At 50.1% G+C, this 60844-nt stretch overlaps 1 pseudogene; it reads right to left on the minus strand.

Annotated features, from left to right (window-relative positions):
* Positions 1-13167: 13167 nt before the first annotated feature.
* LOC127186344 (mothers against decapentaplegic homolog 6-like) lies at positions 13168-28580 on the minus strand (annotated as a pseudogene).
* Between the last annotated feature and the right edge of the window lie 32264 nt (positions 28581-60844).

A 60844-nucleotide genomic window follows, 5' to 3' on the forward strand; every position in this document is an offset into this window, starting at 1 on the left:
AACCCAGAAGGAGAAGAACCACACATGTGTCATAAGCACTATCACACACACACACACAGAGGCAAGGTCTCAGGCTGGCCTTGAACTCCCTATGTCACCAAAGATAGCCTTGAAATTCTGATTCTCCCGCCTTCAATTCCTTAGTCTAGGATTTGCAGGTCCGTTCGCCACACCTGGTGGATACAGTGCTGCATATTTACCCAAGGCTTCCTGTAGGCTAAGGAAGCACTGAGCCACATCTCCAGTCTCATCAACTGGCTTTTGACAAAGGACCAACCAATGTAATTCCCAAGGGAGTGTCTTTTGAATCAATGGTAGGAGAGCTCCATTTTAAAAATCATAGCCAGTGGTGGTGGTGCCTGCACTCAGGGGCCAGGGCCAGGCGAATCTCAAGTTTGAGGTCTACAGAGCGAGTTCCCAGGACAGCCAGGGCTACCACACACACACACACACACACACACACACACAGAGAGAGAGAGGAGAGAGAGAAGAGAGAGAGAGAGAGAGAGAAGAGAGAAAAAAAATCTGTCTCGAAAACAAACAAAAACAAAACAATACATACATACATACATACATATATATATATATATATATATATATATATATACACTCTTTTTTTTTTTTTTTAAAGGCAGGTTTTCTCTATATAGTCTTGGCTGTCCTGGATTTGCTTTGTAGACCAGGCTAGCCTTGATCCACCTGCCTCTGCCTCCTAAGTGCTAGGATTAGAGGCATGTGCCACCACGCCCGGCTTATATTCACTGTTTACAAAATTAATTCATCATAGATTATAAGCCTAAACATAGGTCTAGAGAGATGGCTCAGTGGTTAAGAGCACTGGTTGCTCATCCAGAGAACCCAGGGTTCAATTCCCAGCACACACATGGCAGCTCCAGCCATCTGTAACTACACAGGCATATATACAGGCAAAACACCAATGCATGTAAAATAAAAATAAATTTAAACAATTTTTTTTAAAACCCTAAACTTAAAACAATAACATTTCCAGAAGAAAATCTGGAGACCTTGGAGTTTGGAAGAGTCCTTCAGAAGGCAGGGAAGCATGAAATGGAACAACTGATAAAGTGAACTTTAACAAAATTAAAACCTTCTGCTCTTCAAAAGACTTCATGAAGAAAGTGGAAAGTCAAGACATAAGCAGAGAGAAAATATTTGCAAATATCTTCTACATGACTGATAGACAGAAGATATAAAGAACAGTCTATAGTCAATAACCATTCAACACAATATAAAAGTCAGCAGTGGTGGCATATGCCGTTTATCCCTAGTGCTTGGGAGGCATAGGCAGGCAGATATCTGAGTTCAAGACCAGCCTGATCTACAGAGTGAGTTCTAAGACAGCCAGGGCTACACAGCAGAGAAACCCTGTCTTGAAAAACAACAACAAAGTCCTATAAAGATCTGAATAGATACATCACCCAAGAAGAAACACAGATAGGAAGTAGGCTGGACAGAAAAATGCTCAGTTTCTTTTGGCAATAAGGAAATGTGAATTAACACCCAACAATCATACTGGACACTTACACGAGCAAAATGAAGCCTAGATTCATGAGGAAACCCAAAGACAATGTTTGTTTTGCTTGTGTGAGACAGTCTCAGGCAGCCAAGGCTAGCCTAAACTTGAGGCAACAAAGGCTGACCTGGAACTGATTCTCCAGAGCTGGGATTCCGGGCAGGCCTTGCATGCCCAGTGTTTTGAGATGCTTAGATACCAAACTCATGGTAGCATATATGCTAGGCAAGCATATATAGGAGCACCCTACCACTGGGCTGCCTCCGCCACATTTTCTATCCTAAATGTTCTGGTAATAGTTACAAAAGTGGCAAATTTCATGCAAAAGGATATTCAAAGCAAAGTTCAAGATGGTACACTGTGTCGTTTTTGGTTTTTTGGTTGTTTGTTGTTTGTTGTTTGTTTGTTTGTTTTTTGTTTGAGACAGGGTTTCTCTGAGTAGCCTTGCTGTCCTGACTCACTTTGTAGACCAGGCTGACCTTGAATTCACAGAAATCCACCTGCCTCTGCTTCCCAAGTGCTGGGATTAAAGGTGTGCACCACAAGGCCTGGCGGTACAACTGTATCTTATCTGGGCCAAACAATAAACTCTATTATCTCCAGAGGGCTTGTCTTGTTTTTCTAGCTTCTGGTGAGCTGATTGACAGAGCCTGCGGCCATGCCAGCCTAGAGGTATGGTAATTTTCCAGCGCTACAGGCTGGAGTCAAGCTGACCTGGGTACAGGTCCCAGCAACCCTACTCAGTTGTCAACCCCGAGCACTTTACTTCTCCGTCCCGAGCCTTCGTTTCTCATCTGTAAAATGGGCACAAGCAGCCACTGGACCTACCTTATCATGAAGGAATAAGCCTCTGGAATAAGAAACGTGGCACACTGTCCGCCCCTCATCCTATACTTGGGCGCTATGACACACCTGCTGAGGCTGTCATGTGTTTCCAAAGGGCAAAGCAGCCCTAGGTCCTGCCCACAAGTCATGCATTGTCTGTCATGGGACAGAAGGTCTACACAAAGTCAGTCCTCTGCATGGGAGGAGGAGTAGCGTGATGACAGCCACTAAAAGAACAGAAATGAGAAGACGCTGAGGGCTGCAGCCTCGGAAGGCTTCCTGGAAAAGCAAGGCTTGGTAGACCTCAAAAACAAATCAGTGGCTGTGGCAATCTCTCAGCAGATAAAGTGCTGACTTTAACAAAGAAAGCGTGAGGATCTCAGTTCAAATCCTCACACTAGGGTACAATGTGGGGGTGGTACATGTCTGTAACCCCATCTGGAGTAGGGAAAGGCAGAATCCCAGAGGCCTGAGAGCCAGCGCAACAAAACCAGCAAGCTCCAGAGAGGCTCTGTCTCAAAAGCTAGGATGGGCGGTGAAGAGACTGAGGAAGACACCCAACCCAACACCTATGGCTGGCCCCACGTACGTCAGTGCACACACACAGGCACGAACACTGCACACATAACAAAGGCTAAAAAATAATAATGATAAAACAATATAGAGTCTGGGGCGCGGCTCAGTCAGCAGAGTGCCGGCCTAGCACACACAAAGCCCTGGGTTTGATCCACTGGCCATAGAGGCACAAACCTACATTCCTAGTCCTCAGGATGTAGAGGGGCAGGGAATCAGAAGTTCAAGGCCACTCTCAGCTACATAGCAAGTTCAAAGCTAGCCTAGGCTACAGGAGGCCGTCTCAAACAAACAAACAAACAAACAAACAAGAAAAACCATATAGAGTATTGACTCAAAGGAGCAAGCACCCGGGAAGGGAAAGCCTGAAAGATCCCTTCCCTACAACCCTCCTCTCCACCAGATGGCTCTGCCCACCCTCCCAGAGCTGGCGCCCAGCACTGTGCATCCTTGGTATTTCCTCCACAAACAGCCCTGTGCCAAGGGGCATGACAGCAGAGTTTAGGCACTGCCTGTGTGTCCCCATTCCTGGTGGGTGGGGTTAGTCTGGGACCTTGGGCCTTACCCACCCCACCCCCATCCAAAAGCACACTATTTCTTTCCAATAGCTTGAATTTCAGTTTACATGAGTTGTTTTCTTAAGCCTAAGTGGTTTTGTTTTGTTTTGTTTCTCTGTGCCCAGCTACCTCCTATCTGTCCCTCAGAGGCCTGATCCTTGTCCCCAACCCTGGACCCCTTGGAGCTCTGACTGCTGGCCCCACTACTACTGCCTTTGATGCACACCACCCTCTGTACTTCAGTGTTGCTGTGTGCACGGCCCCTTTAATAAGTTATTTCCGTGGAAACCCTGGTAACTGGGTCGTGAATCAAGCCTATAAACACCTCTTACCCATCAAAGCACCCAAGAAAGGGAGGGTGAGCAGGCAAAGAAGCCCCTTAGGGTAAGTAGCACACCACCCCTCCTGGGGACTACAAGAAGCCCCTGGCACCTGGGCCACAGCAAACACACTGAAAAGGTGATGAGGTAGCCCCAAAGGCAGGCCGGAGGACACTGCCTGCCTCTGTGTCCCAGGGACGATCTCAACCCAGCTCCTGGCAAGATTTACAGCTCACAGAGGCCCTGCTGGCTGCGGTTCCTGGGGTACAGGAATGTCATGTCTGGCTACCAGTGAAAGGCCTGGCTTATTGGAGACACACTTCTTTTCCAGGGTTGAGTTTCCTTCCACTCCTCTCTCCTTTTTTGTTTTTCCCAGAGTGCACTGCCCAGGGCCCTAGCAGAGGCCGAGCTCTGGGTGGGAGGCTTGAGGCCCAGGATTCAGGTTTATTTTGAGTGACAGGTTGGGCACTGCTGCCGTGTGCACAGGGGTCCTGGACCCAGGGAAGAGACCCCAGGTCTAGGCCCAGCTCTGCCACGTAGAATGAACAACACCTCCTCCAACTGCCCCGAAAGAAACGCTGTGGCCTTGGCCGGAGGATGTGTGAGGGTCTGTCTCAAAGATTCAGTTTGTAAAATGATTGCCCTTGTGAGCGTGAAGACCCAAGTTCAATCTCCAGGACCCACCTTAAGGCGGGAAGGAGGAGGCAACATGGTCGCATGTGTTGTAATCCCAGCACCAGAGAGGGAGACAGGCGACTAGCCACTGACCGGCCAGCCTTGCCTACCTGGTGAGCTCCAGGCCAGTGGAGAAAGTGTCTCAAAACACAAGGTGGATGACACCTCAAGGAATGACCTCTGGCCTTCAAATACGCCTGTGCGCGCACACACACATACACCAAAGCTATGACCTTGGGAACAATTCCCAGATCCTTTAGTAAAAGGTGACAGACTAACAATGGCTAGCCAGCATCTCCACTCCCAGATACAGATGTGTGCCCAAGAGAAATATGTCCCTGTGCCTATGAGAAGACCAGCTCAGGAATGTTTACTGCGGCATCATGGGTAGGAGTCCCACACTAGGGGATGCAGATCCTTGGGACTGTGACACAGATGATCTAGAGCACGGTTCTCACAGATCCTCCACCGGCCCCACAAAACTCCATCGCCTTGCAGCCGTGAGGACCAAAGTTCACAGCACCCACATAAGTAGCTGGGTGTGGCCCTGAACAGGACTGTAACCCCAGACCGAGTGGGACAGAGGCAGGAGGATTGCCGGAGCTTCTGGTCTAGCTGAGGAAATTGTAGCCTCCGGTCTGGGACAGGGGACTGGGCCCCACTGTAGTCTGAGCTTTTAAATGCTGAGGAGAGTGGAGAGGGGCCTGGCTCTGCTCTGCCCAAAATCTGCATGGCTGTCCATCTGGGGCTAGCTGCCACCTTCTCCCTTACTGAGCAGAGAACACAGACAGCCCTGGCGGCTTCTGAAGCATAAAGGTGGCACCACCCAGCCAGGGGTCCAGGAGACCCAAGCCTTCCTTCTACCTTTTGGTCATCTCAAGCTGCTACCCATGGCCTATCGCTTTGTAAAATGGGTCCACCAGTGGAAGTCTTTGATTTTTTAAAAAAAGATTTATTTATTATTATTATGTATACAATGCTCTGCCTGAATATACATCTGCAGGCCAGAGGAGGGCATCGGATCACATTAATAAATAGTTGTGAGCCACCATGTGGTTGCTGGGAATTGAACTCATGACCTGTGGAAGAACAGTCTGTGCTCTTAACCTCTGAGCCATCTCTCCAGCCCCTGATTTTTTTTTTCAGTCCTCTTTACACATAGCCCAGCCAATCCAGTCTTTCCCAATGCCATGCTGAGTGACTTCCCTACCACCTCACCAACCTGACGCCACCCCAATCGGGCACTGACAGTGGTATGGTTTCTTCAGCCTGGTCCCAGATGACTCAGAGAATGAAATCACTGCCATGTTTTTAAAGACAGGGTCTCATGTAGCCCAGGCTGGCCTCCAACTCACTATGTAGCTGAGGATGATCTTGAATCCTCTCGCCTCTACCTTTCAGGTGCTGGCATTACAAGTAATGGCCACCATACCCAGTATCTGTGGTCCCTGGGGATTGAACCCAGGGCTTTGTGCATGCTAAGCAAGCTCTCTGCTAACTAAGCTACATCGCCAGCCCCTTGCTCCCCTTCTAAAGGTCACTAACGTGTTGGCAATGATTCACCTCACAATCTGAGCTGGTGGTTTTGAGGCCAACTCTAGACATGAGACCTCTGTTTATCCAAATCCAGAAACTTCTACCATAAGGTGAGTGGGGCCTTCTACATTAAGCTCAAGGTAGAATGGGTGATGGACTATTCTGTGGCTTGGCAGTCCCTCAGGCTTTACCCTCTCAGGCTGGGGGACATGGGGACAGGCCGTGAATCTCAGGTAGTCTTTCCACAAAGGGGCCACAGGCAGCCAAGGGCCAGGGAGGAAAAATATTTCATACAAAAATGTCTGGTCAAGGAGAGCTTTCTGCATGGAAGAAATGCCATTCAACCCAGACAAAGAAGCTTTCGAGTACAGTTCCTGAGTGTTGCTGACGCCCAGAGACACTGGGCTAGAGGGACAGTGTGTGGGAGGGCCAAGGGTGCCCAGGGAAGGAAGTAGATAGGAGGTAGCCAAGGGCCCCTTCTGGAAGCTCCTCAGAAACCTGTTGCTTTCACAGTGCCAAAGACAACCACCTGCCTTGGTGCAAGGATCCCAAGATTTCCTGGATGTGGCTCAGAGTCAGAGCACCTCAGAAAGGCACCCAGCAGCCAACTCTCAGCTCCCCCACTGCCTCTCTGACTCCTCAACTCCTTCACCCACCACCAGCCAAGGAGCAGAGATGCCCTGTTGCATGGGACAAACACTCCATCGCCATCCTGGGGCAGATACGCCTGGTTTGGTAGCCATGGCAACTAATTCAGCAGACCAATACATGCCCGCTAGATCTATCATAATGGTCCAGGAGCTGTTGACACTCCCCAGTTAGAGAGAAGGAAATGAGGAAGCCAAGATCTTCACTTGGGAGTCCAAACCGTTACTCCCCCGCCCCCTTTTCCTTAGCCATAGTGCTTTTGGAGGGTGCTGGGGTATAAAAAGAAAGGGGGACTCCATGACAGCTTCTGAGACATCGCCACTCATGATGGGGCAGAACTTGGCAGTGGTGTGGGTGCTCCAGAGCCACAAAGGCTCCTAGGAGTAACCCCTCACCCGTGTTCTGTAAGTAAGATAACAAACCCACCAGTTTCTCCAAGCTGGACTTTGATGAAAATCCTACTGTCAGTCACCCGTGCCTTACCTGGGGTGAGCAGACATGTGTACATGAATCTTGGTTCCCTCGGGGCAAAGAAACCCCAGAAGCTCAAAGACCACATGCGAATCCTGAACCTTCCAGGGGGCAGACAGAGAAACTGGGAGACCCGACAGGGGCCAGCCAAGCTTTCCAGCTGAGTGAACTTAGCCGAGCAACTCAACCTCTCCGAGCCTCCCTCCTCCGTCATCTCTTCCTTTAATTTGGTTAATAAAGTGACTGCCTCATAGAGGCGCTGGAAAATTCCATGAACTCACAGATGTATGGCACTGAGAAAGCGCCTGGCACAGAGCTCTGGGCTCCCAGGGTCATTAAATATGCTGTGTGGTGATTGCTCTGTCTCGATCTCCATGAACTCTCTCAGGATTCCTCTGCTCACAGAAGGGAGCCTCCTGCTGTGGGCTAGCCTAATGCCAGGCAATGTCCTTTAGGACCAAGGATGTCCTAGGGTTTTCCTGGCCCCAATGGCCATAATCCCTCCGTTCTAGCCATCCCTCCAACATTCAGGACAATGGCTCAGGATTCGTCTTTCCACACTCTCCTGTCCCTCCCACGTCTACCTTCAGCTGGGAGAACACTTGTAGTCTGTTCTTAGCAAGCGCTTAGTCAGCCTACAAGACCTAACCCAGAATGGCCTGCTCTGTAAAGCTTTTCCCTAACACCCACATTCCCCACAGAGTCCTGGCATCTGGGACACCTGTGCGTCATAGCTTTGTCTCAAGCCACTGCTGTGCATTAGAGCAAGGCAAGAAAGGGAAGAGCCACTTAGATGTGTAGGCCATGAAGGCCCTGTTTTGCAACCATCCACCTCCGAAGGCCTAAGAGCCGGAAGCAACACCCAGGTCACACCAGCACCACGGAGCCTGCGATCTCTGACCCAGTGGGCTCCCGTGCAGCACCACAAACTCAGATGGCAGAGGCAAGGATCTTGCTTGCTTGCGGGGGTCACCTGGCAGGAAAGGGCAAAGCTAACTCAGAACCTACCCTGGCAAACTTATCCCATGATGCTCCACGGCATATGCCTGAAGGTGCCCCACCACCACCGCCACACACACACAGCAGCCATTTCTGTCACTCAGCACGCCCCGGCACCTCCAGCAACCAGCCTGGAAGAGGAGAGCCTCTTGCAAAGTGCCAGAAACACAAAGGAGGGAAAATGGAGATTAAAAAAAAAAAAAAAAAAAAAAAAAAAAGAACACAGGGAAGGGGCTTGCCAGTAGCAGACAGTGTTCATGTGGGGACAGCACTGGCCCACACTCCTCCAAGGTGCCTCTCTGATGGAGGGAGCCCCCAGGAACAAGTATGAGACTGCAGTGTCCCCCCATTATATCCCACATTGCTCCTCACTCCAAGACCCAAGGAAAACCATCTCCTCAGCTAGCACATCTCTCCAAGCCACCCAGTGTGTCTAGGCTCATCCCAAGAACACCACTCAGTGTCATGGTAGCATCTAGGCCCCGCTGGCCACCAGGTGGGACTGCTATTGGAACTCACTGAGCCAGCCCTGTATCCATGCATACTGTAGATTTGGTAAGGACGTTGGCTAAAATCTGACCCAGGGCTGGTGAGATGGTTCCCTGGGTAAAGGTGCTTGCTGCCAAGCCTGACAGCTGGGTTGGATCCCCGGGACCCCACATGAGTGAAGGAGAAAACCAACTCTCACGTGTTGTCATATAATCTCCTCATACGTGCCGTGGCACTCAAGCTCACGTGTGTGCGCACATCTAAACTAACAAACAATGGCAGACTTGTAGCCATCCTTTAAAACCCCGCGCCTGGATACTCACTCTTCTGAGGCTCTTGGCTGCCTATCAACAAGATGCTAAACGTTATGAAGGCCCTGCCTGTCACTTAACCTCTGCTGCAAGGCTAGCTGTGTGCTGGCTGAAGCTGATGCCGCCCTGAGGGACACAGAAAACATAAAGCCTGTGCTAGGCAAGACCTGTGATTCTGGCAATCAAAGTGACAGTGACATTGTCTCATCTGTGCCTGAAAATGTGAGCAAACAAGCAGTCATATGAGGGCCAAGGGCCACGGGACTGGTAGCAGGTGAACAAACAATACAGGTCCACATACTTCTTGACTTAGCTCTAGCTAGCAGTGCCTGCTGTGTGGCCCACAGCCAGTCTCACTATCTCTCTGAGCTTGTCTCTGAACTGTTAGCTTGGAGAGTGGAAGCAGGAATAGGAGGCTTGGGTCACTAAGGAGCTTCAGGTTAGGTAGACACAGGTCTGGCTCACTCACCACCACACCAGCACTGCCTTCTCCTAAGAAGGGGCACGCCCCCACTGCCTTCTCCTGAGGAGGGGTATGCCCCCACTGCCTTCTCCTGAGGAAGTACACCCCAACTGGTAGAGCTCAGACTGAGAGGCAATCACACACACACACACCCAAGCCCAACAGAAGGGACTGCCTAGTCCTTGGTACAGTCAGCGTACATGGCATACAGACAACACTGGACTAAATAAACACCTGGCCAGTTATCTGATAGGCGCTTGACTATTTACCAAAGGGTGATCGTGGGGGTAATAAAGACACCAGGTGCCCAGCATGAGATCGGGCAGGTCTAAGTGCTCAGAGGTCCACCACCTTGAGTTCTCATTAAATGACTAGAGTTCACAGGGCAACCAGCCACCAGCCTGGACTGACAAGAGGCTCCTTCCTTTCTTTCAGCCACCCAGGGTTCTCTCCTCTTCTAGGCTGGAGTAGGGGGCCATGGAAGAATCTCTCCTGCTCCCCTCAAGCACCAGGTCCTTTTGCCCCTCTCATTCTGCAGTACTTTGACTTAGAACATATTCTGCCTTCCAAAAGAGGATAACCTACAGCCACTCACACCTTAGCGTGAGCTTCTTTAGCTAACATACTTAACCCTCAAACTCTAATAAAGTCAAAGGGACAGGAGAGGAATGTCAGTGCTGTAAGAAGACACCCTATGGGACAAGGAGCCTTTGGGTAGCCAGGAGACAGTACCCCCAGACCCAAATGAAGCAAGAAAACCATAGCCCAAAGTGTTGGGGTTGATCGGGGGCTACTATGTGTTCAAGTGTTGGCTGCTTGTCCCCCAGGATCCTTGTTGTCCTAGGGGCATGTATTCAGGTCCCATGTATTCAGGATGACGTCATGTCAATCTCGCCTCCCAAAGTATCCCTGACAGGATGATAAAAGTTGCTAATAGCCTATAGTTGGGCAGAAAGAGAAGGGGAAGGTGCAACTTCCTGGGAGAGGGAAAGGAATTCTGGGAAGAGGAAAGTTTGGGGGCTTTGTTTGTTTGTTTTGTTTTTATTTGTCCAGGAGACAAGAAAGGAGACAGACATGACTATGGTCCTGAAAGGTATAGCTAGCCACAAAGCTGGATAGAGCTAGGTGGATGGGTTAAATTAGATGAGCTAGTTGAGTATGTCCAACTAAGGCCTAAGCTTGAAATATTACAAGGTTTTGGTGTCTTTTTTTTGTGGGGGGGGGGTTTCAAGACAGGGTCTCTGTGTAGCCTGGCTGATCTAGACTCATTTTGTAAAGCATGCTAGCCTCGAACTCACGGTGATCCACCTGCCTCTACCTCCTGAGTGCTGGGATTAAAGGCCACCATGCCCAGCTACAGTATCATCACTTTTATAGGTACAAGCCTACCAAAGGTTCTTCAACACCAGAGCTCCAAGAACACCCCAAAAGAGGCCCCAAGGCCAATGACTTTACCCTAACTTCACTGAACACATTGGATGTGAGGGACTATGGGATCTGGTTGAAGGTCCATGTCTACCTCTCCCACCTGAGTGACCTTGGTGGAATCACCAGTGCCCTTTGACCTTCAGTTTCCTGTGTGGATCACAGAGCACAGCTGAACTGAGAGCCCATGCTGAAACTGAATGCCTACAGGGACTTTGGGTAGCCAGGAGACAGACCCCAGACCCAAGTGAAGGAAGAAAAACTATAGCACCAGGGTTCCAAGTGTATCCCAAAAGAGACTTCATTCTGTCAAATTAGAATCAAAGGAAAGCTCCACCCACACCCCCCACCCCCAACCCCGCTTTCCTGCAGCTCCTCATCTGTCCTTTGCCTGCCTGGGCCGGGAAAGATGAACGCAGAGACTCTAAATAGAAGTTGTAGAGAAAACAGATAGTTCGGCCAGACTACGGCTGGCATTGTGTACAAGCCATCTATGCTAAGATGTGAGAGGGACCAAGGGCACCAACCCTTTGGTTGGTGGGCCTCTGTGTTCTCCAGACTTGCTCAGTGGCTGCACAGAGAACCCACACCCCAGCCCTGGTACTGATGCTGGTAGTTCCTCTGCCCAAATCTCCAGGTGTAACCTAGGAACTGGGGCTGATCACTCAGCAGTGAGAGGAAGTAGTAGACAGAAGACAGTCTGCCTGGGCCTTAGGGGTCCTGGTCCAGAAAGGACCCTGTGGGTACAGTTGGGAGAATGCCAGCTGCCTCCGTGGATGGTTGAACAGTGTGATGGAGATGAAAAACAGCCAGTACTGATCTGAAAGTGAGGGTCAAGAGACACCAGCTAGGATGACACCTGTAATCCCAGTACTTGGGGAGCCAGAGGCAGGCGGATCTCTGTGAGTACCAGGACAGCCCGGTCTACAAAGTGAGTCCAGGATAGGCAAGGCTACACAGAGAAACCCTTGGCTCAAAAAACAAAACAAAACAAAAGAGCCACCAACATCACCAGCAATACCTCGACCAGCGACCAACTAACTCATTGCTTCCTTGTCTGTCAAATGCCCCGGTTGACCCACACACTGTGCCCACTCCGCCCCTGGCCTTTCTGATTTGGAGTCCCTCAGTGCCCTCTTGTGTGACATCACTCTATCCCCCCCAGGATGAAGTAGTCATGACTCTCCTACCCACCAAGGCCTGTTGCCCCCTAGGTCCTTTCCCTACCTGCCAAGGACCCCCTCCCTGAGTCTTCCCTCTAGCCAATACCAACACAGGCCAAAGCTCAGAAGGACACATAAATGTTCCACTTGTTTCCTCGGCCCATCTAGAGCTCAGCCGGAAGCCCATTACCACCTCATTCCATCCTCCCACATGGGAAACCCCAAACTTTCTTCCCACATCTTTTAGCCTCTCAGAATGCCAACTGCTAGACAGTTTTCTTCTTTTTACCCAGGTTTCCGTCCCCCCCCCCCCCCCTGCCCCAAGACAACGAGGTTTCTCTGTGCAGCTCTGGCTGTTCTGGAACTTACTCTGTAGACCAGGCTGGCCTTGAACTCAGATGCCCGCCTTCCTCTGTTTCCCTGAGTGCTGGGGTTAAAGGTGTGAACCACAACTACCCAGCCACTTATTTTATTTTATTTTATTCTATTCTATTCTATTTTATTTTCATGACAATCAAGACTAACAGTGGCCTCCTCACTGCCTAGTGCTTCAGATGCAGCTCTTAGGTCTAGGCAGATATTCCCAGCCCAGGCCACCCCAATACAGTCCCTACATGTGTTGGGGTGCTCTCTGCAGGAGCAAGGTCGCTGTGAGAGACGCACGCCTGCTCATCAACAAGGGAGGAAGACGTTGAAGTGCCCACCTGTCCTGCAATCCAAGGACACCCCAGGTGATTCCCCTGACTTAACAGCCATGAGAGCTGGTAAGGACCCAGATCTGTAAATTCAAAAATTATCACAGCCCCTCGCTCCAGTCACATGTGGCTTCTGCATGGACAGTGGAGAAAACGGTCTGTGGTGTAACCCGGTGCTACCTGGCTGGATCTTCAGCATCCTTTCTGTCTATGTACCCCCAGCTGGCTGGAACTAGAGACTAGGCTGGTCTATATCACAGACACCTGCCTGCCTCTGCCTCGAGTGCTGGACTTAAAAACGTGCACACCATCCCCATGCTCCTGTGGTCTCTTCCCAGCGGTTTGGGGAGACCAGCGAATGGACAGGGAAATGGACAAGCATCCGGGAGTAGCCAGCCAGCACTGTGTCGCCTTAGAGTCACCGGAAGCCCAAGGAATGACAGAGGAACTCTGGGAATATATTCATCAGTGTACACTCAACTGTTACAGAACAGAGGAGCGGGCAGCACAGTAGCACAGTAGCAGCCAGGAGCTCAGGTTCTTGTGGCAACGAAGGCTGCTGTGTGCCCTGAGGGACACAAGAAGTCACTCCACCTATGGGTAGACAGACTCACCACCCTGAGACAATGTTAAGGTGCTGAGGCGGGTCCTGACTCACCTCCATCGTTTTTTCCCCACTACCTCACTTTTACGGCCTGGGTGTGGAATCAGGAAAAGACGCAGAGGCCCACCTAGCCAACACCCCACCCCCACACCCGCCACAAGCCCAGCTGCCACACAGCACACCCTATAACTGAAAGCACCCCCACAAAGCCACACAGACCTCACCATCCAAGGCTCCTCCCTGGCCCTCCTGCCCCAGTGTGAGAGATCCACCCTCTCACAAGAATTCCCTTGACTGTGAGGAGCCTTAGGGCCAGCAGCTGGGGATCTCAGCCAATTATGGGGACAGCACCAAAACCGGGGTTCCTTCCTCCTGCTTCCTGCCTGCCATCCACTGCCAAGTACAGTGCACAGACACCGCTAGCTCTTAGCGAACTTGCCAGTCTTCCCAACTATCCCCTTTGCTTACCCATGGACCCTCCCCCTCAGCACAGGGAGAAGAAGGCTTATGTGTGAGCCTCCTATTACTGAGAAGTATCCCAAGCTACAATAATAGTGGGTTTTTTTTGTGTTTTGTTGGTTTTTCGAGACAAAGTTTCTCTGTATAGACTTAGCTGTCCTGGACTCACTTTGTACACCAGGCTGTCTTCAAACTCACAGAGATCCTCCTGCCTCTGCCTCCTGTGTACTGGGATTAAAGGCATGGGCCATCACGCCTGGCTGATAGAGGGAACTTTCTAAGCCATGACAAACCTGGCAAGTTATTAGTTGAAGTTCCCACCCACACAGACCACACAGCTTTGGAGTCAAAGCAGTCCTTGAACCCCTCTTGCCTCAGCCTCCTGAGTACTGGGCTGACTGACGAGCAATGCGACACCACACGCAGTCCCACCTTTCCATCCAAAGGGTGGGCAGATAAGAGCACAAAAATCAGAAGAAAGCAAACTCTTTCCATCGGTGTGCACCCACATGCATCCCCATTGGTGCCACCCACAGCGACAAGTGAGGAAAAGAAATAAGCCAACCTGAGAATTCACCCGGAGCAGTGATGAGGGAGTTGGTGGCCTCGGTTTCAGTGTAAGACAATGTGGAATCGGACAGATCTGTTTGGGAGGGGAAGAGGGGGGGGAGAAAGAGAACTCAGTCAGCTGAAAGTCACCTGTGCGAGCACAAAGGACAGATGTCGCCAATGACCACTTAATTATTATTTATTTATTCCTGCAGCCCAGGCTGACCTCCAGCGAAGGATGGCTCTGAACTCCTGTTCCTCTCGCCCACACCTCCTAAATGCTGAGATTGCAGGCCTGAGCCACCACGCAGTGCCGGGAATCAAACCCAGGGCTTTCTGCACGTTAGCAGCCGAGCCACACCCCCAGCGCCCATGTTTCTGATGTCACTCCAGACCAGACCCATCATCTAGTCCCAGAACCCTTCCGGGAAAATGTAGCCGGTTGTGACCCATGGAGGCGACTCAGGGCCCCTGACCACAGAAACAGTCCGCATTCAGGGGACTGAGCAAGCACCAACTTGAAGCCTGTTTGGGCAAGATTAAATTAAGTCCCTGAACAATTCACAGCTGCTAAACTTAATCACAACCATTAAAATTCTTGAAGTTGTTCGTTCTTGCTTCCTTCCTTCTCCCCTTCCTTTCTTCCTCCTGGAGCTGAGGGGGAGCTTAGTCGCCAGCCACTTCTGTTCCCACACGCCTCTCATTAAGATTAACTTTCGCAGGCTCTCTCACCTCTCCCACTCCCCAACAGCCGAAAGGGCTGTGGAGCTTTGGGGCCAGGTTTTGCATTCATGCTTGCGGTTTTTTTTTTTTTTTTTTTTTTTTCATGCTTGCGTTTTTAAAAGCAGGATTAATTAAGCGCTTCATATGGCATCACCGGCTATCCCCTGCCTGTGGTGCGCTGAGATGGAAGGGAACTTTTTCTACCCCACTAAGTTTCATAAACGGATGCTCTGGGGAACTTGGGAATTTTTTGCCCCTAGGTCTGGGGCCTCTGCTACCAGCAGTATGGGGTTGTCCCCAGAAAGGGACAGACCTGTCCAGGAGTTGAGAGACATGGACCAGGAAGCCAACAACCTTTCCATCTTCAGCTCACCCAGCACAAGACAGATCTGGCTTGGGCTGGCCTCAGATGGCCCAGCAGCCACGAGGGGCTATGGATTCCTGGGACAATTCCCTCAGCGTAGGTTCTAACTAGATAGGATTCCATTGCATCTTACAAAAATTTCTTCCTTTCACTGCATGGCTTAAGAGCAGGAAAGATGAAACATTAACCAATTTGGCTTCCCCCCCCTTCATTTCCCACTTGTCAGATGCTGAGTTTTACTTTGGTTCCTGGTCTCATGAAATCAGAGGGGTGCAAAAGTAAACTGATTTTGTGTGTGTGTGTGTGAGTGTGTGTGTACAGAGATATATTTATACACAAAAATACACATACATATAGGAAAAGGGGGGACACTGCAAAGCAAAGTAATTATTTTTTAAAATATTGTGCTATATCTCAAGGCACAAAAAAAAAATATTATCTGCTGGTAACAGTATTGAAAACAAGATGTAAGAAAATCTTCAAAAGGGCTGGAGAGATGGCTCAGAGGTTAAGAGCACTAACTGCTCTTCCAGAGGTCCTGAGTTCAATTCCCAGCAACCACATGGTGGCTTACAACCATCTATAATGTGATCTGATGCCCTCCTCTGGCCTGCAGATGTACATGCAGGCAGAGCACTGTATACAAAATAAATAAATAAATAAACCTTTTTTTAAAAAGAAAGAGAAAAATCGTCACACACACACACAAAACCCTTTACAAGCTGGGTGGTGGTGGCGCACGCCTTTAATCCCAGCACTCGGGAAGCAGAGGCAGGTGGATCTCTGTGAGTTCAAGGCCAGCCTGGTCTACAAAGTGAGTCCAGGACAGCCAAGGCTATACAGAGAAACCTTGTCTCAAAAACAAAACAAAACAAAAAAAAAAACCTTCAATGCTAAAGTAGAAGATTTAGAATTTTGCAGTGTGAGTGGGTGGGTGTGTGTGTGTGTGTGTGTGTGCGCGCGCGCGCGCACCAGAGGCCAACTTTGGATATCATTCCTCACCTTGCTTTTTGAGGCAGGGTTTAAGCCTGGAGTTTAAGAGTCCACTGAGCAGGTTAGGCTGGCCAGTGAGTGCCAGAGGGAACTCTGTCTTGGCCTCTTCAGTGGTGGACAGGCATACACCACCACACCTGGGGACTGAACTCATGTCCCAGCAGTTTCCTGACTGAGCTATCTTCCCCAGCTTGAGTCTGAAATTAACAGCTAATGTCCCCAGTGCAGACAGCCTGGAGCCTCAACGAGGCTCTATGAGGGAGCCTCGGTGACGGAGAGGGCCTATGCCTGGAAGCTGGGGAGCCAGCTCTAGCTTCCGGTTCAAACGTCAGTAGATTAAACACACGGAAGGAAAGAAAAGAAACTAGCCGGGCGTGGTGGCACACGCCTTTAATCCCAGCACTCGGGACACAGAGGCAGGTGGATCTCTGTGAGTTAGAGGCCAGTCTGGTCTACAAAGCAAGCCCAGGACAGCAAGAGCTACGAGAGAAACCCTGTCTCGAAAAAACAAAAACTGAAAAAAGAAAAGAAACTAACAGGTGCCCCATTACTTCACAGGTGGAACAATTGAGTCTCAGAAAGCAAACATTCTTGCTGTGGCTCACAGAACCTCAGCTTAGCACAAGAGCTAAGAATGATTTTTTGGCGTGATGGCCCACACTTTAATCCCAGCACTCAGGAGGCAGAGGCAGAAAGATTTGCTGTGAGTTCAAGGCCAGCCTGGTCTACAAAGTGAGTCTAGGCTACACAGAGAAACCTTGTCTCAAAAAAAAAAAAAAAAAAAAAAAGATTTTTACTTATTTGATTAATTGCGTGCGACAGGATCTCCTTATGTAGTCTAGGCTGGGTTCCCTTTAAACTCTTTATCCTCTGGCCTCAGCCTCCTACTTGCTGGAATTACAGACATGCACCACTGTGGCTTGCTCTATTTTTATTTTTTAAAGGACCCTCCTGCAAACTGCAAACAGGAAAAACTAACACAATGTAGGTGGCGGGAGGGCCGTGTCCTCCACAGCGTCCACGGCTGCCCCTTCTGCCTACGGTGCTGAGTTGAGCAGGTAGGGCGGGTTGTGAGGCAGGCTCTTGCGGTTGAGGGAGCTTACTCTATAGAAAAAGGTGGTGACCCCTATACTTCCAGCCGTTCCTGGAGGTGCATCTTGAACTGGGGATCCAGAGCCCATCCCGGATCCCTCCATGGCTTCAGATGGTGATGGAGGCTGGGAGAGAGGACTCTTTCCCCAGCAGCCTCCACAGGAAGGCTGCCTTGGAGGGCCTCAGTGGAAAGTCTAGATCTGTGGGCTTGGCAAGGGTGTGACGGGGTGCTCCGGAGCTTCAAAAGGTAGAAGCTGCTTGCCCTTCCTACTCGTTCTGGAAGTTTCCAGGTGCTACCTATATAGATGTAGCAGTTTGGTTGCCAGCACACACGTCAGGGAACTCAGAACTGTCTGTAACTCCAGCTCCAGTGTTTATGGCACATACTTACACACAATTAAAAATAATGCAAGTGAAAAAAATTTTAAATGAATAGGACCCAACCTGTGACTTGCTGCTGCTCCTTTAAGATGAGTGACAGAAGGCTCAGTACTAGCAATAGCTGACATTTTAAAGAACATAACCTTCCAGGCCTTCTGTGTGTGTGTTTTTTTAAGACAGGGTTTCTCTGTGTAGCCTTGGCTGCCCTGGACTCGCTTTGTAGACCAGGCTGGCCTTGAACTCGAAGCCTGCCTCTGCCTCCCAAGTGCTGGGATTAAAGGTGCGCGCCACCACACCTGATACTCTTAGTTTCTAAATGGTCACTCTCTAGGGCTTTTCTGCTTTTCCCCAGGCTGATTGACAGGTCCTCTGGCAATGAGCCTGCCACCATTGGTTACAAACTTTTGAATTTTTCTTTTTCTAATGGAGCAAAGCATCTTCTACAGGACGGATGTCATTGTGTTTACTGACTCAGGAGATGCCGAGGCTGCCTTCTGGCAGGAAGATGGGGAAGCCATGGCCTGAGCTGTGGTAGCTCTGCCTTAGTCTCTCAGCCCTGCAGCTCCTCACTAGGGGTTTCTCTGTCCTCACTCAGCTGTTTCTCTTTATCTACCATACGACCATGACCCCCCTAGTTGCCAGAGAAGTAAACAAATCTCCCTGTGTACAAGGCACACAGCTGGAACAAACACCAGAGCTCAGCCACTGTCTCCCACATCCCGGAGGGACAGCCTTCGCCCTATCTGCTAAGGATCAGACTCCTTAAGCAACCCTGGGGTGAGTGTATCTCTGACTTTACTGGGGATGGAGGGCTGGAAGGAGCCTGGGGTGAGTCCATGAGTCCATGACCTGGGGAAGTGACCTTCCAGCCAGAGCTCACGCACTCTGAGAAAGGATGCTTCTACCATAAACTTATTCTTTGTGGTCACTTGGGAATGTTTGGGCCAATCAATGTACTTTGGAGACCTGGGCCTCACAGAAACTGCTGGTCACTTGCTGGGTTGGAACTCTTACGGCCAGCTCGCCTGCTACTCAAACTCCATAGACAACATGGCTGCTCTAAATCCACAGAGGAGAGCCCAGGCCCACAGCATCTCTGTTTTTAAATATGTATTTAATTAGTTGTGTATAAGTATGTGTGTACCTGAGTGTGTGCACCACGTGCTTGCAAGTGCCCTTGGAGGCCACAAGAAGGCATTGGATTCACCGGAACTAGAGTTACAGGCAACTGGGAACCACCTGATGTAGGTGCTGGGAACCGAACCCAGATCCCCCGCGTGTGCAACAAGTGTTCTCAACCCATGAGCCATCTCTCCAGGCCCTCGTCTGCTTTTAAAAATGTATGTGTGTATCTCAAAAACGTGAGCTGACACTTAGCCCCCAGGTTATAAGGAGAAGACAGCTTGCCACTGCACAGGGTTTGTCTGAAATGGCATACCCTCTGCACTAACCTCCCTCAGAGACAGCTAACCTTCTGTCCACCTGTCCAGGTGAGGCTCGAGGACAGATGAAGCTCAGCAAAGACTCCATGCCCTGGCCTCCTGTCACACTCTCCATTCGCACACTAGTAGATGGTAACCCAAGGCTGAGGGAGGAAGGAAGGAAAAGAGACCCAGAAAATTTCCAACCCACCTCCGAAGAAGAACGGCTTAAGTCAGAACCCGTTCATCTCCCACAGGCCCATGTTTAAAGGTCACACAGAGGTTAACGAGGAGCCTGGAATTTGAAGATGTAAATAGTCTCCCTGCAGCAGCCCAGCCGTGGGAGTGTTTGTAAAACTTCACCCTGTTTGAAAGCACCCAACTCAGCCCACCCCTCGGGGAAAGGCACACTTACCCAGTGGCTTGTACTGGTCACGAGGAGACAGCCGAGAATAGGGGGGTGGCGGTGATTCTAGAAGACAGGATACAGCATGTCACACCTGGTGTTCCATGTGCTTTTAATTATCAGTTTCCTCAAATAATAACCTCTGACCCCAGGAAGTCTTCCACCTCTCCCACCATCTCTGCTGCCCAAATCTATGGGCACAGACAGCCTGGGGCTCAGTCCCTACCTGTGGCACCTAGGCTTTGAGAGCTCCAGGGAGTACCCTCACCCCTCAAAGGTGATTTCCTCAACTACAAAACAGGAGGGCTAATCATAGACCTCTTGGTTTTGCCAGAAGGGCGAAAGATAGGTATGCAAAATGCTTAGCACAGCTCTTGGTCACACTCCCATAAACAGCTCCTTTATTCTCACTACAACTAGAAAAACACTAGTGTAGAAGTCAGTGCTCGTGCTGCCAGATAACATACAGGAGCTCAGTTCTGTTTGCGTTGGGGCCAAACACAGCATACAGTCTCTTAGCATAAGCACAGACTTACACTACGTGGGATACACTTATTCTGAAATTTTATGTTGCTTGTGTGAAATGAAAACGGAACAGGGTGTCCTAAATTCTTATTTGCACAGCTTGACAGGTCAAATCAGAGTTCAGAAGGCCCACAGGTGGAAATGTGGTTGAAGAGAGGGGGAGGGGCGGGGGGTGGGGAGAAGCAGGGGCTGGTGAGATGGTTTAGCATGTGAAGAAGCTTGCTGCCAAGATTAAGGACCTGAGTTCGATCCCCAGAACACCCACACAGTGGACAGGGACAATAGACGGTCTCAAGTTGTCCTCTGACCCCCATTGCATACACAATAATGAGTAATTTCTTAAAATTATTTTAACCCACATTAGAACCTGCCACTCCTGGGTGTGGGGATGAGAGCAGGGCTGGTGGGACCCTGGTACCATCCACATTTTAGGCCAGTTACTTTCAGCCTCTGGCCTCAATCTCTCGGTTTGCAAAGGCCAGGCAGGGGCGGGCCCCAGCCCAGACTGATTCCTGGTTGTCTATGGTGTTTTCCTTCGGGATGCCTTTCATTTGCTTAAAATACTCCTCCTTCAAAACATATACTTTGCCTCCAGAGGAATTTCTTAGGCTCTCGCTTTACCGGGAAGTAACAATTTGCTAAACTAAGTAACAATCTGGGTGAATGAAATGACCCTCCATTTTCTGTAAATGAAACTGAACCCCATCAGATCACAAGCTAGCGCAAACTTGGCAGTAATAAAGGGGTAATAACTATTATTAGGGGGGGTATCAGGAATGACACAGGGGTAATGAGTGTTTTCGCAATTATAATAAGGCACCATTAGTACAGGAGCATTAGTTATGTGTGCCCCATACACCCAAGAGAGGCTTCCCTCTCCTGCCAATCCTGCAGCCAGAAGTGGCTTCCTCAAAGTCAAGGGTCTAGATCTAGAGCGGGGACTCTCTGTGGACAGAGGTCAGAGAGGAGAAAGCTAAGCCACCGAAGAGACAGGAACATGTACTCTGTGCCAGATGCTTGCACGTCATGTATGGTCTCTAATTTTTTTTTTTTTTTTTTTACTTTATTTTATTTTTTGAGCCAGGATTTCTCTGTGTAGTCTTGGCTGTCCTGGAACTTGCTCTGTAGACCAGGCTGGTCTTGAACTCTGCCTCCCATGTGCTAGGACTGCCTGGCTTCAGCTCCCTGCCCCGCCGCCTGCCCCACCCAAACACTCACAAAGATCTGCCTACCTCTGCCTCCCAAATGCTTTCAGCAGGTTTGTTTGTTTGTTTGTTTTTTAACGATTTAGTTGTTATTTTATGTGGGTTTGGTGCATGCATGTCCGTATGAGCGTGTCAGATCTCTTGGGGCTGGGGTTATAGACAGTTGTGTGCTGCCATGTGCGTGCTGGGAATTGAACTCGGGTCCTCAGGTGCTCTTAACCTCTGTTGTCTCTGATTCTTCTGGACCTCAAGTACACGATGGTTAATCACACACATCGGGCACCAGTTTCAAAGTAATCTGTACGTAAGATGCCATCCATATTCTCATTTTGCATATGAAGAAACTGCCCGGCTCTGCCACCCAAGACAATCATGGCAGAGGTGGGATTTGCATCCAGTTCTGACTTGTGAGTTCAAGGCTAGCCTGGTCTACAAAATGAGTCCAGGACAGCCAAGGCTACACAGAGAAACCTGGTCTCAAAAAAACAAAAAAATAAAAAAATGAGAGAAAGGACCTGGGAGCCAAAGGGGCCCATCAGTGACGTCAAACAAGACCCAGAGAGGAATACCATGTGCTTACTTTCAGTAAGAGCTACTTTACTTGCATTCATGCTCAGCCCAAAGGCCAGACCTGAGAGAGGTCCAGCCACCAGGCATGCAAAGGCTTGGAGCTCTCAGGAAGACAGGAGTCTGGGTTCCCACTGTGGAGAGGAGACTGAGGCCTGGTGAGTGGAAGTGATTCCGAGGGAACTGCCTGACTGTGGAGCCAGGACCTAGCCCTGTCTGGTGTGCACACCCTGTTTTACAACCCCTGAAACCCAGGGCATGGCTAGACATCTGCCCCCACACCTGTCTCCAGCAAGAGGCTGTAGCTAGACAACAGCAAGCATCCAAGCCTTCTCAATCCAACCCCTCTTTCTTTCAGTTTTTTGAAACAGTGTCTCCTATAGCCCAGGCCGGTCCTGAATTCAATATACAACCAAGAATGACCTTGCACTACTGACCCTCCTGTCTCCACTTCCTGAACATATTCCAGGAATATCCCTGGCCACCCTCAGGTACTTTACCTGAAAGCAAAAAAGGTAGAGGAAAGAAAGTGTTCACAACATTCTCCCTCAGTAGCACCCACTACCCACGGTCACACCTGAGGCACGGTTCCTAAGAACGTCAATGAGACAAAAAGAAAACCCAGAAGCGAGAATTGTAGACACACAGCCAGAGACTGGAAGGGACGTCATCTAACCACAGATCCTTCTAGAAAGAGCACAAAGCTTATAGTCAGCAGCTCAGAATGCAGAGCTCTAGGACATCAGAGACCAAAGGGGCCTGGGCTTCACCAAACTCAACTCTTTTTTACTTAATTTGTATTTATTTTGGCTCTGAAACAGTATCTCAAGGCATAGCTCAAGTTATCCTAAAAGAGTCCTTCTGCCTAAGCACTGGGGTTACAAGCAGGCACCACCAACAAAGGTTCCAAACTCCTTTTTATTGATGGGGTATCTGACATCCCAGCAGAAAAGGACCTGCCTAAGGCCATGCTTGAAGACAGCTGCAAAAGTTAACTTGTTGCTGTAGGAGACCAACAACAGGTAATCTTTTTCTTTAAAAAAAAAAAAAAAAGGTGGTGGTGGTGGTACACACCTTTAATTCCAGAGGCAGGCAGATCTCTGAATTGGGAGCCAGTTTGGTCTACAAAGAGAGTTCCAGGGGCTGGAGAGATGGCTCAAAGGTTAATAGCACTGGCTGCTCTTCTAACAGTCCTGAGTTCAATTCCCAGGAACCACATGGTGGCTCACAACCATCTATAATGATATCTGGTGCCATCTTCTGGTGTGCAGGTATACATGCAGGCAAGAACACTGTATACATAATAAATAAATAAATCTTAAAAAGAGAGAGCGAGCGCGCGCGTGCGTGCATGTGTGTGTGTGTGTGTGTGTGTGTGTGTGTGTGTTCCAGGATAGCCAAGGCTAAACAGAGAAACCTTATCTCAAGAAAACACACAGACACACACAGAGTCATGGGATTCACCCTCTTAAAGTATACAATTCAGTGGTTTGGGGTACATTTCAAGAATTGTGTGACCATCACAATGATTTATTACAGGGCATTTTTATCATCGCAAGAGGAAGCCCTGTCCCTACTAACAGTCACTTCCTATATTCCAACCCAAACTCCAGGCAACCACTCATCTTTTTGTCTCTCTGGATTTTCCTATTTTGAAAGTTCGATGTGCATGAAATCACGCAGGCCTTTCGTGTCTGTTTCTTTCACTCAGCACAGTGATCTCCAGGTTCATCCGTGCTGTGGCATGTGTGAGCACTTCACCCTTTTTTATGGCTGGATGATATTCCATTGTGTGGCTACATCACGCTTTGTTCATCCACTCGTCAGCTAATGGACATTTGGCTTGGTTCCATATTTTGCTGTTATGAATGATGTGCTGCAAACAATGCCAGTAATTCTTCCTACCTGTCGTTCCCACTCCCCTCCTATACAGCCTCCAGGGTTTAGGAGAAGGGAGCCATAGGGCACTTGACTCAGGCAAGCTAGGTGAGCCCTCCACTAGGCGAGACACGGGATCAGAAGACGATCTTCAAGTTGACCCCTAGCTCTCTGCCCACTGCCTAGAGGATGTCCTACTTCTTGTTAAGAGCTATGTCGATTTGGAAACAATCCCAGTTTCTGCAGGTCCCTCTGAGAGAACTAGACATGGTCAAGAGAAAAAGAGAAAGGCATCAGAAACTCCAAGACCTCCAGCCGGAGGCATGAACTAGAACATTCTTCCCTATCTTCCTCCAGAAGCTGAGCAGTCAACCAGGAGCACCAAGCATCAGGAGTCAGCCCAGCGCTCTCCCCCGCCCCTGCTGCCACCCCCCCCCCCCCGTGCGCCCTCCCCGACCTCCCTCCCAACCCGGCCATCCCAGCCAACCCAGCCAACCCTCTGGTCAGGCATCAGGGGCTACTTAAGCCTTCTGGGATCTAGACCTACATTTGAGGCCAAAAGAAAGTTCACAGACTCTCTGAGCCTGGCGGGAGTTTCCACTTGACATCACTTTCCACCCATCTTTGCGGGCAGCTCTTTGCTACAGGAGCTAACCTGGGCCTCTGACTTTTCATCCTCGCGGTGGGTGACAGCCCGCTGGGAGTGGAGGGGGCCTCCCGGGTACCTGTTTCTTCTTCTCTCAGAACCTACCGGCTCCCAACCCCAAGTCCCAGGATCAGTGGACAGAAAAGGAGCTCCTGGCGCTTTAAGGCCGAAGGAGCCTAACTGCCCAGATTCCCCCAGCAGCCAGATAAACAGCGCAGCCGGCTGGCGCCAGCAAGAGGCAAACTGGGCATTATCACGGCTTCCTCACCTCCAAGAGACAAGCGGGGAGCAGACATGCAGGCCGAGGGGCCGCGAGGGGGCGGGGCGGGCCCGGGAAGCCCAACTTGAAATTGATCTCATTTCAAAGGGATAATGCCAGGCCAAATAAAAGGAAAAACTTTCTAGCCCATTCTAATTCCTCCAGGCCTGGCCTGGGAACCCTGTGTTTTCCCTAGGCAGTCTCCTCCAGCCCTTTAGAAGTTCTCTCTCTCTCTCTCTCTCTTTCCCGGGCACAATTTGGATAATAGTAATTTACTGAATATAATTACAGAAAAAAAAAAGTAGAGAAGCAAAGAGCAGGAGATTCGTTCCAGAGTTAATGGATACTTGCAGGAGAAAGGAACTCTATAAACAGGTCAGAGCTGTGATTAAAGTATTTCTCCACATTTCCGTCCACATAGGCATCCACCAAACTCAGCGCTGCCTATGGTTCTAAACAGAAAGGCCCAGGAAAGGTAACTCCCAGGGACCCCCAGGTTGTGTCATGTGCTGAGCCTGCTACTCAGGGTGAGGCCCTTGCAGTATACCAGATTCTAAGACAAAGCCCACGGAGCCTGGGATCTGCCTGTCACCTCTCCACCTCAGCCGTTCAGGCCAACCCAGAACTTTACAGATGGAGGAGGCCAGGGCCACCAACTTGCCAGGCTCAGAACAGAAGGGCACCACACTTCCCTCATGTCTTGACACTGGGAATCCTTGAGGGTGGAGGCCAGGCACAAATGACTGGTGCTGGGTGTTCCCAGGCACTTTAGTCTAGTTGTATGCCCAGTCAGTCTGTCTGTCTGTCTGTCTGTCTGTCTGCCCACCCGCCCCAGCCCTCTTCCCTGAGCTGGAAAGTTGGGAGGGGCAGCCTCCTTATCAGGACTCGCTCGGCTGAATCCCAGCTATGTGCCTGCCCATTTTGAGGAGCCAGGCTGGCGGCCAGCCCCGGGGGTGGGAGTGGGGGAACAGGGGGGGCACCAAAGGGTTTCCCCCGGTCCCCAGTTCCAGAAAAGGCAAGAGAGTCAACCCGGCATACTGGCAAGTCTTGCTTCTTTCCCACAACTACAGTCCTCAGAGATGCCCCCAGTTGGCTGGCCCCCTAGGTTTGTCGCTAGCAGAGGCAGGGAATAGATTCATAAGGGAAGTGGGGAATTAGCTTCCAATACTTGGTTCAGTTGAAAATGTTTTTAGGGCCCTCCCACGCACACACAGCCTTCCAAGGTCACTAAGCCTAGGTCCAGAATCTACAGTTCAGCGGGTCTCTCAACTTCTCCCTAGTCAAGGAGGGCCAATTCCGAGTGCAAATAGTAGGAACTGAGTGAGTCCCAAAGCCTCCAGCTTTCCACCCCTCCTTTTCCGTCCACCAACCTGAGCAAGCCTCTTTAGGTCCACGCCCACCCTCTCCCCCAGCCCCAACACCCCAAGCTGCTCTGGGTTAAGGCATGACACTCCCAAAGGTGATCCATTTACAAGCACACCACAGCCTCCTGGTAGCTCAGACCACTGGCCTAGCCCCCCGCCCTCTACCTCCTTCCCCACTTATTCCCACCTCCCAGGAAGATTTCTTGACAGAATGAATCCTACTCATTTCTTCCCCACTCCCCCCCACCACCATCACCCCAAACACAGTACCTGGTACAGAGTAATACTAAACTTGTTAATACTGTGACTTGGTGGTGACAGAAAAAAAAGCATTCACAAGGGCCTTATGGAAGAGTACAATGGGCCTCACTTACCCATCTCCCAGTAGGAAAAAATACACACACACACACACACACACACACACACACACACACAACACACACGAGACAATACAACCACAGAGTCCTCCCCCAGAGACAGGGAACAGACCGTTTCCTCCTCCAGGGAAAGCTGTCAGCCTCCAGGCAAAGAAGAAGTCCAGTGTGGGCACAGGTCAGGGGACTACCCAAAGTCTCTCTCCATTGAGCCTAGAGGGACCATGAGGAAAGCATGGTGGGAACCACACTAAATGGAGAGAAACTTTCTTTCTCTTCATATCACTAGGCCCTCATCCATTCACACAGGGAGAAGCCGGGGCTTCCTAAACTGACTTGACCTGACCTGAGGAGAGCTGAACCACAGCCAACTGCCTGTAACTACCTGTTCCATTCTTTTCTGCAAAGCCCCCAGTGCCTCAGACGTATTCACCCACACCTATAGAGAGTGTTTCCTCGTGGTACAGAAGTGTGTGTGTGTGTGTGTGTGTGTGTGTGTGTAGACCAGTCTGTGTATCACCTGTATGCCTGTCAGAGGCCCTTCATCTGTCCTCACCCCTACTCCTGCACTTGAGCCTGCCTAGGTAAGCAAGGCCAAGGTAAGGGTGTGTGCAGAAGATCCCAGGAGAACAAAGGGGCCAGTTCTGGGGTAACAAAAGAGCCAGCAGCCTCTGACTCCCAGATGCCTCGGGTCCCTCAGAGGTAAGCTGAAGGCCAGAATTAAGAGCCTGATGGAGGAGCCTGACGTTCCTCTCCAAAGGGTGTTGCAAACAAGAGGGATTGCCCTGCAGAAACTAGGTTCAACCATAGATAGGAACACGTGGAACGCTTGCAAACACGTTTGACGCCAGGCATCATTTGCCTACAGACAGTTTCACAACCATTACCTACCTGGGTGCAGAAGAGCACAGCTGGGGTACAGGGATACGCATTCAAATGCTAGAAGCTGGGTACCAACTGGAGTGAATTCCCAAAGGAGAGGTGACACCTACTCCTTGGCTTACTAGCGGGTTCCACAACGCTGCAATCTACTTTAAGTCCCAGAAGCTGCATATAGAAAACTTGGACGTACCCCTTTCTAAATTCACTGGCGCCCACAAAATGAAATTACCATTTTAAGTTGCAGACACCTACCCTTCAGCTTTCCTCAAACCCCCTGCAGGCTCCCAGTACCAAGTAGCATCCCTAGAGCATCCACAAAGAGGTGGCCACAGAAGGGGGACCAGAAAGACTAGGCGGAAGTCGAGGCGACCCCGCATGCACTCACCTGGCCCGCAGAGTCGGCTGAAGTGGTAGGTGTTGCAAACACACTGTAGGTCCGTCGGTGGCGGCGGCGAAGCTGTGGCAGCCGCACAGGGGTTTCAGCTCCACTGCGTGCTGCAGGTCTGGCCAGCGGAAGAGGCGGCCGAGCAGCAGCTGCGGTGGCGCGGGCTGGCCGCCTAGGCGGAGGTCGGCGCGCGGCACCAGCACGCAGCCTCCCGGCACGCCGCGCGGGACTCCACCGCCTCCAACAGCGTGTCCAGCGAACGCTCCTTGAGCCGCTTGAGCAGCGAGTACGTGACTGTCTTGAGCTCCTGCTCCAGAAGCAGCAGCCGGGAACGGGCTTCGCGACTCCGAGGCCGCTGCCCGCCTCCGGCTCCAGGGACTGCCCCGCTGAGGGATCGCCTGAGTCCCGGGGCGCGCCTGTAGCGTCCCGCTCAGAGAAGAGACGCAGGTCCCGTCTCGCAGTCACTCTCAGGCAGCCAGCCCGGGCCTCCAGGTTCCGCCACATCCAGCGAGGAGCCCCCGGCTCCGGCCCCCGGCTCCGACACCGGCCCTCGGGGGGCCCCCCGTGCGCCGGCGCCTGCCTGCGATCAGGGCGCCTCGCGGTCCCACTCCGTCCCGGGGCCGCCGCGGGGCTACCGAGCGGACTTCGGAGCGGCTGCAGCCTCCGCCTTCTCTTGCCCGCGGGCAGGCTCAGCTCCGCTGCCCAGGCTCCCATCCTCGTCGCCACCACCGCCTCCAACCGCTACCTTCCCTCCGATCAGGGACTACACGGACTTCGCCAAAGTCGCCGCACCAGCCCCGAGCGTTTAGACCTGAACATACGATATCTTTGGCGCCTGGGTGGTGGGAGGGGAGGCGGTCTCCGATTACCGGGGGTCCGTTCCCTCAACGAGGCGCCGGCGCGCGGGCCGCAGCCCTACATGAAGCTCTGCCACGGGGCGCCGTGAGACGCGCACAGCCTGTCGTCGAAGGGCACCGCAGGACTGAACATGAGGGCGCTCGCGCCGGGCAGGGCCGGGAACACGAGCGCGCCGAGTCGCAGTCCGCGCGGACCAGCGGGCTACATGGAACCACGGTAAAACGGGACTGCTCAACTCCAGCTGCCCTGGAGCCTTAAGGGACTCGCGGCGAAGCGATGCTAGAAACACCCTGCATGGGCCGGCGAGCTTCAAAAGTTGCGCGGCTGGTATACCAGCACAAAGCGCTTGCGTCGTACCCCCAAATGTCTGCACAGCTCTCCCTTCAAAGCCAAGTGCTAACGCTACAGGAGTTTTCTCTGCAGGATCCGAAACTCAGGCTTGTGGATAACTCCCAGATCCCTGCAATAAAATAAAATAAAATAAAAGCAAAGCAGAAGAAAAAGGTCCCAAACAAACCCAAAATGCTTGGATTTGCACGCACGAAAAGCACTCCGTCTCAGGTCCTGGGCACTCGGTGCATTTGGGAGCAAGTCTCTCCTGAACGCGGGTTGTCAACACATGAGTGGAAGCCGTAAAGAAAATCCCAAAGAGCTGCTGGGAATCCTTAATTAAAAATGCAATCCACCGAGGCAGAGGTCGCAGCCCGCCCCACGCTACGCTGGGTCGCTTCGAGCGCCGCTGCTGCCGAGGTCGCCCCCCTCCCCCCTCCACCAAAGTGCCTCCCGGTGGCCCCGCGGTCCCAGCGAGGTTTGGCGAGGCAGCGCCCGGCGGCTCTTTCTCTGGGCTCCGCTCCCTCGCTCGCTCCCCCGCTCGGCGCTCTCTCTCTTTTTGTTCTCCTCAAACGCACACTGAGGGCCCCCGGAGAGGCGCCGCGGAGTCATTGGCTGCCTCCCATCATATGCCAGTCTAGACACTTGGCGGCTCCGCGGCGCTGATTGTTGCGCAAACAAGGTTTCAAGTTTCTTACTCTTAAAGGAGAACACGTCCCATTGCTGAGCCCGAAGCTCCAATGGGGTGGTTCCTGGGGCGGACCGAACCCAAACCCCCCGCCCTCGCCCGCCCCGGCACCCCCCGCCCCGAGGCTGACAGCACCCGGGACTCACTCTAGCTCACGTCGCGCCGTGGACAAGGATAAGAGCGATCCCGCACACGCGCGAACACACACACTGCTACACACATACACTCTGCTACACACACACACACACACACACACACACACTGCTACCCAGCTCTGTTTGGTGAACCCACCGCGACCCGGACTTCAAGGCAGCCCTTTGCCTCTCTCTGGCTTGTGCACAAACTTGCAAACGCGCATTGCACTTAGAGTCTGTCCAAACCCCTTGCCTCAGAGCAGGCTAATAAAAATTGGGGCGTGTGTGCGCGCCTTCCTGCCTTGCGTCTCTGGGGAATTACAGGGCGGTCGAGAAGTTAGGGTAGCGGGATCTTCCGTGACCCTCGAAGGCTCCACGCACCCCTGTCCAGAATTAGGGGTCGCTCTGCCTGGGGCTACCGGGGGCGGGGGGGAGGGCGTGAGACACTCAGTCAGGGAGCTCAGGATAGCCCGAGGTGGGGACTTGGACCGAGTGGAGTAGAGGCGGGAATACTATTGGATGGCTCCTCTTGGACGCGTGGGCTCTCCCGCCAGGCTGTCTGACGTCCGGGACCCCCTCAAGGCCAGGCTTTTCCTTTTCCTTTCGTGGATTTACTTTCTGCCTCTCCAAGAGGTATGAGGATGGAGGGGAGTGCTTTCCCCAGCTATGCTTCACTATGAACACGGGGCAAATTGGGGACAGACTTGAGGACCCGGCATGGAAAGGGTTAAGGCCGCTCCTGCCCTGGAGCCGGCGCGGCGGGGTACCTCCTCGGGCGTGCTTGCTAGTCCGAGGGTGGCAAAAGTTCAAGCTTGTAAAGTCGGGATTGGTCCCACTCGCAGAGGAAAAAAGGCCTGGTTCCCCCTCCCCCTCCCGGGCGTGGCGCCGATTGGCCCAGCCGCAGGGCCGGCCCCGCCCATCCCTGGCTCGCCGCAGCCCCACCCCCGGCGTAGCGCCACGCCCCCTTCCGGGCAGGAGCAGGGCCCCGAGCTCAATGAAAGAAATTCCGCTACTCTCATAGGCCTGGGGCTGGACGCCGCTCCCCCGCGAGAGGCGGGGTGCGAAGGGTGGGGCGCGGACTTGTGATACCCCCCCTTCCCCGGTTAGGATACCCGTGCTCTGTGCTGCTGTGTCGCGAAGGCGGAGTGCAAGCACAGGACTAGGTCTCATGTGCGCTGGGGAAGGGCCTGTGTGTAGGAAAGACCCAGAACCCTTTCCTAAGCCTTACCTGGAGTAGGTACTCCAGTGCTGTCTAGGACCGATTGTCACACCCACCCCTTACTATTTTGGCCAAGGTGAAATATAAATAGCTGTCTGGTCGCGGTTTCTCTCCTTTAAAATGCTGGGATGAGCCAGGTTTAGTGGGGTACAGCTTTAATCCCAGCACTCAGGAGGCAGAGGCAGGCATATCGCTGTGAGTTCGAGGCCAGCCTGGTCTACAAAGCGAGTCTAGAACAGCCAAGGCTATACTGAGAAACCCTGTCTCAAAAAAACAAACAAACAAAAACAAAACAACAAAAAGGAAGAAAGAAAGAAAAACAAAAAGAAAATTCTGGGATAGATGCCTACCTCACAGAACGAAGATTTAAAAAAAAAAAATAGTGCTTACTAGTAAGTGTTCACATTGAAAGTAGGCAAACAGCACCCACCATAAACTAGTTTTTTAGCCCCTGCCTTCACCCCTGAAGAAGCTGATGATCCTAAATAAAAGAGAGCTCTACAGGGTTGTGCACACCCGTTAAACTGCAGCCCTTGGGAGTTGGAGGGAGGAGGGGTCAGTTCAAGGCTCTCTTGAGCTACACTAGCCTGGGGTCTGCAAAAGATCCTGTCTCCAAAGTTCCCCCAAAATAAAATAATAATGCAAAGAGAAGCCAATTGTGGGTTGTTGTTGTTTATGAAGATATCTGTTGCCATTCCTCTGTATTACAATAATAAGAGCAGATGCTTTGAGCTCTTTACCATGGTAGATGTCAAGCCTATACAACATGTAATCAGTTCTATGTTTCTCTGTGTACAAATGAGGAAACTGAGCACAGAAACTTGCCCATTTAATTTGACATTGAAACCTAGTAGATGGGGCTAGAGAGACAGCTCAGAGGTTAAGAGCACTGGCTGCTCTTCCAAAGGTCCTGAGTTCAATTCCCAGCAACCACATGGTGGCTCACACCCATTTATAGTGAGATATGGTGCCCTCTTCTGGCCTGCAGGCACACATGCTGTATAACTAATAAATAAATCTTTTTTTTTTTTTTAACCTGTTGGAAGCACAAAGACACCAAAACCAGTGAGGCATGTACGAGCTGTGTTCTCACCTCCAACAGCTGAAAGAGGTGTGTACCTTATGTTGTCACAACATGCTTTTTAGGGGAGTAGTTTTTCTAAAATGTGATGCAGGTATTACCTCTATTAGCCCTCCTTCAACATGGGGTAGAAAGAGGCTGGCCACAGGTCCCATTACAATGCTCTGGGGATGAGTGTGGCTAATACCACCATTATATATGGGATATTAAGGCACAAGGCTATAGAGAAATTTAAATTCAGAATATATGGCTGCTCTGGCAAGAAGAGTTCACGTTCAAAGGCCTTCTAGGTCTGTGTGTTCTGGCTGGTATACATGCCTTTAACCTCAGGAGACAGAGGCAAGCAGATCTCTGAGTTCAAGGCCAGCCTGATACAGAGCAAGTTCCAGGTATAGAAAGTTTAGGTCCAGATGTGGTGGTACATGCCTTTAATCCCAGCACTCAGGAGACAGAGGCACACAGATCTCTGAGTTCTGTTCTGGCAATTCAGTTGAGTCAGTGGGTGAGAGGCAGTGCAGTGCAGTGTAAGAGTTTGTGGCAGTTTAGTTTGTGGATTCAGAGCAGTTTTACTGGGAGAGTTTTACAGAGAGGTTGAAGAGAGAGAATAGTTAGACACAGGTGGAAACAGAAGGAGCCAAAGAATAAGAATGAGCCAGAAGAATTAGACTGGATTGTTAGAGTTAGTTTGAGGCCAAGCAGAGCAATTCAGGCAGAAGCTGAGAGATGCCAGTTTGAATCAAATCATCTTGGAGAGGAGTTTGAGCCAGAATTGCTGAGTTGAATCAGCCAGCCATAGCTCAAAAAAAGCTGGAAATGGTGAGCTTATTCATCCCTAAGTCTCAGAGGCTGAAAACATTTTAGAGGCCAAAATTAGATTTACAGAGGCTAGAAACCTGCAGGACTCAGCCTAGGTCAGCAGATGGAGGCTATAAACCTCCGAGATGACAATTATAGAGATGATGAAGAAAAGTTACTTTTACACAGGGCCTTGGACACAACAGCCAGATTGCCTACACAAGCTTGTCATTACTGGCAGGGTAGGACTTGAACCCAGCCAGGTTGGTCAAGAAAGAAGTGAGTGCCATGGGAAGCAAAGACCGCCCCCCCTTCATGGTAAGGATGGATAGTTATAGAAGCGTTCCCACACCGTAGTCCTGGTTAAGTATATTAACCAAGTTCAAGCGTCTCTTCTGACAGAGCTCCTGAAATATATGGGGCCAGGCAAGACTAAAGCAGGCCCCTGAGAAGCCTGCTACCTTAAGCTAGGGGCTGGAGAGATGGCTTGTCACTAAAGTGTTTGCCATTGGCGGCTGGAGAGATGGTCCAAAGGACCTGGGTTCAATTCCCAGCTCACAACTGTCTGTACCGACATAAAGTGTTTGCCATGATATCCTGAATTGAGTGTCCACTGGTCTGTGTATGTCAGTGCTGGTCTGCAACCCCAGAACTGGGGAGATAGGAGCAGAGAGAGGCAGATCCCTGAAGCTCTCTGACCAGCCAGCCTGGCTGAATGGATGCACTCTAGGTTTAGCGAAAGACCCTGTCTCGAGAAAAATAAGGTGGAAAGTGATCAAGTGGGTGCCCAAAGTCAACCTCTGGCGCCACACACACACACACACACACACACACACACACACATCCACAAAACATATGCCATAAACACATACTAAATAAATAATTAAATAAAGGAATAAATAGAGAGGGTTGCTAACTTAAGCAAAATTTAGCCTCTTGGCCCTTTGCTCCCTGGGAGATGTAAGGTGGGGTAGGATGTGGCCTAGGAAGGGTGCCCCCTGCACTACAGCAAGAGTCTGGTAGGCCTGACTACAGCACTTCTCCAACTTGGTAAGTGTGGGTTATCCACTGTGAAATGGAAATAGGAATCACACTAGGAGCAGCTGTCAGCACTAAATGACAAGAATCTGTCCTCTGTGCTGGAGGACCACTCTTTCTCAGGCCCATCCAACTTAGTGCTTGGCACACCTTGAGCCACTAGAGGGTGTGTGCAGCAGTGCCCAGCTGGGGAGGCCTGTGGAGCCAGGCTCAGATTCCCTGGGATGCAGGGAGGAGAGGGAAAGATGAAGGCAGGATCCCAGTTGGCCATCCTCAAGGTCCTACAGCCACAGGGAGTCACCTAGGAAGAAGTGACCTGTCCCCTCCATTCTTCCTCTTGCTCCTCAGTGGACTCTGAGCTTCTTCATTTCAGCACTGCCCCACCTGCAACAGCACAGTTCTATGAAACAAAGGCCTACTAGGGCAGAGACAGGGAATCAGTCAGGCTAGGCCACACACATCAACATGAATCAGAATCAGGCTACTGGACATCCTCCTGTCTGAGACAGTACTTGCCTCGCTTCTTCTGTCCCCGGGATGCTCAGTGTCTGTGGGGTGGCTGAGTTAAAATTCCCACTTCGCGCTGGGCGGTGGTGGTGGGTGCACGCCTTAATCCCAGCACTTGGGAGGCAGAGGATAGGTAGATTGTTGTGAGTTTGAGGCCGGCCTAGTCTACAAAGCAAGTCCAGGACAGCCAAGCCTACACAGAGAGACCCTGTCTTGAAAAGAAATCCCACATCACTGGTCCTCCCATCATCCCCAGGCAACCCTCCTAGCCACCATCTTCTCCAACCCTCCTGGCAATGCAAGAAGGGTCTTGTACTTTCTTCCTGGACCCTTTGTTAAAGTGCCCAAAACAGAGGTTGGGCTATTTGTTTCTGCTCATAAGGCCAGTAGGTGGCAGAGTTGAGACCAGGTGAGTGAGCATCTCCTTAGAGAGCACCTAGTTTTCAAAAAACAAAAAACAAAAAAACCAAAACAAAACAAAACAAAACAACACAAAACAAACACCAGTGGTCTTTTGCCCTTGAGAAATGTCCACACTAACCGGTAAAGAAGGAGACATGAGGCAGCAGAAATCACCAAAACCAGATCTTGCTCCTGAGGACTGGGAAGGGATCAGGAACAGCACTGTTCACAAATGAATAAGTCACATAGGAAGCCTGGCCACCTCTTCCCGTAATGAACTGGGGCAAAGGCCCAAGCCCTGCCTATTAACTCTATAGAGAACAATCATACACTCAAATGTTATGGAGCAACCGCACGGCCAACTGCCTAAGTGGTATTGTCTACTCCTTTGAATGACAAAACTACATGACCTCAAGTGGAAGAGTTGGGGTGCACTTGAGAGTGATAGACAGAAGGAAGGAGACAGATTACAACAGGATGATCAGGGTGACACACCAAGGTCAAAGCAAAACAAAGATGAGGAAGCTGGGGCGTGGTGGTGCATGCCTTTAACCCAGCACTCTGGAGGCAGAGGCAGGCAGATTTTTGTGAGTTCAAGGCCAGTCTGGTCTTACAAAGCAAGTCCAGGACAGCCAAAGGCTATTACACAGAGAACCCCCGTCTCAAAAATACCCTACCAACCAACAATGAGAGAACAGAGAAGAGGAAAGAGGAATGTTGAGAGAGAGGAGGTCTGTCAGGGAAGGCATCCCTGAGAAAAATGACATTGGAGTGACCGAATGAGGTTTTATTCAGTGACATAATTGGATTGAGATCTTGGTGGTCAGATTGAAGTCACAGTGGTAGTTGGGGGCAGGGGGATTCCTATTACACTGCTTGCAAACAGCTGCAGGAATGGCCAGCAACAAGCCCTGAGGCAGGAGCATGCCTGGGCCGCATGTGCTTAGAACATTCCAGAGCTTTACAGAGGTAAAGAGGTTAAAGAAATACTGGGGGCAGATGTGGGCCTCACGCAGGCCATTGCTGGGACTTTGGCTTGCATTCTAAGTCAGTTAGAAGGCCCTGAAGGTTCTGAGCAAGAGAGAGGCACAACCTGCTTTCTAGGATATACCGTTGATTTGCACTGTTGGGGACCAAACCCTGGGCTGTGTGCATGCTAGGCTGGCTTTCTGGGGTTTTTTGGGGGGAGGGGTTGTTTTTGTTGTTGTTGTTTTGGATTTTCGAGACAGGGTTTCTCTGTGTAGCCTTGGCTGTCCTGGACTCGCTTTGTAGACCAGGCTGGACTCGAGCTCACAGTGATCCACCTGCCTCTGCCTCCCGAGTGCTGGGATTAAAGGCGTGCGCCACCACGCCCGGCTGGCTTTCTGCTTTAATAGGCTCCCCCTAACTGTATAGAGAGAATGGCCTGCTGACCAGGCAAGAGCAGGAGCCTGGTAGGAGGCCTTGCAGGGAGCGAGAGTGTCAGAGGTGGTTTGGAATAGGGTGAAACAGCAGAAGAAGAGGAGCGTTAGGTGAGATTAAGACACATGTATCCAGCCTCTGATGGCACATGTTTAAGAGCGTGCGGTAACATTTGAACACGAAGCCCACGTTACTTGGCGTTTATTCATATTTTTTTGAGATAGCGTCTCATGTAACCCAGGCTGGCCTCTAACTCAATCTACAGTCAAGGGTGACTGTGAGCTTCGGATTCTCTTCTCTCACCTCTTACGTGCTAGGCTTACAAGTGATCACCACTGGGGGCTGGAGGTGAAGAGCACAGCCTGCTCCTCCAAAGGTCCTGAGTTCAATTCCCAGCAACCACATGGTGGCTCACAACCATCTATAATGAGATCTGGTGTCCTCTTCTGGCATGCAGGCACACATGCAGACAAAATACTGTATACATAGTAAATCTTAAAAAAAAAAAAACAAAAAAAACCAAATAAGTATACACCACTGTGCTCTGTTTATGAAGTGTTAGGGATAAAGATTATTGCTTGATGTTTTAAATCAACTGTTTGCCTGCATGTATGTCTGTATACCATGTACATACCTGGTACCCTAAAGGCCAGAAAAGGGTGTCCGATCTCTTGGAACTGGAGTTTCAAATGGTTGTAGGCTGCCATGTGGGTGCTGGGTCTAAACCCAGGTCTTCTACAAGAGGAGCAAGGGCTCTTAACCCCTGAACCATGGCTCCAGCTCTGGATTTAGTTGTAATTAATAAAATCTACAAAGGCATGAATATGTTAATCACATGTATCACTTAAAAAAAAACCCACAAGGCAGGCGGATCGCTGTGAGTTCGAGGCCAGGCTGGTCTACAAAGTGAGTCCAGGATGGCCAAGGCTACACAGAGAAACCCTGTCTCGAAAAACCAAAAAAAAAACAAAAACAAAAAACCCACATGCGTTGACTTGTGTGTCAAGTCAGGCTATTAACCTGTGTATCACCCCCAAAGGACCCCGGGATCACCACTGGATATGTGATACCAGGCACATTGGTTTAATCACTTTCTAACTTTGCCCTCTTTGGTTTTGCTTCATTTCTTTCAATTGTCTCACAGAAAGGATGATTCCTGCTGACGGTGTCTTTCAATATGGGGACTGTTTCCATAGCACTCTGAACCAGCTGCTGGTGTTATCTGAGCCACCCCAGGTCATGTGCACAGAGGACAGACTCAAGCAGGATAGACTAATGGTTAAGGCCCTGGGCCACAGATCCAGCTGATTTACACTAGAATCCCATTTACCCTCCAGATAACTGGGCTCAGACAGACCATCTTAGTCCTCCCCGGAGGGGGCCGAAGGCAGGTATTTGTAATGGGTTGATAGTTATGACAATGGAGATTGAATCTAGGGCCTCAACACTTCTGGGGGAACACTCTACAGCTGAGCTACCTCCTGATGTTTCTTCAGCACCTCGTAAATCTCTTTTCTTTTCTTTTATTTTTCTTCTCCATTTCTTTTTTTTTTTTTTTCCTTCCCTGAGAAAGGGTCTCAATACAAAGCCCAGATAGGCCTGGAACTCAGTATATAGCCCAGGTTATCCTAAAACTTGCAATCCTCCTGCTACCTCCCCAGCACTGGGGTTACAGGCTTGTGCTACCATGTCTAGTTTATAAAAATGTCAGTGGTTGTGACATTAGAAGGCTGTTTGGAAGATCAAAGTCCAGTGTCTAGAGGCTAGAGACTGCTCAGTCTGAAAAATACTTACCTTGCAAGCATGGTGACCTGAGTTCAGTTCCCAAGATGCACACTAAAAAAACAAAAACAAACAAACAAAACAGGCATAAGCTGGGTGTGATGGCACATGCCTTTAATACCAGCACTCAGGAGGCAGAGGCAGAAGGATGTCTGTGAGTTCGAGGCTAGCCTGGTCTACAAAGTGAGTCCAGGACAGACAAGGCTACATAAAGGAATCCTGTCTCAAAAAACAAAAGGGGGGGGGGGGGGCTTGCTGTCCAGATGGTTCAATGGTCAAAAGTGACTGTTGCTCTTCCAGAGGACTTGAGTTCAGTTCTTAGTACCCACATCAGGCAGCTCACAATCACTTGTAACTCCATCTCTAGGGGATCCCGTGTCTGTGACCTCCTCAGGAACCCGCACTCATGTGCATATACTCACATAAAAGACATACACACATATACATAATTAAAATTAATTAAAAAATTAAGACCCAGGTATAGTGATGCATACTTGAAATGCTAACAATGGGGAAACAGAGACAGGTGGAGCCCTAGGGTTCCCTGGCCCAGCCAGCCTAGCTTTAATTGGCACGTTCCAGGCCAGTGCGTGACCCTATACCAACACAAACAACAAACAAAGACGGACAATGCCCGAAGAAGGACATTCAAGCTCTCAAGGTTGAACTCTGGCTTCAACATACATACACACACATTTACACGCGCACACATGCACACAGATACAGTGTCTGACATGGAATAAGGGCTCCGTGAACCATACCAGTGAAGTGAGAATAGAGCCAGTCATTGCCAGGAGGGATCACTAAATTAATGACAATGCATCTCTCACTGTAAAGTGGCTGAGTTGGTGATGGTAGGAGTTTTGAGTCAGGACTCACAAAGGGAGTCACAGAAGGACTCAAGGAAGGACTCGCCCACTTAACAAGCCAATAAGTGAGCCTCAGAACACCCAGGACCTGTCCCAGGTCACAGGTCACAGGTCCAGTTGGAAGTATGGCTCTGCTGCCCCTAGGGTACACCAAGGAGAGGGCAATGTCCATACCACTGTCACCTCCAGGGGAGACTGGGATGCCTCCTGTCCAGGGGGACCCCAAAGTTAATCAAGGGGTTCAAGCACCTACAGTGAAGCCAGGTTGGGGCCTTGGGAAGTCAAGGGTTTTTTTTTTTTTCCTGAGCAGGTGACTTGACTCATAGGTGTTGGGGAAATATTTTCCTTCTTTTAAAAGTGTCTTATGGAGCCCAAGCTGGCCTTGAACTTGTATAACCAAGAATGAACTTGAACTCCTGAGCCTTCCTGCCTCCGCCTTCCAAGTATTTGGATTGCAGGAGTGCACCTTGGCAGGTTTATAAGGTGCCAGGAATCAACCCCAGGACTCCACACCTGCTAGGAAAACACTCTACCAACTGTGCTAGCACCCCAGCACCAGGAAATGTATTTTACACGATAGAGGCTGGATCCATTCTTCAACACAGAACCACGTGAGTTCTGTTCAATTGCTTGTTTTGCTTGATGAGTTGGTTTGGTTGGGTTGTATTGTGTTGTTGTATTTGAGACATAGTCTCACTATGTAGCCCAGGCTGGTCTCAAACTGTCCATCCTCCTGCCTCAGACTCCCAAGGGCTAGGATTACAGGCAGCGTCCTCCACCACTCCCAACTTTTTTATTTTTATGTTTTAGCTCTAATTAATTAATTATCTTTGGAGGGCATGTGTGCCCTGAAGCAATGTGGAGGCCAGAGTACAACTTGCAGGAGTTGGTTCCTCCCTTCTCCCTTGTGGAGGCCAATTTAGGACATCAAGCTTGTGACAGTGCCTGTCCTTAAAGTCATCCAGTAGTAAATCACTAAGACTTGCACTTAGAGCAAAATCTAGACAGTTCTGTTTGGTACAAAAGCCACATCCCACTCTCTGTCTCCTGCCTCCAGCATACAGACCCAGGTGGACACCTGTTAGTTCCCCTCAGCATACAGTCCCAGGTGGACACCTGTCAGTCCCCTCTGAATGTTCCCTCCATCCCTAAGATTAATCCTTAGAAACAGTTGAACCAAACACTCAGAAATGACAAATTTGTCATCCGGTTGTAAACACTGATGGCAGAAAGAAGAAGAAATCAACAAAAGAATGTTTATTAAAGGATTCTAATCTCTGAAACAGCCCATTGGCCTGCAAAGCAGGACATGACTCAAGTGACAAACAAAATGACAAGACCAAGCAGAGACAGAGGTAAGAGCTGACGACAGTGGGACGCAGCACATCCTGTCTCGCCTTGCTCGGGACTTCCTGTGTCTTCCTTTCCAGCCAGGCCAGGGCTGGCTTCATGCTTTTGTTTGCTCCAGACCTGTGTGCAGAAGGCCATCCGAGAGACTCCTGCCTTCATTCCCTCTGGCACAGGCCACATTCAGGGAAGGGACAGAGGACAGAACACCAGCATCCTCCAGGGCTGAGTGCTGTACACAAGATGACGCTATGGCTATGACTCCTGCAGACCTGGACACTTCCATTTTTCCATACTCCATAAATAATTTAAAGCGTATTTGACAAACTTATTGACATAAGACCCATGCTCCGCAGGTTAGATTGTTGGCCTTTATTTTTTCCCTTTTTTGTTTGTTTGTTTTGTTTCATTTTGTTTTTGAGACAGAGTTTCTCTATGTAGCCCTGGATGTCCTGGAATCACCTATAGAACAGGCTGGTCTCAAACTCACGGAGATCTCCACCTGCCTCTGCCTCCTGAGGGCTGGCATTACAGCATCTATTATTTTTTATCACCATTTAGCCCAGTGGGTCTGGAGCTAGCCTGATGAGTCCTGGTCCTCCAGCTCTGGCCTTGGGAGTACCTGGGATTACAGCCCTGTTTGCCTTGTAAGGTACCAACTCTACCTTATAGGATCCTAGGGATCCAACCCAGGTCCTCTGGTACTCTAGGCTGACACTCTAGCCATTGAGTTACATTCCTAACCTTTGTTTCTTTTGATTTTAAACTAAACTAAAATACTTCATGGAGGATTGTGGTGCTGGGCACTGTATATATAGTCCCTAATGGGTAAGTAGGCCCTGGCCTGGGCCTGTGTCCCAAACATGGCTTGTATTGACTAACCAGTAATTGCTTCTTTTTTTTCTCCCAAGACAGGGTTTCTCTGTGCAGCCTTGGCTGTCCTGGACTCCCCTTGTAGATGAGGATGGCCTAGAACTCAGATCCACCTGCCTCTGCTCCCAAGTGCTGCGATTAAAGGCAGTGCCACCATGCCTGGCTAATAATTCTTCTTATTCTCTTCTTCTTCTCTTTCTTCTCTTCTTCTTCTTCCTTCTTCTTCCCTCCTCTCTCTTCTCCTTTCCTCCTTCTTCTTCCTCTTCTTCTTAATGTGCATTGGTGTTTTGCTTGCATGTATGTCTGTGTGAGGGTGTCAGATCTTCGAGTTACAGACAGTTGTGAGCTGCCATGTGGTTGCTGGGAATTGAACCTGGGTCCCCTGGAGGAGCAGTCAGTGCTCTTAACCTCCCAGCCATACTCCAGCCCAGTAATTGCTTCTTAAGAGCAGCTGGGGTAGCCAGGCATGGTGGCTCACGCCTTTAATCCCAGCAGAGGCAGAGACAGGTAGATCTCTGTGAGTTCGAGGCTAGCCTGGCCTACAAAGCAAGTCTAGGCAAGCCAGGGCTACACAGAAAACCCTGCCTCAAAAACAAAAATAAAAAACCAAAAAAAACATCTGGGGCGAAAAAACCACATTGGCTTTGCATCCCTGAAGATCCAGGCTGGATTCTAGCCCAAGCACTTACCTACTGGGCCACAGTCAGGCTACTGCTAAGGCTACATAGTTCAGTAGTCCCTGGTAACATGTCTTTGCTGGTGACTGGCTGTCTCCACAAAAGAAGAGACACTCTACTGGACAGCTCTTCAAGTGGTCAGAAGTCTAGATCCCTTGAGAAAAAGAGGAAAAAGGCAGTGGTGGGAGGCACAGGAAAGATACCATTTGGCTCTCACTCTGCTCTGGCTCTGGGCCTTGCCTGTGTATCCCTGTCACCTGGGTGCTTTAAAAACCATTGGCAGAGCTGGGTGTGGTGGCACACGCCTTTAATCCCAGCAGTTGGGAGGCAGAGGCAGGTGGATCACTGTGAGTTCGAGGCCAGCCAGCTTGGTCTACAAAGTGAGTCCAGAACAGCCAAGGCTGCACAGAGAAATCTTGTCTTGAAAACAAAAACAACAACAACAACAAAAAAAAAAAAAAAAAAAAAAAAAAAAAAGAAGAAAGAAAGAAAGAAAGAGAAAAACCATTGGCAGGCTGGAGAGATGGCTTAGAGGTTAAGAGGACAGGCTGCAGCCAGGCATGGTAGCTCATACCTTTAATCTCAGCAGTTGGTAGGCAGAGGCAGGTGGATCTCTGAAAATTTGAGACCAGCCTAGTCTACAAAGAGAGTCCAGGACAGCCCAGACTGTCTCAGGAAAAAAATAACAATAATTAGCACTGGCGCTCTTCCAAAGGTCTTAAGTTCAATTCCCAGTTGCCCCAAGATGGCTCATAACCATCTGTAATGAGATCTGGTGCCCTCTTCTGGCAGGCAGGTGTACATGCAGGGAGAGCACTATATACATAATAAATAAATAAATATCATTGGTTAAGCCGGGCAGTAGTGGTGCATGCCTGTAATTTCAGCACTTGGGAAGCAGAGGCAGGTGGATCGCTGTGAGTTCAAGGCCAGCCTGGTCTACAAAGGGAGTCCAGGACAGCCAAGGCCACACAGAGGAACCCTGTCTTGAAAAACAAACAAACAAACAAACCACAACAAAACAAAACAAAAAACAGGCAGAAGAGAGATAGGTCAGAGGTTAAGGGCACTGACTTCTCTTTTAGATGCCCTGAGTTCAGTTCCCAGCAACCACACAGTGGCTCACAACCATGTACAATGCAACCTAATGCCCTCTTCTCATGCAGGTGTAATACAGGCAGAGCACTGGTTTGTTTGTCTGTTTTTGAGACAGGGTCTCTCTGTGTAGCCTTGGCTGTCCTAGATTCTCTTTGTAGACCAGGCTGGCCTCAAACTCGCAGCAATCCTCCTGCCTTTGCTGGGATTAAAGGTCTGCACCACCATGCCCAGGGAAAGCTCACATCTTAAACACAAACAGGAAACACGATGGGCAAATAGGAAGAAAGCAGGCCTTTGTTTTACTCTCAGAGCCCGCCCCAGTGACATCCTTCAGCAGCAAGGCTACACCATCTAAACCTCCTCAGACAGATCCATCAACAGGGACCAAGTGTCCAAATGCCATGGGGGCTACCGGAGACATTTCTCATTCAAACACACAGGCTAAGCGTCCCACCCCACATTACAAAATCCTAGCTGTAGCTGGAAGGAGTAAACTTGGGGAGGGGCAAGCTCTGTGACCATAAGGCCTCTCAGGGCTGCCAGAGACAGAGCTGAGCCAGCATGTCTTGCCTGGGGCCCTGCTGCAGACCTCTGCTTAACACCATAGTCTCTTTTTTAAACAACAACAACAACAAAGTTTTTGCTTTGGTTTTTCGAGACAGGGTTTCTCTGTGTAGCCTTGGACTTGCTTTGTACCAGGCTGGCCTCGAACTCACACTGATCCACCTGCCTCTGCCTCCTGAGTGCTGGAATTAAAGGCGTGTGCCACCACCGCCCAGCGAGAAGGTTCTTTGATGAGGGGTAAAGACTACACTCCTCTCTGGGTATAAGGACAAGTGTTTATAGACTGTTGTTAGGGATTGTGTGGGTTTAGTAAATTACTAGTTGTAGCTTCTCCTGCAATAACTGTGACTTCACTAACACTGAGAAGTTAGGTAGGTCTCCAGTACCAGACTTGGTTTCTCTCCTGTTGAGAGAGCCCTAAGCCTGGAGAGATGTTGGTCACTGCCAAGGTATTCATGTCACTACTGTACCCTAAGGGTTGTCATGCCATACTGGGCATTAATGTGGTCATTTATGTACATATGTGTTTTGCCTGCATGTATGTCTGTGTACCCATGCATGTCTGGTTCCCTCAGAGGCCAAAGGATGTCAGATCCCCGGACCCTTGAGTAACAAACAGCTATAAGCTATCATGTGGGTGCTGAGAACTGAACCGGGGTCCTCTGGAAAAGCTGCCACAGTTCTTAATTACTAAACCATCTCTCTAGCTTTCCCCATCCTTGTATTCTTTTTCTTTTCTTTTCTTTTTGTTTGTTTGTTTTTGTTTTTGTTTTTTGTTTTTTTTGAGACAGGGTTTCTCTGTGTAATAGTCCTGGCTGTCCTGGAACTCTCTTTGTAGACCAGGCTGGCCTGGAACTCACAGAGATCCGCCTGCCTCTGCCTCTGCCTCCGCCTCCCTCTTCCCAAGTACTTGAATTAAAGGCATGCGCCACCACACCCAGCTCTTTTTTTTTTTAAGTGTATTTATTTTTTAAATTGTGTTCATTTGTGTTTTGCCTGCATGTATGTCTGTGTTAGGGCATTAGCTCTGCTGGAACTGGACTTATAGACAGTTGTGAGCTGCCATATGGGTGCTAGGACTTGAACCCTGGTCCTCTGGAAGAGCAGCTAGTGCTCTTAACCACTGGGCCATCTTTCCAGCCACTTTCTTTATTCTTTCTGTCTCTGCTGCCCAAGTGTTGGGATGACAGGAATGTGCCTCCATGGCCAGCTCATAGCAACATTTCTGAATTAAGGGAGGACCTATGTTCTCTACCTCACATCTTAGTCCGGAAAGAATTCCATAGTATACATGTTTTAAAAAAAAATTTTTCCCTACTTTATCTGGCAGTAACTAAAAGCAGAAGGAGATTCATAGGCCTCAGGTCTGAGGTGTAGGAAAGATAAATCAGGAAGGCTGCTTAGGTAGGTGGGAAGCCTTGTGGGGAAGATGCTGCCGCCACAGCAGTGGGGGAGAAGGTGGGAATGACATAAGCTTGGTTCTTAGCCTGGCCAGTCCACTGCCTCAGATATCCCAGAAGCAGAGTGTCCTCAGAGGTCCACAGTCCCTGTGGTCAGCAAAGGTAGCCCGCAGAAACCACCAACTTGCTTCCAAGTACACCCAGGTCACTCTCCCCAACAAGACAGTATTGTTTGGGGCTCCAGTGCTGGGCAAGAAAAACAGAGAGTTCAATTGTTCCTGTCATAATGGGTATATAATTTATAATAATGTTGGCTATTAAGGGATTTTTCATAATTAACTGGCAGTGGTGTGCTATTTCACTGTGTTTTCACCTGTCATAATGATCTTGAACTCTGCAAGGCGGTTTTGAACTTGTTCAAATTAAGCCCCAAATACAAAGAAGGGCAAACCTTTCCAAAGAAGGGGAAGTGGGGTGGGATGACCCCAACTAGCCTCCTCCCAGAAAGAGGCTGGGCTGTGCATAGCCAGCCAGGCTGAGGACACTGACTTCCTGGGAGAAAGGTTCAGACTAGGCCTGTGCAGTGAGCGCTAAGGCAGATGCCAGGCATGCTTAGGGAAGATGGATTTTCCAGCACACCTTGATTGCATGTCACACAGCTGAGGACATAGTCCCCTTCTCCACACAAATAGGCTTGCTTTTAAAGAAAATCTCTGTGTATGCACACATATAAATACGTGTGCAGATGCACATGCCACGTGTCGTGACCAGAGGCTGCCATAGACCACCTTCCTCAGTTGCTCTTTACCTCAGTTTTTAAAAAATATTTTATTCATTTATGGTATGTATGACTGCTCTATCTATTATGTATGCCTGCAGGCCAGAAGGCAACGTCAGATTCCAGTATAGATAGATGGTTGTGAGCCACCATGTGGTTACTGGGAATTGAACTCAGGACCTCTGGAAGAGCAGACAGTGCTCTTACTTGCTGAGCCATCTCTCCAGGCCTTCACCTTAGTTTTTGAGACAGGGTCTCTCACTAATTCCACTTAAGCTAGGCTGGCTATTGCCCTCCAGGGGTATTCCTGTCTTGTTTCCCTGGTGCTGGGCCACTGCACATGGGGTTTTTTGTTTGTTTGTTTGTTTGTTTGTGGGTTGTTTTTTTGGGGGGGTTTCAATGCCTTCAACTCCCCACCCCACCCCACCCCAGGGCCTAGGTGGTTGTGATAACGGGGTCTCTAGAAACCACTGCAGGACATGAAGCAGCACTGCAGAAGGAAGTCATACACACTAGAGATGACGGAGCGCAAAGAGAAAGGAGCTTAGGTCCTGAACTTCTGGAACAACTTCACGAGGCTCGGATTGCCTCTCCATCTCCTGCCTGTTCCCGTATGGGTAGGAAACATCTCACTTAATTGCTGTTATTTTCAGTTTTCCCATTATAGTCTATCCAACCGAATCCATTTTAATTAGCTAGGATTACTGCACTGGACCGATTGCATGTGTCCCTACTCATGTTGAAACTCGGTCAACAGCACATTAGAGGACAGAGAATGATTATGTCACCTTCTGAAGGCGGGCCCAGAGGGCTCCCTTCCTTCTGCTTTGTGCTGACACAGCAGACATATGGCCAGCTGCAAACTGGACAAGCAGCTCCGCACAGATATCAAGTCTGATAGTGCTTTTGACCTTGAACTTCAGCCGGCGTGGTGGCGCTCACCTTTAATCCCAGCACTCGGGAGGCAGAGGCAGGCGGATCTCTGTGAGTTCGAGGCCAGCCTGGTCTACAAAGCGAGTCCAGGACAGCCAAGGCTACACAGAGAAACCCTGTCTCAAAAAACCAAAAAATAAAAAAATTAAATTAAAAGACCCTGAACTTCAGAGGCTCCATCAAAACAATCCAGTGGTTTGAAGTCTGTCTCCAACCCCAGCTTCCTTCTGCGAAAATCTCATACCTGTTGATGAAAACTTCAGATCTAAGCATCCTGGCTCACTCCCATGGTTCCAACACTTAGGATGCAGATGCAGGGGGATCCAGAGCTCAAGGCCAGTCTGGGTTACATAGACAGTTTGAGGCCTGCTGTAAGCTATATGGACTCTGTCAAAATAAACAAACTTTCACTCTCAAAAGCCAAATCTATGTGATATGTGATACGGCTCATGGAGGCCATAAGGCCAGGCTTGGTTTCTTTCCCCGGAATTACAGTTACAGGAAATCATAGGCTACCCAACATGGGCCCTGGGAACTGAACATGAGTGCCTTGGAGCAGGAATTCTTTTTTTTTTTTTTTTTTTTAATATATTATGTATACAGCATTATGCCTGCATATACTGCATGCCAGAAGAGGGCACCAGATCCCGTTGTGGATGGTTGTGAGCCACCATGTGGTTGCTGGGAATTGAACTCATGACCTCTGGAAGAGCAGTCAGTGCTCTTAACCGCTGAGCCATCTCTCCAGCCCCAGAGCAGGTATTCTTAACCACTGAACCATCCCTTCAGCCTCTCTATTATTTTTCCTTGGTATCCAAAAGTCCAGGAACTATGAAAATAGTTAAAGTTGAGGTCACCTAAACTGGCTGGGCCTATGAGTTGCACCTGCCCCAGTCCTCCTAGTCTGAAACACCCTCTGAGTTCAGCCGCGGGCTGGAAGCTCAGGCCAATGGAATATAAGCAGAATGAAGCTAACTAAGCACTCTCTGAGCAGAACGTGTAGAAACAACAAGGATTGTCACCATCCCCCTTCCTTGCTGCTGTCACTGGGGAAGTATACAGGCCTGGCGCTTCCTCCAGCAGGGTCTGTGAATGACTGAAACTTGGAACACACTGGTGACCTCCATGAACAGGCATGGCAATGAAGGCCCGTGGTCCCAGGACTCAGGAGGAGTTCAGACTCAGTGTCAAGATGGCTCAGCCAGTAAAAGTGCTTGTCACCAAACCACTGTGGCCTGCTAGGTATTCCTCATGCTCTTTCACACATGTGCACATGCACACACACACAAGCAAAAATTTTTTAAATGTTCTTAAAGGGCTGGACAGATGGCTCAGAGGTTAAGGGTGTTGGCCGCTTTTCTACAGGTCCTGAGTTCAATTCCCAGCAACCACATGGTGGCTCACAACCATCTATAACGTGATCTGATGCCCTCTTCTGGCCTGAAGGTGTATATGCAGGCTGAGCACTCATACACATACATAGATAACCTTTAAAAATTAAGATTAAAATAAATCTATCTATCTATCTATGTATTTTGGTTTTTCAAGACAAGGTTTCTCTGTGTAGCCTTGCCTGTCCTGGACTCACTTTGTAGACCAGGCTGGCCTCGAACTCACAGAGCTCCACATGCTTCTGCCTCCCAAGTGCTGAGATTAAAGGTGTGTGCCACCACGCCCAGCTGAAGTTGGGGTTTTTTAACTTATTGAACCTTTACCATGTTGAGAACTGAACCAGCTTGCCTAGAGTCTCACAGCTAGGAAGTAGCAAACCTGAACCGGAGCCTGTTCCACCTGCCTCCGCAGAGGTCCCCCTAGCGGGACAGCACTGTCCTCATTGCCAGGGGCTACCACAGGGCAGATGTGCTGGCTGGGTATCTTTGTTTGTTTTTGTCAATTTTACATAAGCTTCGGTCATCTAGGAAGAGGGACCCTCAAGTACGAAAATGCCCCCAGCAGACTGGCCTGTAGGCAAGTCTATGAGAATTAAAAAAAATATTTTTTTTTTATTAATGATTGATGTGGGACGTGCTGGTGCTGAGCAGGTGGTCAGTGCTGGTGCTGAGCAGGGATAAGAACGCAGGTGGAGCAACCCACGGAGAGCAAGCCAGTAAGCAGCATTCTTCTGCGCCTCAAGTTCCTCTCCTGACTTCCCTCAAAGATGGACGGTGACACTCAAGTACAGCCAAATGAAGCCTTTTCTCCCCAGTTACTTATATTTGTCATAGCAATAGAATGCAAACTGCTACAGTTGGTAAGCATCCAGGACATGAAGTAGAGATGTAGGCCCCAGCTCAGCCCTCCTCCTACCTGGATGATTTTAATATACCAAGCTTTGCGCTCTTCTGTGAAGGGCGACGATGCTTACGCTAACACACACCAAGTGCTTATGATGGTACCAGGCCCACAGACAGGTCCAAGGGATTCAGTTCTGAATATGCAACCCTGTCTCTGCTCATCCTGACAGGATCAGCTGCCTCACTGACCTCTAGTGGAGAGGAGAGGAGTGGAAGAAGAGGAAACCAAATGAGTGACCTCATCTGGAAAGTCACACACTAGACCCAGGTGAGGTAGCACATCCCTTTAGCGCTGCCTCTCAGAACTCAGGCGGCAGAGGCAGGCAGATCTCTGAGTTTGAGACAAGTATAGACTACAGAGTGAATTCCAGGACAACCAGGGCTACACAGGGAGACCTGTACAGAAAAGAAAAAAGAAAAGAAAACCACACACTAACTTAGGTTACTCATATTAGATTCGTTCTCTCTCTCTCTCTCTCTCTCTCTCTCTCTCTCTCTCTCTCTCTCTCTCTCTCTCCTCTCTCTCGCTCTGTGTCTGTCTGTCTGTCTGTGTGTACATTTGTGTGTACATTGGTACACACATGCATGTGGAGGCCAAAGGTTCAACCTGAGGTATCATACCTCAGATGCCTCCACTTTGTTTTTAGAGACAAGATCTGTCATGGACTGGGGTTCGCTAATTAGGCATGCCTAGCTGGCCAAGCAGCCCAGGAGATCTTCCTGCGTCTGCCGACCCAGGTCTGAGATTTCTAGCTTGTGCCACAGCACCCCAGCAGTCGGGATCAAAGTCAGACTCTCATGCCAGTGTAGCAATCCCTTCACCAACCGAGCATCTTCGCAGCTCGCATCTGAGAGGGGACAGCAGTGATGTTCAGCTCGGTTGTCACATGACTTGGGTGGAGAGAGTCTAATGGGTGTAAGAAACAAACGTCTTGTGTGTCCCAAGAAGAGAGCGAAGCCCTGGAGAGTGGGGTGCCAGCATCCCAGGTGGCCTCTTCGTGGACTCCAGGGTAGGTGAGCCAAGTGCCAAAAGCCCACCATGCCAGCTGGCTTTGCAGATCTCTTATTTTGGGCTTGGGCTAGCCTCAGCCACCTGCAGCCATCAGTGTGTGCTCACAGGAGGCGTCAGCGATCAAAGGATCTGTTCCCACATCCTCCCTGCTGGATGTCGAAGGTCCTCTGCATCTTCTCCCAAGGCCCCAGAGGTCCAGTTCCCCGTGGCAGCCCTCTCCTGACTTCTGGTTGAGCTTCCTTACTTCCCTCTTCTCACCAAGGGGAGATAACAGCTTGGGCTAGTGCCAGCCTGGGCTACTTGTACACCAGGATGCAGCTCTCAGGCCCTCTCCACATCTGCCTCCAGTTCCACACCTGGGCCCTCTGATGGAGCTGTTTTCTGCCCTTTCCTGTCTGGTCCATTGTTTGGTTGGGATAATCAAGCCTCCTGGGTCTCTTCTTAGCAGATTCCTTCCAAATTCCAAACAGTACAAACCCTGACCCCATCGCTATCTCTCTCCTCTGCCAACAGCACAACCAAGCACAGAGTCCCCTAGGCCCACGACCTGGTGGCCACTTCGATTTGCCTCCTGTCCTGCCTGGGACTGCGACCATGAGTTGGGCTTTCCCAACTGCCTTTCCCACACCTCCACTCTACCCACTCTAGCCAGGCCTCCGTCCCTGCTCATCTGCCCCATGACAGCAGAGCCCCCAAGTCATCTATACCTCTGAGCCTTCCAGCTTGTACCGCTAGAAGTTTCTTTATTATAGAAGCTGTTTCCAGCAGGCTCCACCACTCAAATCAACCTGCATATTGCCGGAATATGCCATCAGCAAGCCCCACTTCCTCAGCCTGCCCTGTCTACTTCCTGTCTTAGCTCCTGCATCTTTGAGCTAATATGGGCTAGCTATGGATGGGTAAACACGCTCAAACTCAGTTGGCTTAATGCAATGCACACAATGCCTTAGATTGTTTGACAATTGTAGGGTCAACTGCTGTTTTACCACTCTGGGCAAGCAGTGAGTTATTCTATGTCAGAGGAGCATCTGACCCCCCCCCCCCACTAGATGAAAGGGAATGACCAGGCCACATGAGGTCAACATCATAAAGACCAGCCTGGAGGTGTATCAGTCATCTGTTTGTTGCTTGCTAACAAATTACACAACTAAAAAGCAAATGTAGATGTTTCCTATTTTCCAAGGTCTGGGAAGTGGGAATGTGGCTCAGTTGGTAGACCAGTAGACTAGCATTCGTGAAGACCAGGCTTGGGGCACATGTCTGTAATCCTAGCACCTGTGCAATAGAGATAAGATGACCAGAAGTTTAAGATCATCTTCAGCTACATAAGGACTTTGTGAACAGCTACATGAGACAGTGTCTTAAGAACAAAGCAAAAGGGCTGGAGAGATGGCCCAGCGGTTAGGAGCACTGACTGCTCTTCCAGAGATCCTGAGTTCAATTCCCAGCAACCACATAGTGGCTCACAACCATCTATAATGTGATCTGATGCCCTCCTCTGGCCTGCAGATGTACCTGCAGGCAGAGCACTGTATATGTAATAAACAAATAAATATTAAAAAGAAATAACAAAGCAAAAAACCGTCAAAGGACAGAGATCGACTTCTGAGTCCCTCACACGGCTTTGGTTGTGGACTGAGTTTGGTTGGTTGGTGGGTCTCCTCCTCCAGGTCCCTCTCCTCCTCCTGTTTCTCCTCTTGCTCTTCTTTCCTTCTCCTCTTCCTCACTCTCCTTTTTATTCTTCCTCAAGACAGGATCTCCCTATGCATCCAGGCTAGCCCGAGGTCCATGGTGCTCCTGCTCAGCCTTCTGACTGTTAGGGTCACATGTATGCCACCACACGCAGCACCTTCAAATGGCTCTTCATGGGTCTCGGACCTTTCCTGGCTTCATTTGGAAGCATTCTTCCTCCCCATACTTCACCTTACAATACAGAAGCCATGTTCCTCCAGGAAAAGCCAGAAAGGAGAGAGAGAAACAGAGAGAGAGAGAGAGAGAGGGAGAGAGAGAGAGAGAAGAAGAAGAAAGAAGAAGAAGAAGAAGAAGAAGAAGAAGAAGAAGAAGAAGAAGAAGAAGAGAGAAGAGAAGAGACGAGGAGAGGAAGAAGAAGGAGGAAGGGAAGGGGCAGGGGAGGGGAGAAGAGAGGGAGAGGGAGAGTTTTGTAGCCCTTTTGTCACCTAAAGCACCAGCCAACAGTGGCCAATGTATATAGTCCATACTCAATGGCAGACAGTAACTGAGGGCAGCAATGCTAGCAGCCGTGGGAAGAGGAGTCACTGGGGCTATGTTAAAAGCTGTCTGTCCCTCCAGGCTTGGTCCGGGGCTGGAGAAGGTGTTAAAAACAGCTGGTGCTGTGGTAGGAGTGTGTAACATTTCCCAAGGCCGAGCTCCAAACCTACAAATGTTTGGCCCAAGCAAGTTACACCTAATTCCTCCTCCTAGACTGAGGAGGTAAAGGAGACCCTAGCTCTTGCCAGGATGCGGCTCAGCCATTGTCAAGGGCATGGAGCCTACAGACTGGAAAAAAAGCTGTCCATTTCTTTATTTCTGCAGAGAGACACACACAGGTCTTCCTTGCTCCTGACAAGTCAGCCTTGGAGTCTCCTTAGATCCTTCCCGGACACCCTAACTACCTCTGCCTGTTACCAGCCTGCTGGTGTGCAAGGCTCGACACCCCTGGTTCCTTTCCTTTCGCCGTGGTGACAAATTACATAGTGTCTTAATGAGATCCTAATCTATTCTCTCACAGCTCTGAAAGTCTGACCTGTGACTGGGTATCCTTGGGCTAAGATCTAAGTGTTGGCAGGGCTTCCCACCTTCTCTTTGAAAATGCATTTTATCTACTCATTTGGAGTCAGGGAAGCCAAACATAAGATGCATGCGGAGGTAGAAGGACAACGTGCCAGAGTCAGTTGTCACCTTTCACCATGTGGCTCTGGGGCCTTAAACTATGGCCATCAGGCTTGCCTGCAAGTGTCCTCACCTGCTGAACTATCAAAGCGGTCCAGCTTTGTGCCTTTGAGGAAGCCCAGGGGAAGAAAGAAGCCACCCACTTGCCCTGTCCAACTTCTTCTAGTGGTGGCCTGCATTGCTTGGCTTACGGTTTCTCCTCCGTGTCACAGCCACGGTGGCTGGCGGAGTGTCATTCATGTTACTCATTCGGGTCCTTCTATCTCTGTTTCCACTCTTGTGGTAACAGGACAATCTCTCTGTGACAGAGTCAGCTGATTAGCAAACCTTCATCCTCCCTTGTTCTCTTACCGAACATAGTCCCAGGTCCCAGGGCCACTGACGTCTTTGGAGCGTCATTCAAGCAACTATACCCCTATGTCCGCGCCCCCCGCCCCGTCCCTGTGAACAATATGAACAGGCACATTTATAGGCCATTTACTGTGTGCCTTGCCAGAAGCTCCCCCCACCCCAACTTCTCTCTAAAGTTCTCGTCGCTCTGCACATGTCTGTATGGGAAGCTTCCCTCAGAAATCTCACTTTATAAGCTAGGAGGCAGTAAGCTGCTCCCCAAGGCTATGCAGAGAGCAAGCACTGGGTATTGAGCTGGGCCTGGCAGTCCGGGCCTGCCATCCCAACTATTCAAGAGGCTGAGGCAGGAAGATGGCAAGGTCAAAGCCAGTGTGGACAATTTAGTGAGGCCAGGCAGTATTGGCTGTCAATGTGACAGCATGTAGAGCAGCCGTTCTCAACCTTCCAAACGCTGCGACCCTTTAGTACAGTTCCGCATGTGGTGGTGACTCCCAACCGTAAATGCTATTTTCATTGCTACGTCACAACTGTAAGTTTGGTACTGTTACAGATTGTAGCGTCAATGTCTGATACACAGGATATCTGATATGCGATCCCACACACTGAGGAGCAGCATCTAGAATCATGCAGGAGTCAGACTGCTGGGCGTGGCTGTGAGGGAGTTGTTTTGCTCACTTCGGTTCGTTGGGGTCGGATTTCTCATACTAACTGTAAGCTGGATCACCCCATGTGCTGGACTCCTTGAACTCAGTAAAAGGGGGGAAATGGAGCTGAGCACCAGCGGTCACCTCTCTCTGCTTCCTGACTGTGCGTGCCATGTGACCACCTGCCTCTGCTGTCAGGCCTTCCCTGCCACGGTGGACAGTCCCCTCAGACTAAGCCAAAACAAGTCCTTCTTCCTGGTGCTGCTCTTGTCAAAATATTTAGTCTCAGCAACAAGAACAGCAACTAACAGCACTGGATAGCCCCAAATAGTGAAAAGAAAGCCGGATGTGGCTCAGTGGAAGAGCAAACAGCTAGCTCCTGAAAGTCCCTAGGTTCGGCAGGCAGTACCATGTAAAAGGCGATGGGCTAGGGGCTAGATACTGAATTTAAAGTCGGGTCTACCCAACTCAAAAACCACTCATTCCTGCTCCCTCCTGTGACGTCATCACCCCTTTGTGCTTGTCACTGAGTGATAGGGTCTCTCTTAACAATGCCTTTCTGAAGTTTCCACTAGAGAAGCCATCTCGCCACCCCATCTCCCAAGACGGTTTGCCTGCTCCTCACCAGACAGAGCCTCACACTCCCTCCAACCATCTGCTGCTGAGAATTTTTACCCTGGAGCTGAGGGTACAACCAGGCAACATCAGCCGTGTGTGTTGGTGCAGACCTGTAATCCCAGCACTAGGGAGGCAGAGGTGGGCAGAGCGCCATGAGTTCGGGCTAGCCTGGTCTACAGAGCAAGTCCAGAACAGCAAAGGCTATGCAGAGAAACCCTGTCTTGAAAAACCAAACCAAACCAACAACAACAACAAAGCAGGCAACATCTAGCCATGCTTCCTCAAAAGGTCCCAGTGACAAATGAAAGTTCTAGTCCACCAGGGTTCACCCTGGGGAAGCAGTGAGTTTATTAGGCTTTCTTACAGAACAACCGGCAGGAGCTTAGGTGACCTTAGGGACAGCCAGATTGGAAAGCTAACCCTCAGCAGGGCAGATGGCTTCCCCAAGGCTGTATAGATAGTTGGAGCCACTTCCCTGAACTTTCCCTGGCTGTGAACACTAGCCCCCCCCACCTAGAGACCCTAAGGCTACAGGCAATTAGGACAGAATTGCATACAGCTGGTTGGGAGGGGTGGCTAGACACTCAGGTGAGGGACCTGCCCCCTCATCCTAGGAGTAAGCATCAACTGTCCTACTACAGCGATCTTTTGTGAGCAGTCCCAGTCAGACTCCTGAAGACCTTGGCAGTTTAGCTAGGAGGATAATAGTGTATACAAACCGTGTATAACATCGAAGGAGGAAACTGAGGCTCAGTGAGTTCAGACCCCCCCACCCCACCCCCACCCCAGGATTCCCTAGCATTGGTCCACGCAATAGAACACAGCCCCAAAGCCAGGTCCCCTTGAAGCAGGTCATCTCTGCAGCTGCGGATGCCTGTACCCTCGCCACACACTGTGGAGTTGCTATTGTTCCCCCTTTGGAGCTGGTGGTAACTGGGGGTGTCTAGAGCCTCGGTGTTCTAAATCCTACCCCGACTTTCTTCCTGCCTGTGTGTGATTTTACTCAAATGACTTACCCTGGCTCTGACGCCACATCTTCAATCAACTATGTAATAAGTAATAAGATGGTGACCTGCCTCAAAATAGCTGTCAAGTTCATAAACCTATGCTTGTGTGTTGTATGTGGCATGTGCATGCATATGTATGGGTGTGTTTGTGTGTGGAGGCTGGAGGTTGAGCTCCTGTTACTGTTTAAGGTCTTGATCAGGTTCATTCCCCACCCCACCCCCCACCCCCAGCCATTTAAAGAAGTAAAGGGCAGCCAGAGTGGTGGGCGCACGCCTTTAATGCCAGCACTCGGGAGGCAGAGGCAGGCGGATCGCTGTGAGTTCGAGGCCAACCTGGTCTACAAAGTGAATCCAGGACAGCCAAGGCTACACAGAGAAACCCTGTCTCAGAAAACAAAACAAAACAAAAGAATTGAAGGGTTAGCCAAGTCTTGCATAACATATTATAACAACATAAATAACATAACATAACATAAGCATAACAAATAGCACCAGGGGAAATCTCCGACACAGCAGGCAGAATCAGCTGGTAGAGAAAAGTTTTGTTAGGGGTGGGAAACACACCCAGCAACACACAGAGGGAAAAGTCCTCTGAGAGTGGATGGCGAGGGACTCTGGAAGCTGAAGGCCAGATGGCTGGAGGTTTTTAAGTGGTCTTGAGGGGGTCTTCCTCCCCGAATTTAGGGTTGGTTAGTTTGAACAAGGACAGGAAGGTTGATGGACTCACAACTTTGGGATGAACCAGTCCTGAATCAGCCTTGAGCTTGTCTAACCTGGTCCATAGTCAAGGGGTCCCTACTGGAGAGAGAAAAGGCCCTGCCAGGCCTCTGTTCCAAGCTGCTAGGCTTTTGTCTCAGGTCAGCAGGGTGAGTAAGAAGCCAGCTATGTTGAAGATAGAAGTTGACAATCTTTATTATCTGGCCTCTGAGGGACTCGAACTTCCATCTCTCAACTTGGTGTTTCCCCCGTCACTCTCCACTTGGTTTTTGAGGCAATGTCTCCCGCTGACCCAGACACTAACTAGTTCAGTTAGACTTGATAGCTAGTGAGCCCAGGCTCCTCCTGTCTCCACCTCTCAACACTGGCTTTGCACGTGCACACTGCCACAGGTGCCTGTTAACATGGGTGCTGGGGATTGACCTCAGGCCTCACACTTGGACAGCAAGCGTTTTACCCACGGATCCATCTCCCTAACCTGACCCCTAGTGCTTTTGGCAGTACTTGCCACCCAGCAAACATCATTTTAGCATTGGCCATGAATGTCAACTGACCTGGCCAGTGGTCATCTGACCCCGATGATCTCCCAATCTTGCCAGACACCGCCCTTCTACAAAACCTTGTATGATCCCCGACTACCTAAATGAAAAGCTATTTGGAACATAGACTTCAATTTTGAGCAAATGTTCTGGAAGTTGTGCTGGCATGTCCAACTCTTTAATATTGTCATGGGATATTGTCATCGATAAAGTTCATGGTCAAGAAACACATAATAGATTTACAAAAAAAAATTTTTTTAAATAAATAATCACCCTTGTGATGTTTAAGTAACTTTATGACTTTGTGTTGAGCAATATTCATAAGAAGCCTTAACGGCATGCACCCCATGGGCTGTGGGTTGGACACAACCAGTGGACACTCTACAGAGAGATGAGCCTAATGTTGGCTGTGCATTAACAGGAAAGCTGAATACGGAGAATTCCCCACCCCCACCCCCAATGTATCTCCTCAGAACTGGCCTCAGGGGAACAGAGAGGTCTGCAGCTGTCCTGTTTCCTTCGCCTCTGTCCAACCCACCCCCACCCATCCTGGGGTGGCCTCTGGCTGCAGGAATGTGATGGTATCTTGGCAAACAGACAGCCTGTTCCCAGAGGAGACAGGGCCGCCTCTGGGAGGCCTGCCTCTCTGTAGACTGGGTCACAGTAAACACAAGGGTCTGTCCTCTTTATCAGCTTCTCTCAGCAGCAGTGGAGACAGTCTGCCTGCTGGGAAGCCAGGAGGTGATAAGCCCAGAGGCTGCGCCCAGCTCCCCGGCAGTGGGAATCCAGAGGCCGCCCTGGCTTGAGGCCCCCTGAACACTTAGCACAGAGGGGTTAGCTGGCTGCCTGTTCACTGAAGAAGCCAAGGACAGAGTAGTGTCATAGCCTACAAAGCCCTGTATGCTCTCAAAGACTCAGAGATCTGAACCTCACGGTTTTGCAAGACACCATTATCAACCAGCATCATCTCCACAATCAGAGGATGCTCTTCCTCCCTCCAGAATGTTCCAGTCCACACCCCATTAAATGCATGACATAAAGTACTTCCGGAAGGGCCTGGAGAGAACTCATGAAAGCCACTGCAGTAGGGGCTGGAAAACAGCCTCATCATCATCATCACCAGCCCAGGGTGGCTCACGTCGCCACATCCCTCTAGGTCACAGGCAACATTGACATATTTTACTTTTTATTTATTTGGAGGGGCATGCGTGCCGCGACGTTTGTGTGGAGTCAGAGAACAACTTGTGGGACTCGGTTCTCTTCTCCTTCCACCGAGAGGTTCTGGGAAATCAACCTCAAGTTGTCCGGATTGGCCCCTCGCCCACTGAGCCCTTTCGCTGGCCCTCAGCTGACTTTTATGCGAGAAGTCATGCCCACTGTGGCCTCAGTCTTGCAGCTCCCTAGAGATACTAGCTGGAGACTAGAGAGATGGGGGAGTGTACTGACCAAGATTACAGAGCCCTGAGATCAGCCCCAAGACCAGGAACTCAAAGTTTAACACACCCATCCCTAGGTTGGGTGTCATCTGCCCTATGACAAACAGTGAGGTGCCCAAGCAGAGCTCTAGGCCAAGTCCTGAATGTCTCTGGAGTCTCGGGGTATGATTTGGGGAGGGGGTGCTGGGGAGATGGATCGGTGGTAAAGTGCAGCATGAGTTTGGTCCCCACTAGCCGGGTAAAAGCCAGATGTGGTGGGAAGCTCCTGTAGCCCCAGTACTGTGAAGGCAGAGACAGGAGGAACCCCGGAGCGAGCTGATCGTCAGTGTAGCCCAAGCAGCAAGTTCCAGGTCCAATGAGAGATCCTAACTCAAAAACTAAGGTGGGGGGAGGCTGAAAGGTGGTCCAGCTGTGAAGAGAGCGCATTCCGGCGAACCTGACGTCACACCTCAGCACCATGAGAAACAGCTCATCATCTCCTGTGGTTCCAGCTCCAAGAGATCCAGTCCCCGATTTCCGGCCTCCGCACGTGTGATATACACTCACAGAGAGGCACATAAATCAAAACGAACATTCTTTTAAAAAATGAGATAGAGGAGTAATGGAAAAGGATACCTGATGTTAACCTCTGGCAATCAGATGTGCATGCTCACAGACACACACACACACACACACACACACACACACACACACACACACAGAGAGAGAGAGAGAGAGAGAGAGAGAGAGAGAGACAGACAGACAGACAGACAGACAGACAGACAGACAGACAGACAGACAGACAGAGATCTGGATTGGCTCAGCTGCTCTGAGTCCCAGCCCCTCCCTGGCTGCCCTCAGGTTGGAGGCCTTCTCTGGGTTCAGTCACAATACCTTTATTTCCTCTGCTGTACAGAAGGTAGGTCACCTTCTCGACCTACGGTGCCTTCAGAGCTCGCCGGTGAATGAAGTTGAACGACACGTGTTTAGACTCCTCTGAGACAAAGGCTTCCAGAGCCTCTTTATGACCAGCTGGTTTTCAAACTCCAACCTCCTCTTCCTGGAAGCCTTTCTGGCCTTCCGCTGGGCACAGCCACAGCCTGGAGAAGTGGGCATACCTCTCCAGTGGCACCTTTTCCTTGTCTGAGGTCACAATTCAGGACTGATCCCCAAGATGTTCCCGGAGCCCTGAGTAGAGTCAGGCACAGGACCAGTGAGAGAAGGAACCAGATAGCCAAAGTGAAACAATGTCTCTGTCCCGTGTCTGCAAGAAAGGCTGAGGACACCTGCTCCTCCTCCCCCCCCCCCCAATTCTACCCCGACTCCATGAGGTCTTTGGAACCTTGCAGGCAGGCTCTTCTCTGGCCTCTAGGCCTGGATCATTCTCTCATCTTCGATGCTCAAATTGTTCTGACCCCATCACAGGGACTTCTGGTACCTTGCCTCTTCAAAACATCAACTCTGCTGGGTGCTTTCCTCCTAGCCACTGAGCCTTTAGGTGGCCTTCCATTTTTACCAACAGGGCCACCACCACCACCACCACCACCCCAAACTCCAAATGTAAAGATGGAGCACTGGCTTTTCATCAGAGCCCCTGGTGTTTCCTCTCCCGTTCCCACAGACACTGGGGCTCAGCATATGGAGATCCCAAGGACAGCTCTGAGATGAAATTTGGGATACAGGAGAGTCCCTCCCCCAAACCCATCTCAGATGTCGTCTTGTTAGGTCACATGCCGTTCTACCTCTGCATTCTTACCCCCAGCTACTCACATATGTCCTGAGCACCCCCTCAGTCCAAGACTGCAGCATCAGTCCCCTGAGGTCATGTCCCGACTAGGGCGACAGATACCGAATGCCTGGTGGTTTTGGGTCCGTGCTCCAGGCTCTGAGAACACTGTAAAGAGCACAGCAAGTGGAGTCCTTTCCCTACAGAACTTCTGGAGTAGGAGAGGAAGGAACAGACACGGATAGGCTAAGTGCTAACACCTGTAGAGGAAGTCAGTTCTAGCTGGGGTGGGTTCTTTCTCTGAGGGCTGGTGCTTTTGGCAAAAAATGAAGCAGAAGAATTCTACCCTAAGTATTACCAACAAAAGCAATCATGACCAGCACTGGGGAGAGCGATTGCACAGGCAGGCGGATCCTTGTGAGTTCAAGGCCAGCCTGGTCTACAAAGGGAGTCCAGGACAGCTAGGACTACACAGAGAGACCCTGTCTCAAAAAACCAAAACTAAGCCAGGTGTGGTGGCGCACGCCTTTAATCCCAGCACTCTGGAGGCAGAGGCAGGTGGATCATTGTGAGTCCAGGACAGCCAAGGCTACACAGAGAAACCTTATCTCAAAAACAAAAAACAAAACAAAACAAAAACAACAGCAACAAAAAAGAAAAGAAAAAAGAAAAATTCTAGGGGGCACCTTACAGGAAGTAGCAGTGTAGGTTGGGTGTAAAAAGCCCTCCACATGAAAGCTTGTGGCTGGCTTTTACAAGAGAGGAGGAGATTTTGAAGCAGTTTACAGTGTGCAGCCTAAGGTCTCTCACTTCCTGTGAGTGTGGACAGGGTAGATGGGCGGCAAGGCAGTCTAGAAACCCAAGACACACGGCTTGAGGGCTGATTGAAGCCGAGCAGACGCTGGCTCTATGGTTTCTTAATTCTCTTAAAATGGGTTATATGCTCTCTCTTTTTAATGTCTGAATTAGATTGTAATGGAATTTTGTTTTGTTTTGTTTTATGCCTTTCCAAAGCTCGGTCTCATGGAGTACAGACTGGCCTCAAACTCACTATATAGGCAATGCTGACCTTGAAC

Source organism: Acomys russatus, unplaced genomic scaffold, assembly GCF_903995435.1.
Source record: "Acomys russatus unplaced genomic scaffold, mAcoRus1.1, whole genome shotgun sequence".
NCBI classification, from domain to species: domain Eukaryota; kingdom Metazoa; phylum Chordata; class Mammalia; order Rodentia; family Muridae; genus Acomys; species Acomys russatus.